Source organism: Pempheris klunzingeri, chromosome 21 (assembly GCF_042242105.1).
Source record: "Pempheris klunzingeri isolate RE-2024b chromosome 21, fPemKlu1.hap1, whole genome shotgun sequence".
NCBI lineage: Eukaryota > Metazoa > Chordata > Actinopteri > Acropomatiformes > Pempheridae > Pempheris > Pempheris klunzingeri.
Genome location: NC_092032.1, coordinates 5,769,462 through 5,841,550, shown reverse-complemented (window position 1 = coordinate 5,841,550; position 72,089 = coordinate 5,769,462). Strand labels below are relative to the sequence as shown.

The following is a 72,089-nucleotide window of genomic DNA, read 5'->3' as shown; positions in this document are numbered from 1 at the left end:
GATGCATGTCTGTCTCGGTGCGGGTGCATGTGCTCGTTAAGTGTGATGAGGTATAGTTATTACCATACATAAACTGGACGTTTGAAGTAAAATAGCATTTAATGACTTATTTGAAGTATTTGAATTGCAAAGGGGATGAAACATCCCTTTGAGGGAGGAAATGCCATATTCCAATCAAACATTTCACTGTTGCGAAGGTTAATGAATGCCATTAGCCCAGCGCCAATAAATTCAGACTTGTACTTTCACAAGATGCATAAATTAGATAAAGACCCAGAATCCAAAGCTTCATACAGGGGAGAGGGAAATGTATGACAGCAACGCAATTACATGCCTGTGTAAGGAATGGCTACTAAATGGAGGCAATTTGACAAGCTTCAACGGCTGGAAGTTAGAATTTCCATCAAGTTTTGCTCGGTTTGTTAGGAACACTTCCTCGTACACAAGCTAGAACATCAATACGCTGTTTTTCTCTTTCTCTTTTGCTCAAATATTTATCAATTGAAAATTTGGTCCATTAACATGTGTTTACTAAATGTATCTTGATTGTGGCTCATCTACATGCACATTAGCGAGATTCATTACCAAACTGAGTAATGTCACACCAAAATGTTACCAATTCCTCCGATCGGTTTGTTGCATGACTGAATGGGCCTAAATGTTTATTTTCAGAGATATTACAATAATTATTAACCAATTTGCACTTTATTTTCCCAATGAGATGCTAATTAGTTCATTTAGTTGTATCCTTTTGGCTAATGGCTCATCACTTCTAAAAGTGTCCTGCTTGGCACTAATAAGGTCTGACGTAGGCATTTTCTATACTTCATTACTCCTTTCAAATGATCATTGGCCTCCTTAATTAGATGATAGTTGAATTATAGCCCCACTGTAGACTGCGACCTTGAAAAGAAGTTGAGATCTGACAAATGACGGCCCGGGCCTGGAGGCTAATGGTGGAGACAGAATGACACTTTGTTTTTTGGAGCTGTTACTGTCTCACATTTCAGCCACATGTGAATCTTGTTCGGGTGATGACAGACCTGCGATCTTCTGTCTTTAAATGTCAGAAACAAGAGTCACAAGAACTGGTCTCCTCGCAGTTTACCTCAAGTCATGAAAGGACTGCTGGAGAGATAAAGGAGGAGACTGGGTTAATGTTGACTTCATGCACAGTGAGGTGGGATATTAGAAAATCTCTGCTCTCACTTTCACGGCCTCTCCAGGTTGAACAGTGTTATTGAGAATTCACTCTTCAACATACTGAACTGATGACATAAATAATAAATGGTTCAATCATTTCCATACTACTTTAATATGTGCCAACTACTGTTGTGAAATACTTAAAGTTTAGTTTTGGTTCAAGTCGAAGTTCAAGTTTTATTTACTTTTAAAAAATGTATGAAAATGTGTCAGCGTACAAGCAGCTCACCTGCATGGAGAAGAAAACAAGCTTTTCAGAAGAATCCTCTCTAGATACCTCTAGGATTTGGCTTTTCAAATTTTTGTCTCGTTTCTGGTGAAACTGTCGATACCTGCAAGTATTTGGTCATAAACCAGAATTTGGACAAATTAAAATTTTGACCTGGTGATGGTGCCAGATTAAATGGAAAGAGATCACCGAGAAGAACGTCTGTACTATATTCCATAGAAATTTAAAGGCAAAAACGGTGACACAAGTATGAAAAGTCACCGAAGTCAGTAGTTTTCATCCTCTGGGAACCACAAATCTCTGCGCAAAATTTTGTGCAAATCCACATGTTGAGATATAAATAATTAAAAAGATTTGATCTGCTGGTGGTGCAAGAAGAAGAGTCAGGGTGACCACCAAAGTCACTGAATTCATTCTCTGGGGACCATGAATGTCTGTAAAAACCTCAAGGCAGTTCATCCTCTTAGACGTCGAGATATTTCAGTCTGGGACAAAGCAGTGGACCGACTGTCCGACTTTTAACCAAAGCACGCTGGGATAGGCCTCGGTCCCACCACGATCCTGAATGGATGGATGGAAAGATGAGATGAAGCTATTAAATGTGAAGAGAACTTCCACAAGGCGACAACCAGCAGGCAGCATTTAAGAAAGCAGGAATTCATCAACTACCAGGGCTTTGGGAGAATTTGGCGCTCCTCGTTAACCAGGCCTGCTGCAGCTCCTGTTCCATCACCAAGGCCTTACTATCACTCTTGATGTACACCACCACATCACTCCAGTAAGCAAAATCCCCTGAGACGGGTCTTTTTTCAGTGCTAACATGTGAAATATTGCTTTGCTGGGTGTTCACTCAGGCGAGCAAAAATCATTGCCTCTCTCTAGGTAAGGTTGACAGATGGCCATCCACACTGTGAGAAAAACAAAGGCTTGGATGGCAGAGTGAACAACCAGGTCGGCCTATGTTTTATCTCCCTTCACTTTGTAAAACGGCCTCCAAGGTTAACCCCAGCTGGCTTTCTTTAGTTATATTTAAAGGAAAAATTACAAAGAAAGTAAGTTCAGGCGGACGTGCTTTTGCCTTTGCCAAGAGTGTTTCTTTCTTCCCTGCGGGTAAAAAATGATTTTGAACTCGTCTTCCATGTTTTCAATTTGAAATCCACATTAATACCTGGCAGGATATCTCTGACATACCCTTACACTTAATCAGCACGCTTAGAAATTAACAACTTCAAACTGAAATGCAATTTGCATGTGTTTGCTTGTGCAGAATAATCAAATCATGCGGTATTAGGCCACGCATCAAGCAGTGGAGACAGTGGTTTTGTTCAGCCGGAGGTAATTGAGCCCCTCTGCCATCTTTTTTCGAACAGTGCCTGACATAACCACTGGTTGTCGGCAATCTGACGAGTATCAGATGAATAATTTTAATGTTAATTACACAGTAGCAGAAATACATTAGAAAATCCTTTCATGATGGGCAATGAAGGAAGTTAAAGATGTTGTTAAATGCGGTACCCCGGGATATTTTTAAAAATAGAGGACATGGGAGAGCAAATGGCTGTGTGATATTTATGAGTGTTGTAGGCCAGCATTAGACTTCACTTTCTTTTCAATAAGTTGAGTTTAAAGTTTGTTTAGTTTCTGATTTAACCCTGCGAGCCTGGTGGTCTGTTACTGGAGTTTAGGAAAAAATGAGAAGACATCGCAGGCAGACTATAGATCAAATATGGAGGAAGAAGAGGCTTTTTAAAGGTTGTTTACAGATGAGAAGTCTGTTATATTTTCCTTTGTTTCCTAAAGTGCAGAAATTTAATCTTTTCTAATGGCAGCAATGATGCCAAGACTCTGTTATTGTTTTTCATGGATATGATTTGCACTTAATTTCCAGAATATAAGTTATTGATTTGCTAATCTACCTGCTGTGATCTCTTCAGAACGTCTACATAACTGCTGATGATCTCATTTTCAGACGCTGTGACATGCTGAATTCTTCAAATGAAATGGAAGATTGATTTGGAGGATATGATGAAAATCTGGGGTTGATCACTGGAACATTTCTGCACATTTTTGTTCTGCCCCTTTTTCATTTTCCAGGAACAAAGTGTCATCAGCAACATAATATGTAATACGGTACGACTTTGCTCGCCCGCTGCTTGCTGCTGGGCGGGTACTGTACAGTGGGGGTTGACAGTGAAAACAGCCGCCTGCTGCTGCTGGGAACAATTAAGGTTGATGAGAGCCGTGAGACTCAACCAAAACAATAAAGTCGGAGGCCCCAAAACCAAAACAATGAGCTGAAAAACACAGCAGCTTTAAAGTAGCACGTTTACCGGTCTGGAACTGTACAACTGAAATTCTACAATAACACAATGTTGCTCCAAGTTTTAAATCAGTGTCGTATCTTTTAGTCTGAGAGTTCCTTCATCTCGGTACAGCAGCATCAGCTATCTATCAGCGAAAGATGGATGCTGAAGTCTGGTGGGTGACATGAAGATGACCAACGCCGGCGCTGCAGCGATGGAGACGCTCTGTCGCTTTGATGCGTCGGCTTGCAATATGGTGTCAGCAAAAAAAAAAAATGGACCGAATGGCTGTAAACGGAGGCGTCAGGCTGTAAGTCTGCATATAGACAGGGTCGCTTCACCTGGTTACAGAGGGCGAGAAGCTGCTCAGTCAACCCTGAAAGCATGTGTGCAGGATGATTCGATCTGCTGAGGCTGCATGGAGGAGGAAAAACTATCACATGGAGGAAGAATCCACTCCAGAGGCAGGATAGCAGAAACTTGGAGATCGAGGTGCTTGAAACTCATTGAGGATTAAAAATAACATTGCGAGCTGCTGCAGCACGGAGGTGTCATGTCATGCTGGGCACTCGCATTTACCGTTAACCTCCTTTGTATCATTTATTCTCACTGCTTTGCTTCACTGTCCATCACTCTCAGCATTTCTTCTGGGTGGTCATAACTCATGCAGGGTTTTGTCATAGAAGAAGCCTCCTGTCCTCTGGGATCAACTCCACTTTATCCCCCTCAGCATTGATTAGCACCGCGTTACACTGACATGGACAGTGACAGATAGAGTCTCCTGGATCTGTCCGCCCGATAATACCCACTGCCAAAAGAGGGGAGGACGTTAAACCAAACAGGCACAATGTGCTCCGACATCTCCGCGGCTAATGTCAAGAGAAGGCGTTTCGACAATGAGGAAATGAGGAGGTGACCCGGCGAGGCCACGATGCATATTGCTTTGACCCTCCCACTTGGCCCCGCCATTGTTTTTCAATTAATCGCAGCCACTTTGCGGCGAACGACACTGACAGATGGCAAGGTCTTTGTCGGGGTTCATGGGGTTGCGAGGCAGATAGTGCTTACTGGTGGGGAAAAGTGAATTTTGGGGCCAAATGATACACGCCCCCGAGCAGAGCCACAGAGGCAGATTTCTAAGTGCTGATCTATTCAAAGTGCAAGGAACCAGGAAATAAGGTAGAGGTGTCTCTACAGGTCCAGAGGATATTACCCCGCTTTGTCAAGGGAGAGTTTTGCATGATGAAGAGACGTAATTTAAGTATCATCATAGTTAGTCAATTATTCTCTCAAACTTTTAATGCACCACGCAGCCCTTTGTCAGTGCTTAAGACCATCAAAAACGACACATTGCTTGATTTATATCTGACAGTGTTAGAATTACTCTAAACAAATAAAACCAATGCAGTGACTTTGCTGCTTCTGTCAGCCCTCTGCATTTTGTGCTGCTGATACAGAATTCATTGGAAGTCTGCTGCAATGCTTCCCAACCTCCTTGGCCTGTAACCCTGCAAACCCCTCCTCATCTCTTATTTCTACAAACTTGTAATCTGTGGCATGAATAAGGATAACAAGTTGTTTTTGGAATTTGGGAAAAATTAATTATCAGCGATTACAGTGAAAATGCCGGTTGTGGCAGCGAACCAAGCCAGTCTCCACATTCAATACAAGCGAGTAAGTCTCAATAACTCAGGATCTTTGTCTGTGATTTATTACAAAGTGACAAGTCCTGTCAACTTGTGTTGTTTAGTTATGTAACATTCCCAGAACGTATGCAGTGCATGAGCTGATTAGATGTTCAGCTTACTGTTTTACTTAACTAATGAAGTCAAGTGTGATTAGACGGCGTGATGCAAGAACACTGAAATGGTTTTACGAGTGAAAAGTAAATACAACAGCTCATGACAAACTAAACAGCTGTTGGCCCGACATCATTTTTTAAAGTTGGACAGCTTTAAGAATTAGATTCAATTTTCGATTAGTTAAACTCTCAGTTGCCGGGACAATAGTGAGTTAAAGGACCAGTGTGTAGGATTTAGTGGCCGCCTCCTCGTCTCACTCCTCCCTTCCACAGCGGCCGATCCTCTTCTTACTCCTTCTTCATCTTTCAGCCCATGCATCCACGCCACCAAATTCACTTTCACCAAATTCACCGCCACTTAAATGTAAAACACAACAAGGCGGATTACATGTGCAGATATAAAGGTGGGGTAATGAAAGCATAACAACTCAGTTTCGGCTGTCTGTTCACTATTGAACACATAGTTATGAATATTTTATTCCATTTTTTGCTAACAGATCCCCCTTAATCCTGCACATTCCACCTTTACACGTGATAAAAACACATAAGAGTGATGTGCCCTTGTAGTATATAGTCTCATGATGTCTAAAGGGGTCAAATCTCTGGTACTTCATGGGAGAAAATGAAGTTTGTTCAAGTGACTCCTGATATTTACTCTTGAGACCCGTTTGGGTGGTGACAACCCCGAGGTTGGGAACTATTGATCTACAACACAAATAAAAATACTTTAACACACCAAATCAGAACCAGAGTGGCTAGAATCTTGTTTCTGCTGCTCCCAAGTGAGGAAAAAAAAACGATCGCCAGTTTACGGGTTGTGAGATATTCAGGGAAATGCAGAGAAGAGCACAGCCGACCCTCTGCCTTTTCTGGACATCGGACCTTCGCGCTGTCGAGGGCCAGTCCATGCAATCCCTCTCCTTTATGGCCCACTACAGCACTGGCAGATGTGCTCTTAAGTAGCTCTCAACGATTGTTGGTTGAGCCCTAACTTCTCCCTGGTGCTGAGCTATTGATTTTGCATTAGATAAACATGAATCTTGTAAATAAGAGGTGAGCGTGGATCCATTGACCCTCCCCCATTCTGCTGTGAGGGAGAGAGCGAGAGAGAGAGAGAGAGCGAGCTTTGAAACATTAACCGACACAATGAACGGAGCTTCATTTGAAGCGTAATTATCTTTCCCACTGAAGTGCAGTGAGGGGACAAATGGGAGCGCCAGAGGTGACATAGATTCTCTACTGGTGGACTACAAAGGTCAAACCTCCCAGCTAAAAGACTAGTGAGGGAAAAAATAGAGAGTTATGATGACCAACAAATACAATATAGGCTACAATCAAAGTAGGCTGCCAGATGGAAATACTGATGAATGATTCTGGACAAAGAAAAAAAAAAGGTTGAGGTCAGAGTACTTTAAAGCTTTTTATCTATTGTGTGAGAGTCCTTTACAGTTCAAGTGACAAAGATTAGCTTTGCATATGAAGATTTTCAATGCATGACTGAGCAGCTGTGTTTACTGTTTGCCATCCTCTATAAGCAGAAAATAGAGCAGAGAATAGGCCCACTGGGCTTTGTTGTATGAATTATATATCAGTGTCTCTCAGAGACGAGAGTCTTACCAGAATGCCAATATATACTAGTGGAAAAAGGTTATGGTCCTGATCTGATCCAATAATTTCAATCTACTGTATGTGATATGGACATAAAACAATGGCTTGGTGCTATGACTCTTGGCTTACTACCACGGATTTTCATCAGGGCTTTAATGATACCAATAATGTTCCCAGCACTGAGAGGACAGAAATTCATTTCAGAAAAGAGAGGAAAAAAAAAAAAAAAAAAGGCCGGATGGTGTTTCATCCATCTGTTGGAGCGGCTTTTTTCTGTAGTGAGGAATTTATGAAAAAGTCTCTAACAAGTCTGATTTATGTTTATAGGCCTCTAAACAGACAGGTAGTCAGTGGAGCTCGGGGAGCGCTAAACAGAAGTACATAAAAACAATGGAGAAGGGATTGGATCAGCTCAGCTGAAACACATTTGTCCTGAGGGAAAAAGCCTCTTCGGCAGCAAAAAGAGCAGCGCCAGGCAGAGACAGTATATCTGGGAAATGGAATCCTTTGACCGTTTAGCAATCAATAAACACATTGGGTTGCATCAAAGCGTGACGCATTTTGGTGTGTTTTTTAATGTCACTGATTAATTTTACCAGGGTCCTTCGGTGCTGCAGAGGGCTGACAGCTAACAAATGTGCGTGCGAGCCTGTGTGTGGTTGAATCTGATGTGGTAAATACTTCACCGCTGTAAACAACCAACATCAGGATGGGCATGGCATTATCAGCCCTTCTATCACGTTGTAAGTTCAATTAAAGCCGCGTGGACAGCACGCACGGAGGCCACACTGCTTCAGCTGGCTCGGTTTTTTCTTTTTTTTTTTACGGACACGCGGCACAGAGCAAATGCCCATACGTGTTGTCTCTGCCCGTTGACGTCCAAAGCCCCCTCTATCTCCTGGATCTTTCGGTCGAGGCATGTAAGTTGGAGGCTGGATGAGATCGAAAGTGAAAGCCTTCCACTTTTATTTAACCCTGTCCCTCTGATTCAATATGAAGCCTGCCTGTGTGCAGATGATAACTGAGAGCAAAAGGTTGACATCAATAGGACTGACTGAGTGTCTCTGCCTGTGTGTGTGTGTGTGTGTGTGTGTGTGTACCATTCTGTCTACATGCATACATGCGTGTTTGGGGGGGGGGTGCTATGACTGTTATTACACATGAGCATCCATGTGTGTGTGTGTGTGTGTGTGTGTGCATGTGTGTGTTTATGTGCAGCAGTAGCTCCAGACAGCCGGTCTGTCAGTGAGTGATTAGTGAAACCTGCTACACTAATAATCCCCCTGTAATAGTTTTCTCAGAAGATGGTCCGTTTGATTATTGGAATTCATTGGGGCCTTTAATTACATGTGCCAGGCATTTCCAGGCTAATTTGTACCTCCATCCCGTTTAGCATTTCAAAGTGGCAAATTGTTCTCACCGCCTTATTAGACATCTCCGATTCCTGATGCAGGAGTCTCTGCAGGCTCAGCCGCGTCAATAAGGAAGTATTTTAGAGAACGTCGCAGTAGAATAACCGATTAGCTGCGCGTGGACATCAAGGTGACACGACGAGCATGTTTCATTCAAATCCAACCTCAACGAGGTGCTGCTTTAATCCGTGGATCACTGATCATACTTTTAGCCCTCAGGTGAATAGATGAGTTAAGAATGAAAGAATTTCTGATATTTCAACATTTGTCTCATTCCAGGTATTTCTTGTTTTTAACATCATTACTGGAGTTTTGTTTTTTTTTTAAGGTTTTTGTATCCTCACACCCCAACTTTCCATAGTAGGATCAAAACTGATCTGTATGCATTTCCTGTGGAGATTCCCCAGGAGCCTTAAGCCCTTATCAGTTATTTCTGTCAGGCGCAGTATTTACCACACGTCCACTTAGCATCGGTGCTCACGTCACGCCGGCAAGTGTAAGTACATTTTTGGATTTCAGAAGAAATGTCCTCACTAAATTGATACTGCAGACACATTTATTACAATTAAGTAGCATGTTCTATAGGTAATATTTGCCTTAAAGCTGACAAACAATACTAAACAGTTATTATTGTGGATGGTTTGACATAATGTGTAATAATCACACAGCTCTGTAGCTTTATTTTAGATAGACTCATACTGAAATATTTTGTCGTTGAATACTCAAAGCACACCTTTAATAAACATATTTATTGACTGATAGACGGCATGCTGTTCATACCTTTACAGTTGTATGTATCGATGTGCCATTTAAAACATCCCCTTGTGTTTTGTCATCAGGCCTGGATGAAGAATCAGTGATGGAGACAGTTTGCTGAAGAAAATCGATCTATCCAATACATTCCACCCTCCAGCAGGACTGGGGAGCAGCCACTGTCACAGAGGGTTCCACTTTATGCTAATTGATGCGATATTAATGCAAACACTTTTTTCTGCCGCGCCGCTTTTGTCGCCAGATGAAAGGAACCTCCACTCATATGAAAATCTAATAACATTCATCTTAAAGGGAGCTATTGAATTTTGATGTTCTCCCTATGAGCGTCATTTATATAACTTAGCAGGAAATCAAAAGCCGTTCGACAATCTCAGGAATCAAACAGTGCTACACGGGCTTATCGTCCTCATCTTCTCTTGGAATTTTTTTTTTACAAAAGTAGTTGTTTCTTCATTTCCTCCTCCTTCTTTTTTCCAATCACAAAAGCCTCCAAGGCGTACTTTTGTTGTGTTTTTTTTTTTTTCCTCTCCCTGTTTCTTAGACTTTTTCTCTAATTGTTGAAGCGCTGTTATTACAGCCATGAATTACTCCTTTTCCTCCCTTCTGGCCGTAGATGCCTGAAATGATTCCTCTGCCTGCCTACACTGATAAGGTGAGGGAGCCTATCTGATGTTGCTTGCTGAGGAAGCACGATTAGATCTCAGCTATAAAGTCACTTTAGTCTTTTCTAGAATAGCCACGAGGCAAAAAGTTCTCGCTGTGGGAAAAAAAAAAGTAATCTATAGGACAAAACGGTCAGAACTGTCGTCTATACATCGTTGAGGCTCCCATGATCTCTAAAACATGGTGGTATTTTTTTCAGGAATTAAAGCTTTTGTTACTTGAAAAGGAACATTAGCTAAAGAAATCACACGTTTAGCCTCTCTTACAGACACGTCCTCGGAGACGTGCTCTGGTGGGAGGTAAAAATAGATTTGCCACATTTGCATTTTGCAACTGCATCCTGATGTTAACCATATCAATTTCTGAGCCTTATTATGTTAAATGTGGGTGGAAAAAAAAAAGATAAAGGGGTATTTAATGAATTGTTTTTTAACTACAAAGTGGTCTCTTGGCAAAGAATGAACCATTTAGAGAAAGGAAAAAGTCATAATAATGATGCTTTGAATCGTGACAAGCGTGCAGCCACTTATGCTAGAAAAACACGCAGTGAATTTCCAGCGACAAGGTTTGTCAAAACAGCCTCCTCTGTTTAACGTCTTATTTCACAGCTCCGCTTTACCGGCACAGAGCTGCAATTTAACTTTGGCTAAGTCCCAGCTTGGATTTCTGCGAGTGGACACGGGTGGCGGTCTGTCTTGTGGCCGTGGGGGCAGAGCAGCCGGGATTTGACTTCTGGTTCAAGGTTAATGCCTGTTGGCTCACCTCTGGACACACACGGCTGTGATTGATGCATGCTCAGTCGCTATGCCTGAGGGATTAGCACTACACGAATAACAGCGGCGTTTACATTCAGTGACCTCTTGCATCACCTTCCCGCTCCGGCATGGATTACTGTCACAAACGTTGCCATTCGTGTTCCCTTGTCTAGCTTTGTTTTCCAACCAGAATACAAATTCCTTAAGAAGATGAGTAGAATTGATGGAAAGCTGTGAAAAATGTGAACCCAAGTTCTTCCTATTAAACAACTTTTTCTTTTTGTATGAGTGAAACTCGAAAACTGTGGGTATCTGACTTCGAAATTCGTGGTTAGCATGAGATCTTAGTTAGGCTGAATGCAGACGTGACACATATACGCTACAGGAAATCATAGAAACATTAGCTCATCTGGTAAAAGAATATCATCCGTGCAATGCTGCATTCCAGTCCCCCTATATGTGAAAAGTAAACTGGGCCCTTGGGTGATGGACGTGCTGCACGTGTATTGCACCACACAAGAGTCGATCACAGGCCATCTGGTCAGGCCCGGCAACCGCTCCGCCCGAGGCAAACTGTACAAGCAAGTCATTTATAAGTGTCGCAGGTGGTCCCCGGCGCCCTCAAACACTGTAATGAGTAATGAGGGTTAGTCCATCGAGGATCCGTCTTCCAGCAGGGGCTGCGAATGCAAGGACACCGAATTCACCAGCAGGTAGTGCTTTGATAATGCAGTATGTGAATATGACCAGCAGGCTGTGCATTAATGGACACAGTGACCTTCGCTTATGTGATTTATAATACATGCCCCAGCAGCCCTTTTTTACGCTATTGATGATGAAAATCTAATATTTTAATCATCTGCATCATTTTCATATAAATCGAAGTTGTTGTGCGGCGACCCTTCAGGTGACCCAGGCATCTTTCTCAAAACAACTTGTGACACGTGGCGACTTTTGACTTTTATACTGTCAATGTATTGAGCTTGTATACGTTCAGACACTGCGTTTGTGTTTCTGCTTGCAGCACGTTACAATGTCTTACACCAGTTTCACACCAAATGAGATTGAATATGCAGTAATGCCACAAAGTAGATATTTGTATTGAGTTCAGCATTCTACTGTGTGTAGTATTTGTTAGTTTACCTTTAGCTGGCCTTTTCCCTGCATTCACATACCAGCACATACATGCCTGCGGGGCCCAGGCTGGAAACCGGCCCACTGGGGAGTCGGAGAGGCGGGGAGTCGCTGTTAGCAGCAGTATGGCAGAGGCATGGGTGGGATTTCACAGAGATGAGCAGCATGAGGTCACAGGTTATATATGTCTCTGATGTGTCCTAAAGGCACATTGTGCTAAATTTACAGGGGTCGTGAGAAGAACGATAAAGCGCACATGCACATGAAGTGGGAAAGCAGGATTGTGATCATACAGCATTAGAGCATGGATGTATGAATGAATGGCATGTCCTCTTACACAAATATCACGTCATCTAATGAACTCTTTCTATATCATGCAAGAGAGCTGGAAACCCTTTCGGAATAAATGGGTGGAGAAGCGGTGCTACCGTGAGCAGTGAAAACACCACGGACAAACAGGCAGAGAAACAAATGGCCAATTTATAGAAACTCTGGTGTGATCAACAGAAAATCCAAGGAAAAGGGGTCACAGTGCCACCCACGCTGTTTGACTGACAGCTGATCTCTGGCAAGTCGGGTGTAGACGCACCACAACATGTTTGGCTGCTTCTCTCCAGTGATGCAGCCAAAAAAAAAAGAAGAGAGAAACACACACAGAGAAAAACAGATTTTGTGGATTACTACTATTTTACTGCTACATTACCACCCATTGATAAGAGAAATGCCTCGGCGCCAGCAGCACTGCTGCCACAGTGCAGAAAGTTCTGCAGCACACATCAGAGTAGTGTGTATAACGGGATCATGGTGTCCTTCCCTCCTCTGCCACAGTCTCCCACTCTTCTATATCTGAGGACCTAAAGACTGCTGTCCCTGGCTAATAATTGCTGACACACCAAAGCCAACATAGCCCAGCGAGCCTTTAATAGTTTTCATTTTTCTTCCTTACAGGAAGGCCTCTAAGGTGCCATCATGAATGATCAGCACACAGCCGCCACTGCAGCTCCCTGTACAGGCTGCAGCATGAGCGCACACACACACACACACACACACACAAACACACTCTCTCTCTCTCTGATCCTATAGCCATCCCAGACATCCCTCAGCTTTCTGGCCATTACTCCCTCTGGTGTCTTCCTCACCTCTCATCTCCACCCCATACAGACAATTTATATAAAAGATTTCCCTGCCCACACCTTTCATCACACGGCCTATTTTCATCACAGGACCTATTTCACAAAATTAATACTCTCTCTCTCTCTCTCTCTCTCTTATCATCAAAACTTTAACTGGTAAACTATTCCTGGGCTTTGATTGGTCAGGTCCTGATTTTGCACAAACATAAAGGCAGCACGCTGGCTGGTTTATCACACTGACCTAAGCTACTTGAGCTCCTCAGCACTGCTTACTAACCGACAATTATTTAGTCCAAAAGGCTAAAATCGTGACAACTTATGAATAGAATGAATCACTGGGAAACTAAGAGCCCAGAAGGCTGAAATAATCCAGCTGAGTGGAGATGTCTGTGAGGAATTGTGCGCTCTTATGTACGACCTTGCGGAGCGGCATGCATGGGTGGAGAAGAAGCCGAGCATGGAGTCACAGCAGAGGAAGATATTTCCCACATCACTACTCGGTGCCCAGTGTGGAGGCGACCTGCAACGGCTCACCATCTGATAATAGTCCTATTATTACTCTAAACTCGAAACCCTTTTATTGTAGTAGATGTGTTTCTCATTTCACATCCTTTAACAGATACAGTCGTAGTTAGGAGGGTTTTGTTCTTTAGCCCATACACCTTATCATCCAATCAGAAGTGCTGATCAGGAGAACTGGAGTATGTTGCATTGGTTACTAGATGCTGGATGTGTATGAAAGTCATTGGAAAACAACCACAATGTAAAAAGTCATACTCTTTTATTATTTACGTAGTTTAAAAATATAACCTGGGTATTATGGATTTCAGCTGGAACAAAGCACGAGATGAAGTGTGTTGAAATGATCATTTCACTTTACAAAGAAACATAATGAGCAAGTTAGCATACTTCCCAGCATGCAAGGTTTAAGGGTTAAACTCTCTGGAGACCCTTCACTCATCTGTCAGTACATGTTGAATTAAAGATGTCCTGTTGAGTTTTCCTCATTCTGTGTTCCTAATAAAAAAAATAAACTCATTGTGTGTATCCTCGAGGTCTAACAAACGTTCACAAAGCTGATTTTAGAATATTCTCACTTCCTTTACATTGTTTGCTAGCTTACAGTCTTCTTCTTCATAGCCTTTTTTTTTTTTTAGCTTTTTACCACAAGCAGCTGTCAACAGCAATGGGACGGACTCATGAAAACACTGCTCCATAGTGCTACTAGTGGTCAAAAACCCTAAAGGGTACCATTAAATCAGGGTAGTTTCTTCTGATATTGATGAAAACACTGCTAACCACAGTGAAGGTTAGTGTCCACTAATGTCCCAAAGCCCATGTGCCTACTGTTCAGTTTAACAAGGTCAATGGGAGCAGCCACAAATGATGTCTTTTCACCAACTCTGGTGTAAAAAGGGCTGCAGCACAGCCTGTGAGCACGGCGCACTCACTGAAAAAAGAAATCAGTACATTTTCCCACAAAAAGTTAGATTCTCAACAGCTGATTTCCCTGATTGATGTGCTTTTACAATTAAAACTAAATTAAGCTCATCTAATGTGCGTCTTGAAGTGCTTTTTGGACGTCATTGTCCAGCTAAGAGAGACTGACAGCCGTCTCAGCCTGTCCGTCTGAACCCCACTCGTTGCCGTTTGCTTGTCGCATCCCAGCTCCACCCAACCTCCTCCACCCAAATTTGGATTTCGCAGTCTAATCTCCAGATGACTAAACGTTCCCCCTCAGAGGATAATGAATGACCAAACAGACACTGAATACATGTTCATTGCATAACTTCACCCTTTTTTCATTCCTTTAATTCCCCCAAACCCTGATCATCCATCAGAGGAAGTAAATGTGACTGACAAAAGTGCGTTCATGTGGTATTTCTACTCGTGCTTGATTGCACTTTGTGTGTTTGCTTCCCTGCGCTGTTGATGTTGTCACGTCTCTGATCTGCATCAATCAAGAAAGTTTCACATCACAGCTTTAAACTCGAACAGTTCTGTTTCCGAAACTTCTGACTTGCTATCACTATCAATCAAACATCTCCAACTGTCAGCTGTGAGAAGCGTTTGATTGTTCATGACGACAATTTGCATCTTGTTTGTCATGATTGCTTTGCATCAATATTCCACCCTCCAACCCTCCCAGAGCGCCGCGGCTGACATGTTCCCCCACCGGCCGCGGCTCTGCTTCTCCTTTTCGGGGCTTTTCCCGATCCGACTCTGTCTGCTCATGTGCTGGGGCTCTAGCTGTCAAAGGCAGGGAGGCTGGGAGACAAACACCAGTCTCTCACAAACGCTGGATGTTGGGCTTGTTTGGCTGTTTTTTCGCCGGCAGGCTTCATGTCTGGCTGGACACAACAGGATGCGGTGTAAATAAGAATCAACACAAATCACCGAGATCACTTTGGTGCTGTGACATATTGTGTTTTGTCAGAGCAGCGCATACCTTCTGGTGTCAGTGCTTCAAAATAAACGTGACAGCAGCTCATTTAAGCCGAGCCTGTGAATAAGCACATGGAGCACATGTGACTATGTCGGGTACATGGCGAGGCTGAACTAATGGGACAGACAGTGATGCACCTATAATAGTTGCTCGGATGAAGTTTGACGTTGCTCTACATTCTCACAAACCTATCTAAAAAGAATACTGGGCCGTTTCATGCTGGAGCACATACTTCTCCGTGATTGATCGCCCTGCTTATAATTTCCTAATTTCCAATCCACTGGGGGACTTAACTGGAGGTAGCCATTTTTCCTGAGCACCGACCAGCTTCCTTTTATTTCCGCAAAGGGCTAAATGGGAAGAATCTTCCAGCCCATTAAGCAGACTTTCTGTGTCATAAAAGTTTGGTGGCACTCTCTCTCTCTCTCTCTCTCTCTCTCCCTCTCTCTCTCTCTCTCTCTCAGCAGCAGCATAGAACAGCCTTGTTTGATCTGCAGGCTGCAGGTTAATAGAAATCAGCCTGCTCATCAGCAATAGTGGATTGAACTTAACCACCCACCTCCGCCCTGTCAATTCAGATTTGGAAAAAACCCACTAACACTGGCCGTGGTCTCATTTCCCTCTGTCAGGTAATCAGTATTTCACTATAATCCTTTTCAGGAGTAAAATTACAATGACCTATCCCTGGTTCCTGGGCACAGGATGGGGAGTTGAATTTTGGGAACGCCAGCCGAGGAATGGCGTGAACCCCAAAAACCCAGAGAAAATGCGCTGTGATGCCGATACACTGAAGCCAATCACAATCTCTGCAAAACAAAATAAATAAATAATGAAGTCTAATGATTAAGTCGTACCAACGTCTGTCTGTGACCAGCAGATAGTGGACGCTCACCTCAGTCAGCGAGCCAACGGGCCCCAAGGATGTTCTTCCACAAAAACATAGAATAGACAGGAGGAGACAGAGCGACCATTTAGCTCAGCGTCCTGGTAGGCAGATGGATGTTACATTTGACTAAATAAAGCTCATTAAAATTTCAGTACAGTTTAAACGGAGGAGATGTAACGTGGTAGCTGTTAGCCCCTCATGCTAAGCTATAACTAATCCCCTCCTGGCTCAGGCATCAGAGTTACCGTGCACACTTGAGGCCGGTATTGATGTTCCCATCTGACTCTTGGCAACAGAAAGCCAATAAGCATATGTCCCAAAATGTCAAACTATTTCTTTGAACTGTTCAGAGGGATGTAACGAAAGCTGTTTTTCGCACCGCGCGCCGCCTTTCATGCTCATCTAAGAATTCCTGCTCATAACCGGTTTGTTTTGGATGACTGCTCATATCTATTATAAGATACAACACTTGCTTTTGTAACCAATACGAACAGACACCATTGTCACAATGTACACAGAGCCAATAACAGAAGGTGTCACATTCCCTTTCTTTTGTTCCTCCACTTCTCGGGCTTGTTTGAAGACTTTTCAATCACGCTTCGCGCTCTCAACTTTTGAATGAATTTCGGCGCCTTTCCAAGCACCAGTCATGTCTCCTGTTTAGTTTTTCTCTCTTTTTGGGATTAAACATAAATTTGATGGGGCTCATTTGCATGTCCCAGAATCTGATTTTGTGCCACACATTCATGTGATTCGGGGAGTTGAAAAAATGCCTGTGTGCAGCTTTTTTTTGTTGTTCACGGTGATAAGAAAACATCAGATCTGTGTCAAATGTGAGGAGAAACACCGAGACACAGCGTGTAGTGTCAGTTTATCCCAGCTCTCAGCAGCCTCCTCGCTCTCTGACTGGCCAATCAATCACTGAGAAAACATGAAGCCCACCATTATCAGTCTCTAACTTGCTTTAATGGGCTGGTTGATGGAGTGATGGAGCGATGCTGGGTTGGTTCAGGTTGGAGAGAAAAAGAGTGAGTCCAAACAAATGTGATATGTAGCACATTTACTGACCTGAACGCCATTAACTCATTAATTGAAATAAATGGAGAGATGATCCTAGGATGGGGGAAAAGAAGATGGAGGGGGCAGAAAGACCACTGTATGTTTGCATTTTATAATCATGTGTTGATTACAGACTTCGCTGCTGATTGAGAGACTTCAATCAGCAAACTAAATATATCTCCATAAGCAGTCAGGTGAAGGAACTTTCAATCATCATTTAATCATTAATTAATGGTGATGAGGAGGAGATGCAACTCGGCAGTACCCCGCTTTGGATACTGGCTGAAAAACAAAAAAAAAGAGCGTCTGCGCAAAGCAATGAGAACTGCGAAGAGGTTAAAAATATCTCCAGGAAATATGTTATTTAAAGAAGCTGAAGCTCAAAAAGTTGAGTGGAAGAACTTTTTTCCTTCTTTTCTTCCCTTTTCCTGTTTAAGGTGTTTGGATACGTCTCCGAGCTGCGAAATGGCAAAGAGGTGGTGGTGGGGGGGGCGTGTTTAGTTAACAGCGTAAATTCACTTTGAAGGGAAGTGGGAGCCTGAAGCAGCTCGGTGCAGAATGGACTGCCCATGCGGGACTCTGAGTACATCTCCCTGCCTCTTACCTCAGATCTTTTACTTCTTTATTCATCATCTTTATATAAGGACTGAGGTAAAGGGTGGTTTCTTGGAGGTGAGCAGAGCCAATGTGATTGTTCTCCTGTACAATGAAAAGAATCAATAATTGAACATCTAAATGTTTAATGCCGGTCAGATATCTCACTTATGTTTCAGTTTTTACAAATAAACCTCTTCACAGAAGAAGCACAGGTGTCGTTAACGGTAAAAGTTTCTTTCTTGTTAGTGAAGTTTTGGCCGTGTACACTGCAGCCATGCAACATGCATCAGTATAACATACCTACCCATATAGTGGCCAGTATATTTGGATGGTACACTGCAGATTTTTTTTTTTACACATGCTAACATTATTAATATCTGCACAGTAAAGAAGCTGTGCAACAGGCAGATCTCCTCAGCACACAGTGAGTGACACATGCACAAGAACCTAACCTAGACACTTTTAAAATGGAAATACCAGAATTCCTGCTTAGCCGAGTCAAAGCGTATAGCAGGCATTTATTTTAACAGCAACACTGGACACTTCCCTGTGCTTTCTCATCCTGCAATTGGATAACCGCCTCTCAAAATAAACCACTGCCCTTTCAACCAACTCATGCTGAGGACAGAACAAACAAAAATAAACTGTTCAGAGCCCTGAGAAAATAATACATCAAATGAAATAAGAGCAGTGCTCGTCCGTCCAGGTAGAGCGCGTTTTCCTTTAAATGGAGTGTGGTGAGATCTCGGTGCTTATCTGTATGATGATGAAGAGTTGTGAAGTGACTTCCTCTTGACTGGTGAGAGGCTCCTCTGCACAGCCGCTGTGCCTCCCCTGCTCTCCTGTCCTCCATCCTCTGTAAAAAATGTCAGTGAATTTATTAGGAAATTAGTCAAATAAACCTTTACCAAAAGCAAACAAAAAAAAAAAAAAAGACATGAAAAACTATATTTTGGATATTTTAGAGCACATTAAGTGGAAAGAAAAATATAACATCTGATCCGACTACAGGCTTTATGGGCTCCTTCCAACAGGACAGCAAAATAATTAATAACACTGGAAGTATCTACGTCACTGATAACTTGGACACTCATTTTGTAACACGTGTACATAGGGCTGGATGATATGGCAAAACGTGATGATGCAAATTTCTTTTTTCCATATTGATCAATATCGACATTTAGCACGATATTGATAATAAATAATCAAAACGCGGCATGTGGGAACATGGCTTGGCACTCACTGACGACCATCTTAATCTATGCTTCACCATTTCCTAAACACTTCCATACTCATTCATTCACGTTGCCTTTTTTTGTCAACGCTTTCTTCGGCTTTAAAGGATAACATGAATCGCTCAGCTTTGGAGGATGCTCGCTTTCGTGCTCAAACCACACTTTGCTGTAAGAGATGGGCACGTACTTTAACATGCAAGCCAAAAACGGCAGACTTGACTGGCTGCTGTCTCATTCATTTCTGCTATCTATCCAGATTGAGTAAAAAGTGTTTATTCTCATCATCGACGTAAATTTTATCGCAATCCCATAGTGTTCTGGGTCAGTGTGTGGCATTAAAGCAGAATCTGGATCTGCTGTTTTTAAAAAAAATTTAATTAACCCTTTAATTTGACCCTTAAATTAACCCTATTATAAAAAGCTTTGATACATGAACCTGGTTTTCAATAATGGCTGTGACCAGCTGTGAAAATGAGAGGTGACAATATTACAGCAATGAAACTTGGACTAATGATACATGTTGGAAATGACTGACAACAAAATTCTGGACTTGTTTTGTTCTGGACTATAGGTTATTGAATGCGTGTGTGAGAGAGAGACTGGCATGTTGTAGGGAAGCAGACAGGAACACCAGGTGCTGACAACCAGACAACTGTGATTGTTCCAGAAGCTTCTCCAACAAGAAGTCACAGCAGATGCTGGAGATGACAGAGCGGTCCGGGAGCACAGTGACAGACTTCAGCGCATGTCAAGACCCAGCTGCAGCACAGTGCTCCCGACGCTGTGTCTGCAAGCTGTGCGCCTCAGCGCCATGCAAGCATAAATCTGTACTGACCACCCTGCAGAGTCCTCAGAGAAAACTTCTTGTACTTAAAGACCCCCTCCAGAAAGGTTTAAAGGCATATTGAAATCCTCCACTCCAAACGCTTCAGAAAGTAAGCCTGTCTGCATTTTTTCTGTAAAAAAAGTTCAGTTACCTTGTTAAAAAGTAACATTTTCCTTCTCCATTACTGAAAAAAAAATCCAGAATCTATAACTGTGCAAATATTGCACATTTTAAAAAGTTTAATTGCTGCACATGAGATGCCTCCTACTTCACTAAAGGGTCCATTCTCTGTGTACGTGTCCTGGAAATTTCAAGCAGTCGCATCAAACTTGTTTAAGTTGCATGGTGGACCATCAGATTTGTGATGTCACAAAGCCCCTGGCTTAACAAACCTGTGTTAGACTGAGATTTAAAAGTCTGTGTGGTACAGAATTGTGCAGAATTGAGTTAAACATTTTGATTTTTCTGTTTAGGATTTTTGGGTGGGCCTGACATGGTGGCTTGATGGAGCCCCCTCAGCCTGACTCCTCCCCCAGCACGGTATAAAAGAACGCTTCGCATTGGAGGCTCTGGTTCCAAGAAAGCAATGAATAGCAGCTGGTGACACATGCAGGCCTGCTAACAAGCCTGTGGCTAAAACTGTCCCGAGTCTGGATATCTACTGAAGTGTCAGCATAAAGGAGCAGCTCTAGCTCGTGGACATGTCTCTCCAGAGGAGACCTGTGTGCAACAGTGGAGCAATGGATCAAAACCCTGGTTATTGAGGGTGGGCTGGCTGCAGTAAAAAGGCTGGACTGGTAATGCTGGGTTAGGCTAGGTTAAGTTAACAAGGCTAGCCCCAAAACCAACATTTGAAATAGACATATAAAGTCTCGCTGAAATCATGGTGGTTTCTAAATGGTCTCAGTGCCTTCAGCGGATGTGGCCCCAGCGTTTCAGAGCAGAGAATACTCCTGTTTTTTCACAATTAATTTTTTAAAAACTTAATTGCATGAATCAAATTTGGATGGGTGGTTACCAGCATGTTTTTTTTTTGGTGGGATTCACTCAGAACATACTTATTTTTCCCCCTTGATATTTGTGCAAACAGCTTTCTTTCTTTTTCTGTCAAACCCTGCACATACGTCACTCTGCAAAAGGCCAAACATCCAAGTAAAACAACAATAAGCAAAACATGTGTTTGAGCGGAGGGGGGCTTTAAAAATGAAAAACATACAGTAAACGCTCATTTGAATTCTTTGTCATTCTGATCTCATTCAAAATCTAATCAAGTTTTACAGAAAAAGAATAATCCAGAATGCACACAATACACAGATAATAATTGGAAAAGCCATCACGCCTGTCAGAAACATAACATTTAGTATATTTTAGGACCAAAAACCACATCTGGGATTAGGGGAGGGGGGGCTGTTGCCATCTGTTACCTTTAGATGAGGTTATAGTACTCTCTAGTGGTTACCTGCCATCATTACAGTCATACAGAGGTGGAGGTCTAAAACGAAGTCCCAGACATTATGCCTTTTCACACACTTTTCTCCATATATTCCCCAAATTACAATACATTTGCTGAACCAAAATGATATTTTAAACTATATTCAAATCAGCCATCGCTGCCATAAAACGTACCCTTCTTGCCTGTGGAATGAAAACATTGAGATTTTCTTCAAATAAATACGTAATCTGAAATTCATCTGTGAATTTTTCCCCCCTGTTTTTCCTTCAGATGAGAATCTTGCAGGAAAGTGAGGCTTGCATTCGGCATCCGGCAGCTTCGCCCATTATCATGTCCTAATAGCTTGCTCAATGGTGCAGCGTGTTATGCGGCTTCACTGGTCAACCAAGACACACGCCATTAGCCCGAGCAAACGTTGCCTTGCAGTGCTACACAAAGCACACCTTATTTGTATCACATTAGCTCTTTGATGTGCCATAGCATATTATATGAACAGCTGCAATTTATCAAACAATTTTGGCAGTGATTTGCTCCAGTACCAACACCACAGCAGCAGCAACACCACCACCACCACCACCACCACCCATCTCCAGTTCCTTCCTCTGTTCCTCTACAAGAAGCTGCAGCAGCAAATAAATTAAACATGTGTCATTGAGCATGCTAAATGGCTTGCAACACATAATCATCTAAATAATTATGAGGCTGCCATTAAAGTGAGCTAGATGGATGACACATGAGGCGTTATGGAAAAACTGGAGGTAATGGTGCAAGATTTGATATGGGAGAAAGGGGAGATGGAGGGGGGGGGGGGGGGGGGGGTAAAAAGGAAATGCTCTTTTCTGTGCGACTCCTTCCGTCAGTCTTTTCTTCTTGCCGTTAAAACCCCAGACTCAAAGTGCAGAGGGACAATAGGGTGATTAGCCCAATCAGAAAAAAAAAAAAAAAAAAAGTGAAGGATTGTGGGTAGGCTGAGGCACACTCACAGACATCTTTTTGTCCTCCCACATTTCATTAATCAGCAACCTGAGCAACCCCGCCCCCCCCCCCTCCCAAAATCAGTTGAGAAGATTGGCAGCTCGCTCATTTGTTCCCATGTGGCAATCAGAGAGGAAAAGAAATCAGTTCACAACCTTCTTTGCTATTACCTGACATTATAAACCATCTCTTTGTATTCTTTTTGTTACTTTTTCCGTCACTTCTTTCCTTCACTGTGATTTGCTGCTGAAAGTACAGGTCTCCAACACCACATGTGACCTCTATTAACCTGCAGACAAGTTTTTTTTTTTTTTTTTTGGGGCCTGTTGGTAACAATACCCTCATTTTAATCTGCCCATTAAAGATGAGAAGAAATAACACATAAGTAATGCTTATTTTTAAGAATCGGCTAAATACATGTGTGCAGTCGGTCCCCTGCATTTAAAATCAGCTATAAAACGGAGTCTGCCATCAAGCATCTCAAAGTACAATATTTTAATGAGGCTCATGTATCAGCCTAAATGATGCATCACCTCTCCAGACATGCATGACAAGCGCAATAATATCCTGTTCATGGAGGATATTGTTCACGGCTTTCCACTTTTTACACACCATTACCTCACAATGTCTGTCCAGTGTGTACTTTACGTGATCCCGCTTTAACGTAGCAGATAGAAATAAACTGCTGCACTCTTTAAATGCGTCTGTCCACGAAAAGGGCCAGCGTGTCGCTTCGTCTGCACACACGTTTCCATGAGTGCAAAGTCTGCATGCATGCTTGCAGCGCTCAATATTTATTTTATTAGCAGTATAATTGCTTTCGGTAACACTTTAGATTGCAGCCTGAAAATTCCAGTTTAATTATTTACTATATATGAGGTGCCAATAAAAAAAAAAACTCACCAGGACACCTATGAAAGTATAAGGGAAGAGGAATGGAGAGAAAATAGTGCCAAACGTGTGCTGCATGATTCACAGGTTAAAGACAAGACTTAGACATGTGTATTACAGTTTATGAGTAATGTAAATTATTCATAAATGCCACAAATACCACCTAAATTCAGCAAATGTAAAACAAACTTGACTAAACTTCTAGGTAAATGCTCCCGTCCCTTCAAAATATGCTTATTGACTGTCTCTGTCCCAACATGATAACACTTTGACAAAGAATTATAATTGTCTTTCAGCATGATACTGCAGCTGGGTGGTTCGGGATGGGGGGACATCACAGAAACCAAACTTCTTTTCCTGTGGTAACAATGAGGCTGGAAGCAAGAAAGGGGCGTGGATTGGATAAAGCACTCATTAATTACTTGAAATTTGTCATGCATATTTGTAAATTTTATCTTATTGTATGTTATGTAACATGTTTCATTTGTCACCAGTATTGAGACCTATTTTTCTCCATAGGAGAAAAGAGGTTAGAGAATATAGGGTTTCAACTTAGTGATGTAGCGGGAGGGAAATTTTACCAAACTTTTGAGAGCCTACCTCATAATGACAGTAGTAATTAAGTTATGCATAAGAAAATAATATCTATTTATCTTTTATCATTTCCACCTGCACTGATGAGCAGTTCACAAAACGTCTTTGCTTGACATGAACTTGCTCCTTGTGGTTCAGCTCTGAGGCAGCGGTTCCTCTCCTGGGATGGATAAAGATGGAGCTCCTTCCCTTTAGGAAGCAGCATCTGCTAAAACCTCATCCCAACTAAAAAAAAAGGGACCAATCTGAATGACAGCCCCCAGCCAATAAACAAACAATCAATGTGAGCCTATATTGCACAAACCTGCTCAAATTGGGACCAGATTTCCCCTGGGAGACAACTAACAACTGAGCAATGCAATAAGGGATGAGGTTTCTGGGGTAAAATTACAAGCAGGAAATGTAATTTGACAGAGAGTGAGGTTCTCCGTAAGGGACAGACGGCCGCTGGGATTTTAGATGGTGTTATGAGTGACCTCTGCTGGGAGGGAACGGTTACAATCAGCCTCACAGGTTTCACTAATGCCTGATAACGTGTTAGGAATGGATGCAGTAGTGGTATTTCAGCTGCCGATAAATAACAGCGGATTGGCATTGTTCAGCTTGGATTCAGCGTTAAAGGTCCCATATTCTGCTCACTTTTACATGGTTTAATGTTTTTATCATTGCAAACACGGCCGCTTGCAGCTGCAGATGAAAAAGGCAGTTCAGGTTCAGGAGGTTTTTAGTGAGCAGGGACAGTCACATGATCAACAGATCCCCTTTGTGACATCACGAGGACAGCGATATCCAAACACAGCATTTTCACACACATTTAGTGAAAGATGGAGCAGGAGGGGAAAAAAATGAAGTCTCAAAGTCTGAGGGTCTCTCAGTAAACCAGGGTCACATATTTATGTTGACAAGACATTAAAAAGTGAATTTTGCACAATACAGGCCTTTTAAAAACACACCACGATATCTACTAGTCTATATCTCAACAGCTATTGGATGGGCAATCATGGTCCCCAGAGGATAAAGTCTATTGGCTTTAGCGATCCACTGACTTTTCGTTAGTTTGAAATATCTTGACAACTATCGGACAGCTTGTCGTGAAATTTCGCTCACACGTTCACTGATTACTTGTAATAACTTTGGTTATCCTGACTGACATTTCATCTGGCGCCGTCATCAGGTCACAAACGTCGGCTGTCAACAAATACCTGCGAAACTAACGCCCACCGGCCTCAGCTGGACTTTGGGGCATTCAGCTCAGAGCGCCACTGTGCTAAATTCACAGAGCCGCTGGCGTGGCTGTCGACTCTTTGGCTTGTTATTTTATTAACACATCAATGCGTGCAAATTTACAGAATTCATTTACTGCTTAATCCTCCCCACCACTGAATGGGTGCAGTGATTCAGAGGCTCCTTCATCCTGTTAGGAATACCAGTCTTCAGACATAATGAATTCAACAGTGACTTTTCTGCATGAAAAAAGCCCATTTTAAAGATGAATATCAGTAGCTGTTCTGAATCTTGTATTGGCTGAGTCTTAGAAATTAAAAACTCATTCTTGGCAGGCTTGGCAACACACATTGGTGTAAATACTTATTAAAAAGCATGTGAGGTTTAGTTTGCTGTGGAAGTGCTTTAAAATAAAAAAAATGACAGAAACAATTCAATACGAAAAACAGCTAATGAAAGCTTCTCATTTGCTGTTGTTACTGGGCTAGTGTTCAGTAGACCTTTATTGGGGGGGGGACAACACAAAAGAAGATTTGCATGCACGTGTGAAGTTAGTTAGCATAAGAAATAAGCTCAAAATAAAAAAAAGTAAAGAGTGCATCAGAAACAGAAACACCAGTTTCATCTAGAGATGCCCCCCAGAGAAAAACACTTTGAGGAGCAGCGAGCGAGAGCACCTGAGCAGTGGCTGCTAAGCAACAACAATGAAGATAAAGAAAAGGTTTCCCACTGAAAACAGCTATAGATGTAATAGTTTCAAATAATAACTTCATAGAAAACTTTATTGCTGTCTGTTCTTTCTTTTGTCCTCTCTGATTGCTTTTCAACGCGCCCGTCTCTCAAGAAAAGCGGCCTTTCATAAAGAGCCCCCTGCCTGGGGAGCGTTACCTGCAGGCTATCACAACATTTCAACCCACATGTCACATTTGCACCTTTTTGCTCCCGATAGTCTCTCGGCACACCATTAACTCTCCCCGACGCCCAGACCCGCCGACAAGAGCCCATTCATTCCCCTTCAGTGCAGTTTATTCAACCGTTCTGCTCACATTTAGTATCATTTCCATTACAGGCATCAAGGATGGAGGCTAACAGAGTGAAACAGGCGAAGAGACAAAGGCTTCGTTCCCTGACTGCACAGTCACTGTGTGAGAATAACGTCGATGGCAGCTCACCAGCTCTGTCTAGGCTGTTTGTGTCTCTTCACATGAGAGATAATACCGGTTTCTTTGCTTTCCTGTGTGGTTTAATTGGAAGCTTCTACCTGTCACTTAACGCTGTAATGGCTACTCACACTAGACTGTGCTTACATGTGATATATGTGCTGACGCATGAATGAAACTTGTGCATGTCCTGCGTATCTCACTGACAAACTGCTCTCAGATCGCGCTGCACTGCAGCAGACGACATCAGAGACAGAAACAGATACAGGGCCTTGGCGCTATGTGAAGCGAAAGGCTGACGAGCGCAGATCAAATACAACGTGAAGAGGCTCCACTCGAGTTTCCAGCTGGCAGCGTCTTTTCCTGCAGTTTCCAGCAAAGCCATCTTCTCAGCAACCCCCGTGGAGTGAAACCATATGATTGCTGTAAACGCCTGAGGGGAAGCAGGCTCGCTAATGTAAAGGAAGCAATATCCTCTCCCAGAGGAGAGAGATAAAAAAAAAAAAAGAAGAAGCACAAGAGTGAAGTAGCATTTGAGGATTAAGGAGAACTTTATTATGCAAATTGATGGCAGATTGTTGCTGTAACAATGCACAAATGTTATCTCTGACACAAATAAATCATATTTTGCTGACTGTGCAATGATCACACCACATGCAAATGACTTCTTGGAAGCATATAACTTTGCCTTTTTCACAATCTGAAATCCCTTCATCTGTGACAGGTGCAGAAAAATCCTGATGTTCAGCTTCAACTGTTGTCGTCGTGCTGAGAGACTCTGCTGTGCCTCTGGCTGTCAGTGATGGTTCAGACAGATATGCACACGAGTCTATGAATCTGTAGTAGCATATATGAAGTTTCAGTCTGTGCTATAAGGTCAGATATCCCAGCCTGACGGTCAGTGTAGGCACACTGACGTATGACCACATCCCATCCACTTCCCTGTGTGTCCGTGTATTACTACGACTTCTTCTAGATACTTTAAATTAATAATAAAGACAAATATCTTTAGGCCCTCTGTCTAAATGAGACCTCTCTCTGGACAGACTGTTGTCCAGCCCGTCAGACGAGGAAAAGCAGCCGCCACTTTTGCTTCAAACGAAAGGCTGACTTTACTTTGATTTTCAAATTATGATCATACGTCAGGTCTGCTGAGCTTCAGTTGGAGGAGAACTGTGTGCTGCGTTCATAAATGAAGGATCTTAATAGCAGATGAATTGAGTAAAAAAGCAATTTCATGCGTCCATAAATTTCAAACATCTTGAATGTTACTGAACTCTTTGGACGTGCCGTCCAAGTGAATGTGGTGACTGTAACTGTGTGTACATGAAGCAGAATACTGTGTGTGGTGAGTGTCTAGTCTAGTCTTTTACTTTGAAGGAGTTAAGCCTTCAATGTACTTGGGACTGTAATTTGTTCTTTGTGCCACTGGATGGAGACAAAGTCCAAATAGAAATCTGATATGAGCACATTGTTTAATACTGTATAATATTGTATTACTGTACAGTCTAAAACTGTATGGTAAGTGTTATAATGAGACCACAGTACATCAGGTCACACTCCAACAAGAATCAACAGTCAGCTCAGCTTTTTGGGAAGTCACAGCCCTGGATACAGCGGAAGGGTAGGCCTCACTGTGAGGAGAGCACTTCCCCATCACTCATAGTGAAACGTCTCAGTGGGTTGGTTCAGCGAAGCAGTTCTGCTATATTATGACCGTTAGGAAGGTGATCGACAAAAAGTCAGTTTAATTTCACAAATGTGTTTTGAAACTACATCCGTGGTGCAGACTGGGATAAGTTAAGTGGAGAGGACACATTCTGTGCATCGGCACACTGTCCAAGAGCACTTATAAGAAAGAAAGAAAGGAAGCAATCAAAAAACAAGAATACAGATATGTAAAACAATCAATGCAGTTGTGGATCATGACTGTGACAAAGACAATATGTGTGTGTGTGTGTGTGTGTGTGTATGTGTGTGAATTGTGCAGCATGCCCAGGTAATAATTCAATAGAATAAAATAAAATAATGTCTATAGAGCACTTTTCTGAACAAAATATAACAAAAAGGATCAATAGAAATAAAGGGACCCTGTGTCCTCCTGTGTTCAGGCTGTGATGATGAATCTAACCATTATTATTCACTACATTTGAACACTGTGTCACTCCAGCTATGTATAACTGCTGTTATGTAACAGTGTGTCTGTGCGGAACCACTTAACGTGTTACAGTGCGACCTGCTTCCAGCAAACATGTTTCAGACTACTTCATAAAATAAATTCACTTTAGATGGGTTTACTGTCATCAACATCCCTGCGACCTGCTGTGAGCCACAGTGGCATCCTCCAAATGTCTGCCCCGCCCACTGGTCAGCACGCTTGTTTCCATTGGTTCAACATCGAAGGAAAGCTACTTGAATGTAAATCCGGTTGGCTCACGGAGGTGTCAATCACTGTCCTCACGGTCGGCCTATGCAAATCGACAAATAGATGCGGAACAGTGAGAAGGAGAGTGTAGCGGGCATACATAGGTAGAGGGGCGGACGGCTGGTGCCCTTCATCAATTTAACACTTTTATTTTGTTGCGGGCCCGTTTTATTATTTTATCGAATTGGACTTGGATATATATACTGAACCGCTGTGAAAATGGCGCAGCCAGACACCAAGAAAATATTCTTTGAGAACCTGTCGGGAGCAGGGAAAGCTATCGCAGTGCTGACGAGCGGAGGGGATGCTCAAGGTAAACTGAGGACCGACAGTCTCACAGATATGTGCCGGTGTGCTCAGGCCCTCTGGGGGCCACAGCACACGGCTTCACCCGTGTGGTGCTGCACTGTTGGAGGAGCGAGGCGATATTTTCCAACGAAGCGCTGCGCTGCAGTTAAAGCCGTCACATTAACACGGTGACGTTGTGACTGTTAGTTCGGGAAGCCCGCCAGTTAGCATGCTAACGTGACACATCCGGCTAACCTGCTAACAGCATCACTCTTTGTCACTGACTTGGTGGCGCTCGTGTCGCTACGCACGGTGACAACAGTTTAGAGAGTCATTTCCTGTTCTCACCCCAGAGTTTATTATCCGTGCATAATAACCGCTTCAGTTTGTGTTACTGTTGTAATTGACTCCCAGTCTAATTAACTTGGATGAGGCAGTGATAACTGCCGCAGGCCACTGCATTGCGGCTTGGACCGGGCGACGTGTAAAGCAGGCTTCTGACAACGGGAGGTGCTGAACAGCATAATTATCCTCACATGTTGGTTATGAGAGAGACGAGGCTTGAGGTGGTGGTTAGCAGGCACAGCAGGCACAGAGGGCCGGTGGTGGGATGCCTGTATCCTGTGTACGTGATGAGCTACATACATTTCCGCCGGTCCGGCTTGCGTCATAGAGTAAACCCTGGTCACGTGCTCACCGGCTCCTTCTCAATTTGACTGTAACGCTGCTTTTACACACGACTGATGAGTATGGAGGCATAAACTATACATTAAACTATACATTAGTGGGAGTTAGGCTGAATAATGATGCTATATTAGAGAACGCACTACCAGGCTGGACATTACTGTAACATGCTGAAGTATTGAAGATGTGGCGTGTGTTATCTAGACATCCAAAGTCATTGGGATCAGTTATACTATGATTGATATAAACTTAATGAAACACTATTTTTTTTTTTTTATATCCAACACATTAAACAGCCATTCAGTCTAAATTAACAGGAGTATGTCAGTCTAAGTGGCTTGTCAAAAAGAGTAAATATCTTTTAAACCAGATGTTCCTGTGCTGGTGCAGAGGTACACAGTGTGTGTGTGTCTATTAAACTATGGGAAATCACTTCTGGTGTTGTGCAGTTTATGTAATAGTTTGTCTGCTATAATCCGTTTTCATAGCAGATATTTTGACCTGTCATAGTAAGAAAAGCACAAGTGTCCTGCTAAGCCATGACAGTGTGACACCGGGCCAGCATGGACAACGCCGAAGCAGCTAAATGGAGTACAGCCATCGTTAATTTTATTATTTACGCCTGCGCCGTTCCCACTGTGACACGAGAAGAGGTCTTCTCTGGGAGGTCAGCCTGGAGTTGTTTCAGCTTGCATTCTTACTGCGCTTCTCTTTCAACAAGAAGCAACGCTGCAGTTTTCTGCGCATGAGTTATCAGCCAAATTCCGTGCATTATGGCTCAGGACATATGAAGCGATCTTTGGCAGGTGGTTTTAGAAGCAGCCTTCGCTGTTAGGGCACACATGAACAAATGCACAGGGGGGAAAAAGCATGTAGCTGGCCCCAGAGCAAACCAATGAGGCTGTGGCATGCATGACAGGAGCTCAATGTCATTGTCAGAGGGTATTGTGTAGCCTTGGCTTGATGTTTTCACTCTCTGCACGAGAACATGTCAGTCCTGCAGAAAGAGAAAGCTAAAAGTTACTAAGTTTTCTTAGTGACTTTTAGCTTTGATAAAGACCTCCAAGCTCGACAGGAAGCATGAAAGACTCATTTCAAGGCTAATTTTGCAGTTTTATCTCAGTTTTTCTTACTCCTCAGTCTCTAAGCGCCTTCTGTCTTCTCTGACTGTTGTTAAACCAGGCGCAGTTATGAACATAGTTATGTAAGGAGACAATAGGGCACAGGCTGTTACACTGGACAATATGGCGAATGGCTGCTCCCTTCCTAGTGGTTACTGGTGCTTTGTTAGTTCTGTCATTTTCCATGTAGGAACATTTCACTGATTTCTGAGGGGTTTTTACTTCCCACCACAGTTTACATTACAAATGTCACTGTCTCTTCACATCCATTTCTGTCCTCTCCACTGCCCCAGTGGCCTAAACGTTTGCGTTGCCTAGCAGCGGCACTGCTTGGCTGCCTTTAGAGCTGCAGTATTCTCTTGACGCCCAGTCCTTTCTTCTGTTGTTTATATCTCCTCCAGTCGGCCAAGATCCTGTCTGCCTGCTGTGGGTAAAGCATTATCCATTATTCCCACCATCACTGTTTAAGCTAACATTAACTGATCAACATTCAAGTCACAGAGCAGTGGTTACTCAGTTCACTTGGACTAACCACTAAGTAACTGAGCAGCTGTAGGAGGAGCTGGAGGAACCTTTTTGACCAAAAATGGCAATGAGCTGTGGTGTGAAAACCATTTGGCCCGATCTAAACACAGATAGGCCGTGCTTACAAACACACACCAACACACATTCAAGACAGATACTGTACGTTCTTAGAGAGAGGAAGTTAAATAAAATTAAAGTTTAATGCTGCAGCTTTCTATGACAGAGATGAAATGAATAACTGGGACAGCCATGCGAATCAGGAGTTTACATTGATTTGTTTGATATGTTTTCTCTCTTTAAAGCTTCACTATTTCCCCTGCTCATCACTGCCATGTCGCATGAAGTTTGTTTTATCGTTAAGAGTACTTTTTGTTTCTTTCAGGGATGAATGCTGCTGTACGTGCCGTGGTTCGAATGGGGTTATATGTGGGAGCAAAAGTTTATTTCATTCATGAGGTGAGCCCATACCTGTGATGGTGATCAGTTGTAAGGCCTGTTCATAGTTTCTAAGTAGGGAAACATGACTCGCATGCTAAGACCTGTACATTTTAGACTCACTTTAGGTAAGATATGCAATGGTTAAAGCTTTCTTTCAGCAGAGGAATCTATTTTTTTAGCAAAGTAATGTCAAATATATCAGAGGGATTGGCAAGTGTTTGACGGGTAAATTCATGAAGGGACGGCTGCACTTTTGTTGCATATTGACAACAGCAGGATCCCAGCCTGCATGCATAACAGATGCTAGCGGAGCTCTGGCGAGGGCCGTGCTCTGCTTGCTCATCCTGTGATCCCTGCACATCTGTGTGAGTCATGGAACTCCTCGCTCAGCGTGTTGTTACATAACTGACTTGAGGCTTTAGCAGATGCCTCGTATGAAACTCCCCTTCCGCTCACACACCACGGTGCTGTGGGAGTTCTCCTGCAGGAATAAATATAAAACCTTCCATATAAAATTCTTGAGTTTCACTATTCCTCGTCTGTACTGTTCTGTAGTGTTGCATTAGGTTGAAATAGTTTAGTTCTGAGTCATGATGAATTACTGATGCAGTTTGAAGTCCACATCACTCCAGCTGTTGTTTGTACCTGTTTGAAAAACCTTATGTATTTATTTACTAAAAAAGCTTTTTGCTTTTTGTCTCAGGGTTATCAGGGTATGGTGGATGGTGGAGAAAACATAAAGGAAGCTACATGGGAAAGTGTCTCCAGCATGCTTCAAGTGGTGAGTGACTGATGGGCTCCAGGAACAGCTCCCTAATCTGTGGATTTCTGTTAGTGTTAAACATTTTGAAATAAAAATACAGTAACTTTTAAACTATAATTTTCTACCCAAATGTTTCATATTACAGTACAGAGAGCTAAAATATAAGGCTGATAAGGCTGTTTATAGTAGGTCATTTCTTATTCACCATGTTAATTCTGTGCAGCTTTAGTGTTTACTCACAAAATAGTTTAATCTGCTCACCTGATTTTCCCTTCAGTTATCTTTTACCCTCCCACACACACACACACACACACACACACACACACACACAGTCCTACACCTCTGGTCTCTTAGTGCACACACAGCCACTCACTCTGCCCAGCCTCTCTCTGTTTTTCTCTCCCAGTGTGCGTCTGTTCTGTTGATTTTCTTCATCAGCAGTATGTTTTGTAAAGACGCCCAATAAAAACAACTGGATTTTTTTCACCCACAGTTCTGTTTTCACAACAGGTCACACTACGACCTCTCTTTCTCTCTCACCCTCCCTGTCTTTCTCATTTCCTGTGTTTCACTGTAGAGATTGTGGAGATTGTCCACTGGTTAATCAATGGCGGATGGTGTCATTCTCTAAATTAGATAATGCTAAATTGGGTTTCCAAATATGCTTTGTTGGCCCTTAATATAGGTGTGGAAAATAGAGCTGGTTAGTGATTAGGGAGGTCATCCCCTTACATCCCAGCAGCCAGTTCCTCAGCTGTGTTTACTCATGTCAGTGTCCTCAAGCAACACACTGAACACCAAACTGCACCAAGGACACACAAGTGAGGTATGAAAAACGATGTCTTGTATTAGGCTGAAGAAATGTTCACACCTGTCGTCCTCAGGGTGGGACTGTTATCGGCAGTGCCCGCTGTAAAGAGTTTCGCAATCATGAAGGACGCCTGAAGGCAGCTCACAACCTGGTGCAGCACGGCATCACCAACCTGTGCGTGATCGGCGGAGATGGCAGTCTGACAGGAGCCAACCTCTTCAGAGAGGAGTGGAGCGGGCTGCTGGGGGAGCTGGTGGAGCAAGGTACTGAGGGAAGGTGGACTTCATCTTTGCTTTAGTATTTTATCTAGGATGTGCTCGCTCTTTTGTTTTTTTTTTTTCCACAAAGCGGAGTTGCTAAATTCAACCTTTTGTATGCCCAGTGGAGATCTATTCAATATGGTCACTCTAAATATTTACAAATTTGATCAAACGATAAAGTTTTACCACCTTTTAAAATCATGACAGTGAAAAAACTCTCTAGTTTGCCAAAACAGGATAAAGTTTAATAGTCACTTAAAACATAAAGTTCTAATCTGAAGTGATTTGTCTTGTAAATCAGTGATGTTTCTTACAGTGTTTAGGTTTTTCCCTGAGCTCAGCAGTTTCCATTGCTGCTCATGTTATATTTTGCCAGCAGGCTATGAGAGTAACCTGTCTGAATCACTGCAGAAATACTCTGGAAAACAGTGGTTCAGGCCTTACTTTGTGATCCTTTCAGGCCTGATCGAAGCCGATGCTGTTCAGAAGTATTCGGCCCTTCACATCGTGGGGATGGTTGGCTCCATTGATAATGACTTCTGTGGAACTGACATGACAATCGGCACTGACTCGGCTCTGCACAGAATCATCGAGGTGGTGGACGCCATAATGACCACTGCACAGAGGTAAAGGGGAGATAGAGCAGCTATGTTTGTTTGTTTATTTCTATCTGTTATATTTGGTGAGGCTATGAACAGTGGTGATGGTCAGACCCGCTCTTTTCACTGAATCGCTTCCTTCAAGCTGATGCATGTAAACAGAAATTAGAGAAATGTGATTTGACTGCATTGATTTCAGTGCAGATTCAGATTCAGCTCCATTTACGATAATCGCTTTAATGTCTGCTTTTGAATGCATCGGTCTACTGCCGTATAACTCAACCCTCTGTCATATTTTCTGTCCCAATCTTTTAGTCACCAGAGAACATTTGTTTTGGAGGTCATGGGCAGACACTGTGGGTAAGAATGCATTTGATAAACTTGAAACCAGATCCAAAAATCAAAATTCCTTAGACAGAGACCATTATCTCCACTGTTTATATACACAGTGCTCTGTCTGTGTGCTTTATTCTAGCTACCTGGCCTTGGTGAGCGCCCTGGCTTGTGGGGCAGACTGGGTGTTGATCCCTGAGATGCCCCCAGAGGACGGCTGGGAGGATAAGATGTGTCAAAAACTGTCTGCGGTAACACGATCTTATTTGTTCCCTGCAGTAAACCCAATGAACCATATTGCTAATGCTATATAATGTTTCCTAGCTGACTTGTTTTACACGGCAATGATGTTGTTCTTATAATGTTATTATGTTATTTTTCTGCACAGTCTTTTTACAAGGAGAGAATTCTGACTTTTTTTTAATCAGGGGAGACTGACGTGAGGGAAAGTGTTTAGTCTCAGCCGTCTATTGTCTTGTTGTGTTTTTTCTGCTTTGGAAACGTGCCGTTGTTCTATGATTCAGACCCGTTCCAGGGGCACAAGACTGAACATAATCATAGTTGCAGAGGGAGCCATTGACAGGCATGGGAAGCCTATAACCTCTAGTATTGTCAAGGACGTGAGTACCTGAGTGCAAAGAAAGGGGAAGCCAGAAGCATGGAGATCTGACGGATGGAAATCAGCCACAAAGAGCTAACTTATACAATCCAAATCCATCTGGGAGATAATGAAACTCCATGCTACGTCTACAATAACGCAGTGACGGCAAGCAACAAGTTCGACAGGATGTTACTGGTCAAACACAACCTGCAACGACATCCTTCATGATGAAACAATCGGCCCTCAGCTCCCCGGCTGTCAGCATTGTCTGGGCCCCATGCTTCTGAAAGCCCACGTCACAGCCACAGTCTCAGTTTTTCTGTCATGTTGTTTCTCCACCACCCCCCTTGTAGAACCGAGCAGGGATGAAAAGGCTGAATATCATAATTGTAGCCGAAGGGGCGATTGATCGTAGCAACAAGCCCATTACCACTGACTATATCAAAAATGTAAGTACAGAGTTTTGTGTAAAAAGTGTGGCAAGTTCCATCTTCGACTGCCTCCTGTATGACCTCTACTACTGTACTGCTGCCCCGATGTGGCTTTGACTCTGTTGCTGTGTTTCTGGATTGCTCTGTCAGACACACTCTCTAGTTTGGTAAGATGGCTTTCACCATACTACTACTGCTGTGAAACGCTGAGCACACACCCTCACTAAACTCACACATCTGTAAAATCGAGTGTCATTTACCTGTAACTACCTCACACATAGTTGTATTGAATATGTTTTCTTATTGGAAATGTTTTGACACCTTCACTCTGTAAATTTGCTCATAGGAATTATGACCCGATCCCATGACCCTGCACTAACTGTACATTTGAGGGCAAACATGTCAAGCATCTTGTACAGTACCCCTGTATTTCCATTCAATTCAGCAATTTCTGCTTGGGATCTAGCGCGATGTTAAGAATAAGCTAAGAGCTCGGCGCTAACATGACTGAAAACTTAGAATGGCTTGCTTGTGCTTTGCTGTTTCCCCTTCTCTTCAGCTTTTTTACTGTGTTTGTGTGTCAGTGCGTGATGTGTACCTCCATGTATGTTGTATGTTTTGCACATAAATTTGTTCCACTGTATAATTGTATTGCAGACATAGTTTCATATTCAGCGGTGTTACTAATATGCATGAGATAAATTAGCACCATTTCATGTGAAGGATCCATTAGTTGAATTTACAGTACTATTTCCTATTAGAGGAATAACAAAATGTATCACCAACATATTTGCCTGACCTGCACGTTTTATTCTCCTAGCTTGTCGTCAAATGCTTGGGTTTCGACACACGAGTGACAATCCTGGGGCATGTGCAGAGAGGAGGAACACCTTCTGCTTTTGACCGTATCCTGGTAAGTCCTTTTACTTCATCATTTTATTAATTTTTCAAGCAAAGTACCAAAGAGCTGGGTGCAGGTTCTCAAATATCAAGAGTTGATGCTTTTCTTTGGCACATATCATAGTAAACATTGTTCCTTGGACTGTGGCAGATTTCTAGCAGGCATTTTTCACTTTGTTCTGACATTATTTTGACAAATCAATTAGTTGAGTGAATAACTTTTATTTGCAAATGTGATGATTACACTCTGATTTTAGAACCATAACATTGTCAGTGTGTGATTTATCTTTTTTGACTACAATTTACATGTGTGACTTTTTATTTGTTGTAATATTTATAATAGAAATTCACTCTCTACCTTTAACCTGCTACACACCTTTGCTGTGAGCGCTATTTGAAATATTTTGGTAGGAATATTCCAGCTGTCCAGAGCGCTTCCTGTTTAATCCTGTGTGTGTCCGAGGAGAAATGGCCCCAGGTTTTAGGTTAAGCACATTAACAGATTTATAGCTCAACATGTGAAGCAGTGCATCACAGACAGCGAGTGACAGATTTCTTCATGTTTACCAAAATGAGCTAAAAACTGAAGCAGAGAAATAGACGTACTGGAGAATTTATTCCAGTCTTGAGTCCAGTTTTGCCTCCAGTGTGAAATAGTTGCTCGATCTAGGGAAGAATGTGTTGGTAAAGAAAACACCACAGGTGTACAGGAGAAACACGACAGGTTTTGATAGTGATGATGATGCAGTTTTATCTGTGTGTGTGTGTGTGTGTGTTTGCTTACACAGGCCAGCCGTATGGGTGTGGAGGCTGTTCTTGCCCTTCTGGAGACCACAGCCAACACGCCAGCCTGTGTGGTCTCTCTGTGTGGTAACCAATCGGTGCGCCTGCCTCTGATGGAGTGTGTGCAGATGGTAGGCACTGGACTGGGCTGGAAACATGCCAAGACCGTCACACATTAGTACACACACATAAACACCCATTTCCAAAAGTGCAGGAGCTGAGGACGGGGGGAAACCTCAAACACAAACACCAGGAAATGACTGTAGTGAACTCAGAGAGGCAGACTCTCTGGGGATGGGGTGAAGGAGCATCAGTAATGATGACAAACAGCACAGCCTATTGGGCCTGGAGTGGCACTAATGCTCACAAGAGAGCTGTATTGTTTGAGAGGCAGTTATGTCTGGTTAATGATTATCTGAAGCATTTGGCAGGGTTGGCGATGACTGCCCACAGGATGGTGATGTAATAGCCACCCATCTCCATAGAAACCATAGAAACGCACAAAGAAGCTTTGTTATTGTGCTCGTGTGTCTTTGGATTCGTGTGGATTTTGACAGACTAAAGAGAAAATCTAGCCATAGCTTTCTGTTAATTTCAGAATGAAACTGGTTTAGGCAGTGCGGACAAGTCTATTACAGGTCAAACAAGGTTACATAGCAGCTATTGTTAAGGTGGAACAGATGTTTACTCTGTCATTGTTAGGCTAGAGAGGTGATTAGTCTTACATGCAGCAATTGTTTCGCTTACAAAAGACATGTCAGAGATCACAGTATGAGTGCCTGCAGATATTTAGCTGATACAAATTAAACAAAGTGCCTCAGTGTTGTGCATACCGGATGTACAATATATGATGTAGGACTGGATTCAAACAGTGAAAATACTCCCCTCTTTTCCTTAGACTCAAGAGGTTCAGAAGGCCATGGACGAGAAACGGTTTGAAGAGGCAGTTAAGCTTCGGGGCAGGTACGACTGACGGCCCTCTAGGATTGATCCCATACACCAAAGCCATCACTCCTCTCAAGATCAAGACATGGCATCAGTTTGATGTTGCTTACTGAAGACAAGTGTAGTAGGGAAAGTGGTTCCTGGTGCTATTTGAGAACACCACCAGTCTGTTGTTTATGCACAGGATGCAGTCAACAATCAGTCGGAAATAATTGATGCAAAATGAAACCCTTAGTGAGCACCTTTATATTGAGCCTTTTCATGGACATGGCGCTGAAAATATTTCGCACAACTGTGACATGTAATGATATCTGTGTTTTTCTGCAGGAGTTTTGAAAACAACCTGAAGACGTACAAACTGCTGGCTCATCGTAAGCCAGAATCCGAACTGCCAAATGTAAGTCACCTCGCGACATCTTGACATTCCCTTTGGGACTTTTAACAGTGACACAGCTCTGTTGCTCTCTCCTAACACGAGCTAGAAATACACACACACACACAGACACACACTGAGCAGTGTGTTTTTGTTCACACACCCAGCTGGCGTCCCCGCCATGCCTCGAGCACTGGTTGTTTTTAGACAGACGAACTGGCCTTCCCCAGCCACTGAGACGTTTAATTTTTTATTACGCTGTCCTCAGAGTTTGCACACAAATAATGACTCAGCCACTGCAGTCATGGTGCACTGTGCTGCTGCTATTTTCAGAGGAATCCTTGGCAGAACAGGGCTCACTCATCAAGTAAAGTATTCTTGTAAATGTGTGGTTCGGCCAAATTGAACAATGTGAGTGTTCCTCTGAAAACACATGAATTACAGCATGCTAGTAACAGTGGCATCCATCAGATTATGGTGTCGCTTGGTTCCTGCTGGGGAAAATAATGTGGTTTATTATGACTTAACAACCTGCTTGCTGCGTTACCTTTTACTTGCTGTGTAGCCTATAATTGTAGAGATGGGCTTCACATGAGACCCAGGTGTCTGAGCGCTGGTGTGTGGTGCAGTGATATCGGATGACACCTGGCTCCCAGCTGAGGGATGACTTGTTCAACCCTGCCAGGAGGTGCGGCAGCCTGCTGCTGTTGCTCCAAAGGAAGCAGCTCAGACTAAAGCTCAGTGAAGTGAAGATGCAGCACGGCGGACACCACGCTGTGGCGCTCGCCTAAGGGTCTGGGCCCCCCCTGCATCTGTGATAACGACCACTGCAGACCCAGCATGTAGCTGAGAGACTAGAAACCATTTATTGACTTGCTCTGCAGAGCTCGATCGAACTGTCCAACAACTGCGACATACTCTCATTATTTAGTGTGATGACTAAACAATTGATGTCGGGTTTGATGTCTGTTTTCTGCCCTCAGAGCGGCTTCAATGTGGCAGTGTTGAATGTCGGTGCCCCTGCAGCTGGTATGAATGCAGCCGTCCGTTCAGCTGTCAGGGTGGGCATCTCTGAGGGGCACAAGATGTTTGCTGTCAGTGATGGCTTTGAGGGCTTCTACAAAGGACAGGTGGGTCCTAAAGCACTGCCATACTGCTACATGTACTGCACCATTGCATGTATACATCCCTTTGCAATCTCATTCCTACAAATATTGTGGGAAAATCATCACACTATGGAGATTTAATGTTATAATTTAAATTGATTAATCAGATAGTTAAATAAAATGTTGTGTGTATTATTACTTTCATGTGTTAATAGACAGTAGATTTGGTGAATCAGACAGCACACAATCACTGTTGGCTCTCTGACTGGAGAATAATCAGGGAAACTCGGGGGATAATCTCTCCAGATTATTGTAAACCAATTTCCCACAGTGACTGTTCCTCCTCCACACTGCTCAGCTAAAGCTGATGCAGTACCACAGCAAAGCGATAGAGGGCAACATGTGACACATCCTGTAAAACACAGCTTCGGACAGTGGCATGATTGTCGCCTGATCTAACAATGGAGGACGTCTTTTAGTGAAACCTGTTTTGTGTGAGAATGTGCTGTAATATGAGACATTGTTATTTTCCTCCTCTATGACTGGTAAAACTGGTTTCACACCGCTACCTTATCCTCGTCTGACCTTTTCCCAGTGGAAAACCTCAAATCCCCTCAGTCCATAGTTGGCCTATTCACAAAACAGCACTTGACAAACCATCTGACCATTTATTTTCATTAAAATGTCTCCAGTCTCACTGGTTAGTTAAACACCCTGAGTGTGTCCCAGCCAGCTGAAATCAGACTGCGCCAACTGACCCTAAGAAGATTACAGCAGCGGGAGTAATGGATTTCTATACTTAAGTGCTCTGGGACTCTCTGCCACACACCTCTGTATTTTCTCTGCTCCAGTTCCTCTTTAAATATAAGAGATTGCGTCCAGAAAATTAACTCTCCTCCCAACAGTCTCTGCACTAGGAGGACTTATCAGATAATGCACTACTGTAGCTGGAAGTTCTGAGTGTGTGTTAAATGGACCAACAACACAGGAACAATGGTAGACATAGAATTCATACACTTGAATGCTAAAGGAAGTATATAAATGTGATGGGGCACTCCAATAAGACTTGATAATATTGCGTGTTTTGCTGTTGTCTTCCCCTCAGATTAAGGAGATTAAATGGGCTGATGTTGGAGGATGGACAGGACAAGGTGGATCTCTGCTGGGAACCAAAAGGTTAAGTCTTGACCTGTTATCTCTGAGCATTTAAGCTGGAATCCGCTTTTTATTTGATAATTATGTTTTATAACGAATACCAATGTAGTTCTTTCTCTTCCTTCCCTCAGAACACTTCCTGCAAAGCATGTAGAAAAAATTGCTGAGCAGATGCGAAAGCACAACATTAATGCACTGCTAATTGTTGGTGGATTTGAGGTATGTTTCACACCCTTTTGTCCCTATCAGCTAATGAGGCTACATTCAGTTTCTTTGATTTCCAAAAGCTTTTTAGCTCTTGAGTTTTGAAAATTCATGACATTAGCAGCAATGCTATATTTCATAAACGTTACAGTTTTGCTCACACACTTAAAAATGACAAAGTAACTGTTGAGACATTACTCATTACTCTATCACATGTACAGTATATAACAGTGACATTGTGATTTTGACCCTTTCCATCAGTCATATCTCAATTAATGTGTATTCAAGACATTTGAATTGTTTTTATATATATATCACAGTAGCTAATATAGATGAGTTGGTTTTGATCATAGACTGTATAACGAAGTGGACGTAGCTTCCAGGTCTGCAAAGTGAAGCCGATGCATTAAGCTCCTTAAACCTATGCTGGTTGGAAAAAGACTTCCGGTTGTATTGAAGTCTTTGGGAAAATGACCTTACTTCTCACTTGATTTATTACCTCAGAAAACATCTTCCTAGTGAGTTTATGGTCTCAGTCGCTAGTTTCAAGTCTTCTCCCATATGGCACGATGCTCATTTAGTACATTGTGGTCCCATTTTAGTGGAAAATAGACTAGAATAAAGCAGGGTATGCTTTGGGGCGGGACTACATTGTGACTAACCAACCAGAGACGGTCTTTGCAGAACGGATGTCACTTCTGTTTCCTAAAAACCAAGATGGCAATGGAGGCAGATAGACTCCTGTAAAGCTGAACTTGAGGCTTCACAAACCAATGAGTGATGTCACGGTGGCTACATCGACTTCTTTGTACAGTCTGTGGTTTTAATTGGAAATGAAGAGCTCCCGCTTATTTTCCAGCCATTTCACGCACTCCCGTTTAGATGCTCACCAGCTTTATTTTGTGATGTGTGTATGAATGGATTTGTGTGTGTGTGTGTGTGTGTGTGTGTGTGTGTTTGTATGAATGTGTGTGTGTGGTGTGTGTGTCTGTTTTGAGTGTGTGGAGTAGTACCTGTCTGTTTCGCTGCTGTCCGTTGTGATAGACCTGGCTCCCCCCCTTGGCACCCTCCACTTTTTTTCTCTCCCTTCCTTGTGGCAAGTAGCACCTCTCAACCAAACCCACCTGCCAAAGTTCCACCCTTACAGACACTAAAGCCATTGGCTCTGCCCTGCAGGCCTTCCTGTCACTGCTGGAATTGTTAACGGCGCGTGGGAAATATGACGAGTTCTGTGTGCCCATGGTCATGGTCCCAGCCACTGTCTCCAACAATGTGCCGGGCTCAGACCTCAGCATTGGCGCTGACACGGCTCTGAACGCCATCACTACTGTAAGTGATGGGGCTGGCAACCAGAGTAGATGATCTCACCAACAGGGAGAGACAGATCTAAAACACACACACACACACACACACACGTGCACGCAAGCGGACAAACACTCAGAACATGCTTACGCTCACATTGCCAGTCAGCCAATCACGTTTCAAGGAGGGAGAAATTGCTCACTCTGTCGTTTTTACCAGTCGGCAGTGCAGTCTGTGACTTATTTGGCAGAAAATGTTGTGAACATGGCATCTTTTTTGTCACGATTGGAATCAAACTCCAGTAAAAACTTGAGACACTGAGCCAGACAGACAAACTGAGTCCTGTCTTTACTGTGAGGCGTGACTGGTAAAGGTCAAACCAAGTTGCAAAGTAGCATCCCTCCCTTCCTAATCAGGTAAGTGAGTGGCAACATGGAGGCATGCCGTGAGGTGCACGAGTGTCGTGACCGCCATGTCTGCTCTGCCTGCTCTTCCTCCTGACTGTGTTTGTGCCCCCCCCCTACATCTTTAACATCAAGATGAGTGGTTAACAGCATGCAGACATACAGCTACAGAACACTAAAACTTTGTAGTATTGTGTGTCTGCTTGAATTGATAATGGCGCTCTTACACTAACGTTATTTAGTCATTTGATGTTGTCTGTGCTAAGAATTTAGCAGTAAGAAAGCAGTAGAAAGTAATTGCTCTTAACACATACCTCAGGAACCTCCGCTAATGTAAACGCAAAAACTGATCTGACCCCGAATCTTTGCTTTGCCACCATCTTCATTCTTCATCCTCTTGCTGTGTGTGCAGACTCGATCAGTGCTCGTCTTCCCCGCATACGACCTTCTGCAGCAGATATGGCTGTCTTATGGTTGGCCTATGCAGTGTCACCGCATTGAGCTGCTGAGGCTCACAAACACACAGACCTCTGTCCCGTTTCTTCATTTTACGCCTTCGTCTCTTCCTGTCTTTCCTCCCTCTGTTCTATCCTGTCCCTCCCTCCTTCTACATTTTGTGTTCCCCTATCTTTTGTGGCTCCACTCTGCCACTCTTTCAGTGTCCTTTCTCCTCCATTGTCTTCATTTTCCCTTCTGGACATTCCTCTCTGTGTTTCTATTCACACTTCTGTCCTCCTGTCCTTTATGCCAAAGGGAAGCCATTGCCGCTATCACACGGAATGAGCCGGAATGGCAGGATACGCTCTAACAAACTGAGAGAGATTCATCTCTCTCTCTCAGTGGCCGGCGTTCTGCGCCTCTAACGCGTTTTCATATACTGCCGCTTCAGGCGTTTGAGAGTCTGCTGCAGCTGTATGAGACTCGCGCTACCTATGAGGAGTTTTGCATCCCGATGTGTATGCTGCCTGCCACCATAAGTAACAATGTGCCGGGCACAGATCTAAGTATCGGGGCAGACACGGCCCTCAATGCCATCGTGGAGGTAAGACAGTCGAACCGCCGCCGCGCTTTGGTCAAGATGCTAATGCAAAAAGGATGAAAATGACACATGATATAAAGTTAATGGTCCAGTGCTTTTACTCAACAAGCTGGCAGGTTCCAGACACAGATGTGCAGTAAAGTTACATTTCTGTAGCCAATCACACTACTGCTCTGAAACTGAAGGCCTGCATTAGCCTGCATCAAGTTGCATTATGGTCAATTTATGTTCCAGTGGTTTTTGGAGCTTGAGCCATACCAGGGACTAATTGTGAGGCTATCCCCCAGCTTTATGGAGCTTTAAATCACTGCAACGCTGTTGTAGCATCTGAAACTCTGTGGAGTCTACTGACATCACAGTCACCTGATATATTGCTGACTATCAGCATTGGACTATCGATAGTTTTACCCTCAGATGAAGTAGAAAAGATGGCTGTCCTCTCTAAATATAGTTTAACTGGATGGATAACATCTAAAGTGATATGTGAAGTTTACCCTTTGATGTGCTGTCTCATCCTAATGCAGGACTGCAGTGGGTGGTGAAAGCAGCATTTTAGCATGAATCTGCCTGAATTATTTAAATGTAGCAAGCTGACTCTTGTGCAGATTGAGAAATGAGCATGCTGGCCTTGAGAAGAGCGTTTTGCTGTTGTTTTTCTATGTAGAATGTATTACTTTAGCAGTATCTGACCTCTAATCATCACACCTCTAATCTTTGTTGACACTGTAATATATTAAACACAGCTTTTTAGTGGCCGCTTTGCAGACTTACTGTTTCATAATGCTCAGTGTGTAATCATACTGACTCTGTGAGCTTATATGCGTGTGTCAGACTTGTGACCGCATCAAGCAGTCGGCCAGTGGGACCAAGAGACGCGTGTTCATCATTGAGACCATGGGGGGCTACTGTGGCTACCTGGCCAGTGTAGGAGGCCTGGCTGCTGGAGCTGATGCCGCCTACATCTACGAGGAGTCGTTTGACATCAGAGATCTGCAGGTAACGCATCATGTCGTCATGGTAACACACACACACACACAAAACCTGATTGCTTCCTCAACTCTGTGTTTATAGCTTCCAGTCCCCCAACATGTCATCTCTCACTTTATCCACTAGAGGGGATTCTGGTTTAATTCTGGAGCTGCCTCTACAGGACTGCGCCATCTACTGGTCAGCTGAACTCACATGTATTTGCTCCCACAGGCCAACGTTGAACATTTGACAGAGAAAATGAAGACCAGCATTCAGAGAGGACTGGTCCTCAGGTAGAGTGCACACAGCCATGTTACATTTTCAGGCTACATCCCTCAGTGATTATATAATGAAAACTACTGCTGCTGTGTTTTTGAGGGCTTTGGTTTTAAGCTGCTTGTATAGTAAACAGATCCAGCGTTGATGCCATCAGTTTAACAGCAGTGCTGTTCTCATCTTAGTGTTCCTGAATTCATGTTATAGTGACATCGTGTTAATGTAGAAACCCACCTGTTTTCTTTTACTGTGTGTGTGTAGGAATGAGAACTGTAATGAGAACTACACTACAGACTTCATCTACCAGCTGTACTCTGAAGAAGGGAAGGGAGTGTTTGACTCTAGGAAGAATGTGCTGGGACACATGCAGCAGGTAATCACAGCCACACCGCTCACCATTCCAGACTGACTAAGTGGAAGTACTCCCCTCTGTAGCGGTCTCAAGGGTGACAACTGGTCCAGACTCAGGAAGCCTTAATAAACAATTTTCTATATTTGTATCATGAATATGCAGAGCCCCCTTTTACATGGACGAGCTTTGTTGTATTTTGGCTTTGTGTGTCTTGAGATTAGCTCAGATGAAACTGGATCAAACAAAACTTTGATGATCCTCAAGGGAAAATTGGTTTGTTTCTGCCTCAAGTACTTGGATACAGAACAGAAAAAATGACAGTAGGTTTGGTGATTAAACAACAACTAGATCTGAGACATTATTTTATATATGAAATAAAGAAGCGTGATCGGCGCGCTGGTGGCTCTGGGTTTGAATCTGGTCTCAGACTTTTCATGCATTTTCATCTCTATCATTTCCTGTTTCTTCACTGTGGACGTGACACAGAAAAATAATGAAATGAAGCCGGACCACAGCAAAAATGAGAGAAAAGACTTTGTTTAATAGACAGCAGAAACGCATCCTCATGATGATTTGTTCAACAAAATGACCCACTTTATTTCTGTCGAAAAGGGAGGAGCGCCGTCTCCATTCGACCGGAACTTTGGGACCAAGATCTCTGCCAAGGCGATGCAGTGGGTCACCAAAAAGCTGGTGGAGACCTTCAGACAGGGTAAGGCTAACGCCCCACTGGGGTATTAGTGAAATGGCCTGTGGTAGTCGATCCTCCCTCCCTGCAGAGGCGTGACCGCTGTGAAGCAGACCTTTACCCAGATCTGTCATGGAGTCACTGTCTGACATCTTGACGTATTTTTTATTTTTTTTGTCCTCTCAAAGGAAGTAAACAGTTTGATGAGAAATTGACTTGAATGCACTTAAAGACTTTTTTTTGATGAATAACACGGACATCTGTGAGTGATGTGTAACAGTAGTTTGTCTTTAAACCTCACTGCATGTGTGTAAAGGCTCCAACTTACAACAAGTTGAAACTCCTCTTTGTTTTTTATGTCTATTTCCCATACACATGGATGACATAAGATGAAGGTAAATATTTTTTTTCCATGCTGGCTCCATGACCATCTACATCTGTATATTTAGCTCCATGTCCCCGTCTGTCTCTTCCACTCCTCTGCCATAGTTTAGATCCGCACAGCCTGTCTGGGCACCTGTGGGGTACAGCGATGACTGGTTAGCGCTGCTACCAGTCTGTGTCTCTGCTCCACAAAAGTAATCAGTAGCCACCACGCTACCAGTTCACCATTACCAGTTAACAAGTCATCTGAACTTGAGCCACGAGCGTGGGCTGTAGGAATAACAGACACAGTTCTCCATCGTGCTTTGCCCCACATTGTCGTGCCTGTCGTCGCTGCTTCATGTTGCTTTAGTTGCTTTTTGTTTTCAGTTGCACCTCATCTCCCGTAGATCCACACAGAACTGTTCATTTACTATTTTTGTTTTCCAGCTTACAAAACAAAAAGGTCACCATCATCTCCCACACCTACTGCCAAATGATTTCCACTCTGCTGTATATAAAAGCACAGCTCAAGTGCGTCCCCGTGTTCCCACCCCTGACTGCTCCGGTGTTTCCCCGCAGGCCGAGTGTTCGCCAACACCGAGGACTCCTGCTGCCTGCTGGGGATGCGTCGCAGGGCTCTGGTCTTCCAGCCTGTTGTGCAGCTCAAGGAGGACACCGACTTTGTGTATGTCCCACAGCAATTGAGCTTTAAGGAAAACTCTAAAGGGTGCTTTCCAAAGTTTGAGATAATGGCCTTGTTCGTCATCATGTACTGTTTTCTTGGTTTTGGCCATTGTTTCCTAGTTCCCCTCCAACTCTTTAACATTGTCTTTTTAAATTGTTCTATATGTTAATACCAACTCACCCAACCTGCTGTTAAGTCATTCTACTAACACATCCTCATGGTTCAGAGGAAACAGCTTTTCTTTTCCTACTCCCAATTCATCAGAAAATTAGATTTGTGCCACTGGTGACCATCAGAAGTGAACATGAGCGTCAGGACGTTTCTGCTACGGTGTGAAATAAAGCCTAACCACACCCTCCTCTGTCCGCAGTCACAGGATCCCTAAGGAGCAGTGGTGGCTGAAGCTGCGTCCCCTGATGAAGATCCTGGCCAAGTACAAGACGAGCTACGACGTCTCAGACTCTGGACAGCTGGAGCACGTCGTACGCAACCGGCCTAAAGAGTCGGACGCCTCGGTAGCCATGTGAAGGCCAGTACGTATGGTGGCCTGTGAAGTCCAGTCAGTGTGTGAGACTGGGAGTCTGTGAGGCCCCCCCCGTCGGTACGTGTGTTGTAAAAGAGCTCCAGTCACCTCTGTTAGGCCACACACCGTGTTCATGTCCTGCTTGTGTCATTTCAGTCAGTGTCTCCTCTCAGTTTTGTCCCGACACACCGACGAACCGTAACCTAGCCTCTGCAGTGTTTCTAATACCAAACACACACATACTGTCGCACACACACACACAGCTGTCCTGTCATGCATCTGTGTGTCCTCGTTGCCCTGGATGTTTAGTGTCACTGTTGTTTTTAAATTGCACTTTCTCTGTCTCCAGTTGCTTAGGCAGGCTCAGAGCCCAGAGCTGCACGAGGACAGAATAGACACAGCATCTGCTGTAAGAACCAGTGTGTACCTGCCTAGAACCAGTGTGAGGTTCAGCATATTTTACGTGAGGCTTATGCAATACAGTTCTACTGCTGCAGGTCAAGAGAACTGCATGCTGTGCTTTACACTGAAACTAATATTTATCTTTTTAACATTGTTTATTTTGCTTGTAAACATGGATGTATTATTAACTGTAGGCACTGCTGTACTGAGTAGCTGTCTGTCATATTGCACCAATGAGTTAGACGTGTAAGAGACTTCTGTTTCCCACAGAATAAAACTCAGACTTGAGAAGTGTACCCCACTGATTAGTGTCACTGGATTTATTTATACCATCCTAACATTAACATTAACTTAAAGTAGGGGAGACCGTAGTTTGTTGTCACACTTTGTCATCTTACAGACCTCATTCCCACATTGGAGGGAAGCTTAGGGTCTTTGGTTGAGATGGGATCCCTTTCATTCTTAGAGCTTATTTTATCAGGAAGTTATTCACTCTTACACACTGTAACAACCAAGCCCATCACAGGCTTCGTTATCGCCGTATTTATCAATAGAGTTTCTGTGAAAATGTGATTTTTAAAAGAAATTTGTAACTTTTTCGATCTGGAGACACCAAATCAGATTTCACATGAACAGATTCACCATCTCTTCACTCCTCACTGTATTTGTCTAATTGTTTAAGCCACGAATGTGAATCATGACTGTTTGTCTGAAATATTCTCTGCAACGAGAAGTAAAATGAAGGATTTTACAGTGTTGAGACAATTCCAGCTTTTATTAAAGCCATAGTTTCATAACTAACATAATGAATCTAACACCTAATGGATGTCACAGGTGGCCTCACCTGACCTGATGAAGGTTTCATGTTGCTACCACGTGCTTTAAGCTAGCAACTGAAAGGTAGACTAGAAATAAAGCTATTACCTTCCTGTTTTCAATATGAAAAATGATGCTCATCCATAAAAAATACATAATTTCTCTTCAGCTCAGTGTTTTAGATGTCTTTAACAAAACGGTCAGACAGAAATGAGCATGATGTCATGGAAACAGTTGGATGTTACCAATGAAACGGCGCCCTCTAGTTTGGCTGTAGGAAGCACTGTGACAACCGACCCCGTCCTCCCTGAGCTTTGAAGCAGGAAAAAAAAATAAAAAAATCATCGCAATTTCACTCTGACGGCGTCGTAAATGTTCCTTAGCTCTTGATTTAAGCTTTATGATGTTAACACTGAGCGAAAAGACTGCATGCTGTTAAGGCTGCACCACTCCTCTAATTCTAAATGTCTTGTACATCATTTCACAGACACAATTCAGCCAGAGATGTTTGGTATCCGTGGAAACTTGTGGTAAATCAATCAAACATCTACAGAGACAAAACGTCCACAAAGAAATGCAAATACAGAGATACTCAAAACGACCACATAGGGATGCTAAACGGCTTCAAAGACATTCGGAACATTTGTAGTTTTGCTTCTCGGCCAGTCTGGCAGCCGTCTTTTGCAATAAAATAAACACAGTAGAGAAACCCATTAATCTTCATCATTTTAATTGGCATAAAGATCTTTTAGAAATAAGGGAAACTGCTGAATTTGTCTTGCCGAACGGGGCTCTGTCCTTGCAGAAAATCAGCTTCAGACCATCTCACACCCTGGGAGGACTCATGCTCCTGTACGTGTATGTGTCCAGTTCACAAAGTACAGTGCAGAAGCATCTCCTGACGAAGCTGGTCTTTTAAATAAGACCTTGGAACACCTCCACCATCACACAGAGTTCAGCCAGTTCTTTAAAACCAGGGGGAGAAGGTGCCTGTGCTCTGCGGCGCTCATGTTCTACCCAACAGCCAGCAGGTGGCGGCAGAGCACCATCACCTCCCTGCTGCCGGAGTTCATCGGGTGCATTATGACACATTCCCTCCATCAGTAGCTGTCCACTCCTGCTCTTCACTGTTTCACTTTATGGTGGCTTAAATCCACTAAAGTAGATTAACTGTGTGAGGCCTTGTGTGAATGTGTGTGTGTCTGTAGCCATAATTAGGAATTAATCTTATCATTTGAAAGAAAATTTCAATTTCCCATGGGTGTATTAATTGTGTACATGTAATTGGGCTGCTTTTTCCCGCCTAAATGGACCTTTTTTCCGTCTTAACTGTGAGTAATTACATGCATATATGGCCAGGCGAAGGCCATCGCTTAGCGACGGCGCAGTGACGTGAAATGTAATTTGAAGAAAAAGCTACCTGAATCACCTTTACTCCCCGCAGACCCTCCCAGAATAATTATCATCCTTAACTTAAACCAGTGCGGTTAATTCAGCCACACACCCACGCCTCTGCACGGGCACGCGCCTCGTCTCCAATCGCTATAATTTCCTCGGACCCCAATTGGCACATGGTTCATTGTGGAGGCATTTTCATGTTGCTGGCTACTTCTCTCTGAGCATGAAATTAGTAAATCCAATAATTTGGGTTGATTTAAGAATGCAAAGGGAGACCGCGGGGTCATATGCTCATCGGTAATCAATACTAATTACCATTTCATTTCTCCCCCCGCTTTCTTTTCTTCTAGAATCACATGCGAATCTGATCTCATTGGACTGATTAAAGGTTGCAAATGAAGGGTCCTCACTCCCCGATTCTCATCAAAGGCCAAGCGCACGCTCGGTAACTTTGTCTTCATTTAATTCTACATTGTCTTCAGACAGGCCCCCAATTATAAGCTCGCAGTGAATCTCCAAAATAGCTCGCGCACATTGACCTTTTTAGATTAAAAGCACATTCTCCCTCTCATGGAGTCCCACACAGTCCAATTTCCCTGCTAATGAACCACAGTGGTTGGAATTTGTAGTGCTGTAATAACTGGAGAAGAGCAGCCATGCTAAAATAAGATTACTATAAAGGTATTGTGATAACAGTAGCAATGAGAGCCAATAACTCCAGGCTGGCTTGAGATTGAAAAAGCAATATTATTCTTTTCAAATGAATCACACGTGTGGCACTCCGGATGGATATTTATGAATAAATAAATCCATGCAAAAATAAATGAGCACATGATAGGTTTCAGGAGAGAGGGCGCGATGGGAAAGCGGCAGAAGTTATAGATCTGAGATATACGAGTACGCTTGCAGTCCCCGCTGGCTGCATTGGAAACATATACTTTGCTGGAGCCGGTTGCCAAATAAACAAAGAGTGAATCACAGGACCTGTTTCCACACATTGGATGAGGGATTTGATCCACCTCGCACACACGAGAGAAGCTCTGGCTTAAAACAAGCCCAGTGAGTCGCACTCCAATTTAGACTTCCCACAATCCAGCAGGCGAGTGGCGAAATGCTCCTATGAGAATCTCCTTTTGACAATTAAGACACCCATGGAGGCATGGAAAGCTCTCAATTCCATTAGCCTCTGTGCTGTTTCACTCTATCTGTCCACTGAACCTTAACTTACTTATTAGTACAAGTCGGCTGTATTTTGTTAGGGAAGCGATTAGTGAAATCTACATGAAAAGGCAATTTCCCTCTCCTTTTCATTCCCTCCACTCTCTCACACTTCATTGAGATCAGACAGATCTAAAGAATGGCATTTGCGTGCTAATGAAATTCGCTCTGCATCATTTTGGGTGTTATTCTTTGGCTGGAAGTGACTTGTGTCTTTATTTACTCGTTTCTGGGTGACAAATAGTCAGAGGTGGCTAAAATTACATCGGCGCTGGTGTGCTTCCCCCTATTTAACTAAAGGCTGGGCGCATCGGCTGGCAGTCGGCTCGGAGACTGCAGCTTCCACTTTGATGTATTGGAGTTAATATCTTCCTGACATTTCTCAGGACAGATTTTCATCACTGGATTCATCTGTACTTTCGGGGCCGTGTGATAAATGAGTCAGGACATTCATTTTCCTCCCCTCGTCTCTTGCTTCTGTAGAGAAAAGATGTGTGTGTGTGTGTGTGTGTGTGTAAATATGTATCTCCTGTTGAGATGCAGGGGTGTGAATCTGTGCATATGCGTGCGTGCATGTCAGCGCGTGCGCCCCCTTTGTGTGTCTCCAAATCCGAGCCCCAGTGAGCCAGGGAGCCTGACGCGAGCGTGCTGGTGACACGAAATAGACGGCGGCATTAATGGAGTTGACATTAATTTGACAGAGCGCTCACTAACATGCGAAGTCACTCGCAGTTCATAATAATAATATTAACTCGGCATTAACATGCAAGGCTGTCTGTTGCACCAGATGCCGAGCGTTTCGGAGAGCGGGGTGCTTCAGCCTGTCTTTTCTGGGCCACGAGTGCACCGCGGTTAGAGTGTGCACTGCTAAAAGAAAAAGCTTTCATTCCTGCTCGTCTGGGTATCGTAGTGGTGCTGACATACTGAAACTCCTCTGCGGTGGCTGCAGGGAGACGGCGTGCAGCTCAGCCGTCACCCAGCAGTATTCTGGAAATAGCTAAAAGCAGCCAGACGGTGTGGAGGTTATAGTTTAGGGAGCAGGTTAGGACACAAAACCTGTTCGTCACTGCTCGGCAGATATATCTTTTTCAACTTGATGAATTGCTAGCATGCCCTTGAGCAGAGCGGCCCACTAATACACACACACACACACACACACACAGACATATAACAGGTGTAGCGACTAGAAAAGCTGAAGGCTATTTAGTCGCAGCCATTAACACTAATCAAAAACCACTTTAACTGATAAGAACTGCAGTGGCCGTCGACCAGCTATGGTCACCCACATCCCTCTTTGCTAATATTGACCGGCCTTAAACAAGGTGCCACTGGTAGGAACCACGCGGGTGATGAAGAGATTCGGAGGAGAGCGCTAATTCGTAGCAAAGCGAAAGAGAGATCACTCAATTGCTGACTTGGATGATCGGTCTATGGCTAAGACTGTGTCCCAAACAGGTGAGAACAGTCACAGCGCACATATATTAAACACGGAGGGACACCAAACATGAATGCGAGACACAGTGAGACAAAATGTGTGGTGCCAGGATAGCAAACAACATGCAGGGTTACACACATTTACTTTAGCACACACACACACACACACGCACACACACGCACGCACGCAGGCCTACACAGTATGGATTGGGCATTGACCAAAGCTCATGAAAGATGCAGTTATGCAGATGGACTCGATGTGAGTGAATGCAGGCCATAAGGGGGCTGGTGTGGAGCAGCTGAAAGCTTCCCCCTCTGCTGAACAGTCACATCCTTCAGGCGACAGAAGCCATATAGTGTCACATTGAATCACTAAAATACAATAGTGCATAATGCTCATTTCGTTATATTCGTGAAGCTTTTTTTCTTCCATGAGGGGACGACATTGACGTAATCAAACAATAGCTGCGACTAAATCTGCGACTAAAAGAATTGGAGTTGAATATAAACACTTTAAAGCTGCTATGATTGATATTTTCATTTTAATAACGGGCGACATGACTACTCTATGCTTGTAGTGGTGTAGTGGTCACCTAATTCTGCATTTCATCTCAACTCTACGGAGCTTCACATCAGCTCATCGCTTTCATCTCACAGCTGAGCTGTTGTGGTCCCCCCCCCCCTCCACCGCTCTCACAGCGTTATTTTCAACTGCAGCAGGCGGCGAAAATAACCTCTCAAAAACTACGAGATATGTACACTACATATCTAGCCAAAAGAAAAACAGCAGACAGACCACGTTAGCAACTAGCTAGTGAGTGTAGTGGAAAGAAGAACCAGATATTTTCCTCAAGAGTTGGTGGAGACTAAAAACGGAGCAAAAAAAACGAGAGTGGAAATTGGGCCTGTATCTACTCTACATATATAAACAGGCAGGTGTTTGCTGACTAGTTTGACATAACCGCCTAAATGATGATGATAGGGTCATCGCTGCTCACAGCTTTGATTCTGTTGCTCCCAAGTGGCAAAAAAAATTCATTTTAACTAAATCTCAGTATCATCTGGGAGACGAATATGCAAATCTCTTGGCCTGGACCATTTAATGCGCCATCAATCATCTCTTAACTGCTAAAAAGTAAATAAACATATTTCTCAAAATGTCTGTTTAACATCAGACTGGACAGCTTTTTTTTTGCATCACCCAATCTGAAATCAATTAGTTTGACTAAAATGCTTATTTTTTTGTCGTCTGCATATTTATTGATATTTAAACAACCAAAAATGTTCAGCTGTCTTCGACTATGATGAGAATGTCCAGAGTTTTAGCTGACTATAAATAAGAAGGATGAAGTTGCTCAAACATGAATCAATCCTACAGACGTTAGAACACCTCTTCCTTACATGAGTGATCCAACTCTGGCAAAGAAAAAAAAAGAATGTGTCCAGATACCAGATATACAAGTTTCAGCATTGTTTCCCAACTTGTTTCTGTGCAGTTAGTAGACAGTTTACTTAGTTGTAGCTCTCAACAATTCCCTGGTTCCTTCCACACATCGTCCTTTTGGACTTCTTTTGAATGTCTCTTGTTGATTGATGACTGGAGGGACGATGAAGTCGGCATCGATTCTGACCAATGAAAATGGGATGGAGGTGGAGCACGCGCACGAAACTTAGCAAAGACAGAGTCAAGGTGAGCAACGCAACGCTCAGGCTGTTCATCTTCAGCTGGAAACTCTCAATCGGAGCGAGTTTTGCTCATTCGCATGCATCCAGTTGAGACTGACTCTAAAAGTGGCTGACAAAATGAAAACTAATGGTAGAAGACGGTGTCACTGTGGCACTGTGTCTGTAACAATGCAACATATAAAAATAATCTTGAAAAGGCAACTGAGAGAACATCTTCACTGCTGTGTGCTACTTCTTAAAGCAGCTCCTGTTTCATCCTTCCACTTGGGCTTCACCTCCCACACAACCTTCTCAAACCGGCCTGTTTGTACCTGCCACGTTTTTGATGTTTTCACTCTTCCGCGCGCTCTTTACTGAGGAATACGGTAATTTGCTGTGCAGCAGAACGGACGGCGCTCGTAGTTGCACCCACATACAAGGCGTTACATCTGTCTGAAGGTCGTCGGGGCATGTATCGTGAGCACAAATGAGGGATGGGTTGCTAAGAAAATCATGTGGCGAAAAAGACAGAAGAAAAACTGCAGTGTCCTACTGCAGATTTCCATCGCTGCATACATGCATAATTCAATTTAATGTTTTCCCATTTTATGGCCCTAAATATTCATGAATGATAAGAGCTCAGGGCGAACTTGTTCCAAACTTGGTGAATCTCTGAAAACTTGCTTCCTGCGACGTGTGTTTTGGCCGGGGTTGTTTTCGTTGCCCCCTTGCTTTAACAAGATCAATATCGCCACAGTGCTGCTCCGCCGTATATTGTGTTATGTTACACCATCACCGGCAAATGAAATAATGAATTCACGGCTTGACACAAAGGCAGATGAAGGCATATTTGAACATTCAAAGAGAGAGCGAGGGGAGAAAGAGGGGAGAGAACATTCCCAAAATTAATTTTCATCTCCAGGGTTCATGCATATTTAATAGAGAGCGCTTGAATATCATAGGGTAATACTAGCCCGGCGTGCATACAGAGGCCGGGCTGCGGAGAGAAAATAAACGACCGTGATCGTTGTCATGAGCAATAACTCTCTGTAGAGCCAGGAAACAAAATAGCCAGAAATGCTTTGATGAAGGAGAGTAGGCGAGGAGGAGGAGGAGGAGGAGGGAGAGAGGGAGGGAGGGAGGGAAGAGGGGGAGAGAGAGAGACATAGGGAAGGGAAGGAAAGCGAGGGAGACAGAAAGAAGCCGTAGCAGAGGTTAAATACTGGCGGAGCGATGGTCCCTTTGGATGCAGCTGCTGTGGCTGCCGCTGTCTTTGTTTTGCAGGGAGATCGGAGCAAGGGAGTCTGGGATATGGAGATGGTGGGGTTGGAGCGGGGCAGGAGGGGGGGGTGGTGGTGGCTGATGACTGAGTGACAGTAGTTGACAAGCCCTGTGGACGGCATCCCAGGAGGCTCTGTTTTGCTCCCCCCCCCACCACCTCTCCTCCTCCTCCTACTCATCCTCCCTTCAATGAGTAAACACATCACAGAATCAGCACATGCAAGCATGCAGTGCAGGAGTGCAGCACACACACACACACACACACACACACACACACAAATCCTTGAAAACATGTTCTCTCACACAAGCACAAGTGTTCAGTTGTCAGTGAGGGACAGGGTGAATACAAAGCTCCAGCCCTTTTTTTTTTTTTTTTTTTTAAAGGCACATTTAACACCGAAGCCTCTGCCATTACGGAACGTAACATATGCACTGCTGCTGCTGATAAGCTTGCAGGGGTTTTTTTTCGCCTGTTTTTCACCTGCGCGCTCGAGGTGGCGCGGCGTGCGCTCAAAAGCACACAACACCAGCAGCGTCTGCTTACCTATTAAAAGTCTCTGCGCTTATCCCGCATTCATCCCACGTGTGACAAAAAAATGAGGCATGAAACAGCGTTGTCATGCTGAACAGAATTTTAATTACCGACCCTCTCCTCCCCCTTCCACGCGTGTGCGCTCCCAATTGGCCTGAAATAACGGCGGAGGGGGGGGAAAAAAAAAAAAAAGAAAAGAAAAAGAGAGAGGCGAATGAAAGAAAAGGAGGCCTTTCTGAGGGGCAGACGGTGCCATTAACGCGGCGCTATCGGAGCATGCTGGAAAAAGCCAATATCAGAGTGCGGAATTAACACCATGTGGAGCACTTCAGCCACCTGGATGCATGCGTGACACATGTATGTCTCTTTGCTTTAAAGGCCCTGGGATCTGTGTTATTCTGCAGGAACATCAAAAGCGTGCAGAATCTGATGAAAAAGACAATAAGCGTTGTGTTTACGTGCCACGCTGGAAGCGAGGTGAGGCCTCCGTCTCTGAGAGAGGTCCCAGCTCAGACTTCCAGCTGCTGAGATGTGAAGTGAAGTTTAAGAGTGACGTTGATCTGAATAAACTTGCTTGATTAGGGTGGCTCCGTCTCCCCCCCTTTTCCTTCCTCTGATCCCCAGCCACCCCCCCCTCCTCTCCGCCCCTGCCGCCGAGGCAAGCTCTCTGACAGCTCAGGGAGCCCCACTAACTCATCTCAGCCCCCGGAGCTCCGACACCCTGCTTGTTTTATTTCCCATCCGCTAAATTGAGTCGTAAAGACTTGTAAAAATAACGACGGGAGCGGACTGGGCCGCGTTGACGTTTTTTCTTTTACTCCCCTCCCATCCCTTACCACCCACTCCCCTTTCTCTTCCCCATGAGTCCCAGGTGGGCTGTTTGTTGATCCATTTAAAAGCTGTGACACGTTAACAAGAGCGGGAGGATATTTACGGAAAGCTGACCTCCGGCGCGGCTGAATTCGTCGCTTGGGTGCAGGTGTGGGCTAAACTTAAATTTATTCCCCTCAATCAGTCACGGGGAGGAGGTCTAGGCAGATCTGAGACATGCAGACAGATGTGTGGGATCTGTTTACGCGCCATCCTCCTGCGCCGCAGACCGAGCATATGGATCCAGTCACATGAACCCAGACCTTCATAAACACAGTAGTGCAGAGCATGAGGTTAATCTTCGGGCCCGGCGTGAGAACACACACTATAAATCCCACTTAGGACGGGAGCAAATCAATCTTTCATATTCTCCATCTCACACCGTTTACTCATTAACCATTTCAGCATTGATTGGTATTCCTGAGGCCGTTAACCAGTGTTTAACAAAGGCAGTAAAATGAAGGGGGTGTTAAATTCAGTCAGTGGCAATACAATTCATTAGGTGCAATTTGGTGAGTGTGTACCTCATAAATCATACTCTGGTGGGTGGTAGCACTGCACCACTGTACAGTGTGGGGTGGCATAGGCACAATAATGTAACCCAATCTGCAAAATCCTTTCTCCCTGATGCATGCTATTGCTCTCAGCAACCGCAGTACAATAGAGCCACAAAGCAAGAGGATGTAAGTTATACAACCCTGTTAACATGCATAAAAAATGTATGCATTAAAAAATGTATAAGTCCTGCAGCGTTTAATACCCGCATCCGTATTGAAGATTTTTTTCACACAGCTATGATTCCCCCACTTGCAGGGGATACAGCTTGAGGAAAAATACTTGGACATCCATTAAACTTATTGTTCAGGGAAGAAAAATTCCACCGGAGCGGCCTGACGAGTTTGACGGAGAACAAGGTAGACCGCCTCTGCTCCTCAAGCCGTCCCCTCGTGGACTGATGGAGCGTGCTTTCTGTTGTGGAGACTGATGTCCAGACTCCAACATCTCTCCTGGGATTAAGCCACCACTTTCCTGTGTGTGTATGTGTATGTGTGTGTGTGTGTGTGTGTCCTTGTACACGCCTTACCCGCCTGCCCCTGGTCAGGCATAACTCGCACTTCCATCTCCTTCAGGACTCGGCCATGTGTGAAGGAGGGACACACTCGGTGTGCTGCTGGTAAAAGCATTACGTGCTACCAGTGTCAGTGTGGATCCCCTGTCAATCATCTGCACTGAGCAAAATGGACAAATGGCGGTCATTTCCATGGAGACGTGAGAGGTGACGCAAAGAAGAACGCCATATTTGGAAGTAGCCACACAGTACTGGACGTCAGGTCGGAAAATGATTCTAATCCTCTTTTGAAAAATGGAAACATTTAGCTGCAGGATCATAATGGAATATATTTATTTACACCAGTGGTTCCCAAACTTTTAAGGCCACACACCCCCAGTCCCCCCCCCCCCCCCCCCACACACACACCTGACACTAAACAGAGCCTATTTATAGCCACAGTAAAGGCACCAAGGTTAACACAAGACAAGAAATCACAACAATGTGCTCTTCACAGTTGAAAGAAACTGAAACTACGCTGCAACAAAAGTTCCAATAAATTGCAATAGAATTATGCACAAGGATCCCTTTTCCAGATCAAAGAGGAGGTGAGGGTGAACCCACATGCACGGGGCCAGAGGCACGATGAGAGAAGATGGGGTAAAATGCTGTCATATTTCCAACCACATTAAGAAAAAAAAATCATTTTACAAAAGGAACCGTTCATTGTTAATAAATATTTTAGATTTATGGGCGACCCCCAGACTTCAGTCACAGCTTTTCTGCAAGAAAATAGACGCTCTATGGACACGTTAGACCAGCATCACCCCCCCCTAGGGGTGCACGCATCTACACAGTAGAGCAGGAGGATTAAAGTTTTAGTTAGACCGAAGCCAACAACTATGCCGCTGCTGCTGCATCTTCTGAGTGGCGAGCAGCAAGCAGAGTCATTTGCTTTTCTCATTTGCCTGCTGGCTAGTAAGATCCGCACCAAAAGCAGAAAAGCAGAAAAGCAACTGTTTGTTTTAAGCTAAGTGATCCGACGCTCCCAGCTCCGCATTGTAGTGCGCTCAAGTGGCGATCAGGATCAAAGACACTAGGCCAAAGACGGCTGAGTTTACGGTGACCTGCAGCGTGTTTGAAGGCAAGAGGCCTTATCAGACTGCACGGTCCTGCAGCAACACCACGGGAAGCTTCTTCAGGTTTTGTTCTCTCTCTCGCCTGGATATTCAATTATGCACACATTTCTCCTCTGGACCTCCACGATGGTGGCTGACAGATTGGTTAAGCAGATTTGTGGGACACCTACAAAGCCTTGAAATACAGAGAAAAAAAAAACTGTCAACTCACAAGCCCTTCATTGGTCCCATAGAGAAGTCGACGGGTCTGCTGTGTCTTTTTTTTTTCTCCCAGCAAAGAAAGGGGCACACACACACACACACACACACACACACACACACACACACATGGAGAAAAATAGAGTATCATCTGAACTCGAGGAACACGATTCAAAAGAGCTTGTAATATTTTCAGCACTTCAAAATCTTTGATTTAATCTAGAAGTGACTCCTTTTATCCTGTGTTTCCATGGAAACGAGTGAAGTTGGGGCAGGGGAGAATAGGCAGGGGGCCTGATAAGGGGGAGGAGGAGAGAGGAGTGGAAGGGGAGGAGTGATGAGGGAGGGGTAGTTTCATTTAGGAATTGAGGGAGACGGATGAAGGGATGAGGATTAGCTGTCACGATGAAGAAAAGGTGTCTGTCCTGTAGCTTACTCTCCGTCTCCCTCTCCCTCTCCCTCTCCCTCTCTCTCGCTCGCTCCGGCTCTCAAACTCCCTCCCATCACCTCCATGTCCTTGACAAGGCTGCTCACAAAGGTATTTATCGGCCTCCATTCCATTAATTAGCATCCAATTAGCTACTCCCACAGTGGATCTGCTGCAAAACTGCACAGTGTCAAGTCAGTTCACTTAAAGAGTCCTGACACCTTCGCGTTGGCCGCTCTCTTCAAACTCGCAGTGATGGAGCGAAGAAAGTTTGCACAAAGAATCCCTTAACGTGCTAATGCGTCCATTAAAACTTGCATTCATCTCCTCACTTGTACGTGAGACGTGGTTTCATTTGCGGGTGAGAAGATTTGTCACTAAACAGCTATTTTAGCTAATTGGCAAGGCAGCTTAGCCTTGTGTATTTGATGTTTCTTGCGAGACGTCTTTCATGTCAGTAATACAGGCTTATTAATGCGAAGCCCCTTTGCACTCCTCGCGGACCTCCTTCATTCAAATTCCTCTGAGGGAAGAGAGGAAAAAAAAAAAGTTTAGGATGACTTTTCAGGGAAGGGTGTGTGTGTGTGTGTGTGTGTGTGTGTGTGTGGGGGGGGGTAGGGGTTGACAGACTCAGATCGAGCCTGGCTAATTGGTTTGCTTTGAGACTGGCCCACTGGGCTGTGGGCAAGGACAAGCATGTGGCATCGCTGACTTGTTAGCATGGAATTAGCCTCTGAGAGTGAATTAGACCGAGCGCCTCCAGCCACTAGCCATCATATGAGTGTGCCGCACTTCCAGAGAGCTCTCTCCTCTTTGACGAGTGCAAAACAAACACACACGTGCGCTCGCGTCGCACACACCATTGCAACACGTACAGCGTGCACACACAAACTCATTAAGCCTATAGCCAGAGACTAAATACCCCAAGAGCTTTTTAGCTGTGTGTGCTTCGCATTCACAGCAAATCAAATTCGAGTTTCTCATAACGAGCTGCACTCCTGAATCTTAACCCCCTGTTAAAAAATACCCATCCTCGTGGGTAACAAGCGTATTTGCTGGATGAATGCAGGGAGTAAGCATGTTAATGTGTGTACAGTCAGGTCTGTGTGTGTGTGTGTGTGTGTGTGTGTTGGGGTATGTAGGGGGGTGTGCTGGGCTGAGAGGCTGAGTCTGCAGCACATCATCCCACACACCAAGCACAGCGCCTGGGGTTGTTGATGAGTTCTTTAGCCATGCTGTGTATGTGGACCCCCCCCCCCACACACACACACACACTTGGACCGAGAGTATGCTGACAGAGCAGCTGCTGAGATGGACTCGCACAGACACACACACACACACACTGAAGTCTGTTGCTGTATTCCTCTTTGATCAGGCAGGCGTACAGTTCAGGAAAGATAAGACGTTGATGTTTAAGGTGATTATGAGTGTGTGTTCCCATGTGGGTGTGTGAGAGGGAGCAGCATGTCTGCTTTCATTCGGATATGGGTCAGTGTTGGTGACTGTATCAGCTGTGCTATACTTCAAATAAGAGTGTTAGGCTGATTAGCTTCAGCCCTATAATATGATAAAAAAAAACTCAAAAAAAAAACTTTACTTAAGGTCCCGTCTTAAATAGCTGAGGTGTGAAATAGTCTTGGAGACAAATGCATTATATTAATAGCTGATTAAAATTATATTTGCCCTCTGTTCAGGCATGCCCGTCTGTACTAAATGTTACAGATTAACCACACATGCCAAAGTTCAGGGGATCACCAAAGTCATGAGGATACATTGCCAGGTGACCACGCATATCTGTGCGAGACGATGTCCCAATCCATCCTGTAGATGCTGAGATATTTTACTGGAAGAGTAAAAAGTCTGACTTGCTGGCGGCACGAGATGAAAAGCCAGAGGAAAAAGTCATTAGAATACATCCTCTGGGCACGGGGGGGGGGGGATATCTGCACGATATTTCATGGCTAATTAATTTCACTAAACTTTCACTAAAAACACAACCTCATAGAGGCGCTAAAGGAAAAGTCATTAGGATTTATCTTTCAGGGACAGCGAATGTCTGAACAAGCCATTCTGTAGTTATTGAGATATTTCAGTCAACACCAAAGTGGTGCATCAGTGCTCAAAGTCGACAACACGAGGGCAGATTCCAAGTGTCAATGTGAGGATTTTCATCATAGCTCCACCAACAGGTATCAGGGACACGCAAATCATGGTGTGTGTTCTGCAGTGGGCTCAAACTGCAGTGCAGCATTGGATTACTAATAGTTTAAAAGCAATCTGACCACACCTGAGCACAGCAAACATCTTTAGATAGCATTGTTGTTGTTCCAGTAAACCGCAGTGCGATTCAGCAGATTGAACAGATAAAAACGGCCATCGCTGAGCACATTTGCATGTACACCTAAATGTACTGCTGCCCTGAGTGCTGACACGAGCGTGTGTATATTGCACGTCATTCGCAGCAGGCTCGAGTCAGGTTCAGTCCATTTGCAAGACTCAGGCACAAATTCAAAACGAATGCCAATCTCTGCGTTTCCGCTAATTCTGCACTTACTGCAGCCCTCGCAGCCGGACACGTGGGTTGCTGTGGATACCATGTTAGCTCGAAAAGTGCAGGTGTCCGAGTGGTCTTGGTCACAGAATGGGAAAGCAAGGTCATTATCCACCTTTAGAGGTAGGCGCAGTAGAAAGGAGCAAAGAAAAAAAAAAAGAGAGAGGGAAAAAAAAACATGTTCTCAAAGGACTGATTACGGCCGTGACCTTTAATCTGATGGCTCACTAATTGAATCATGTAGTAAATAGATGATGATGGCGGTGGTGGCGATGACGATGATAATGAATAAAATGGCCTTTCTTTCCCCCATGTTTTTCACCGGAGGAGCGTAGAGGTGGTAATAGTAGTAATTGCGGTTTAAATGGAGGGTGCTGTAGGAAAAGTCAAAGACACAAGGATGACATGAATAATACAAGAAGAAGCGAGATAAAACCAGAAGCCCTGAGCTTGCACTAAAATAGAACTAACCTCGCAATTATTACTGACAGAGAGCGAAAATGATCATTATGGGGACCATATACAGGCCGTTAGTAATTTAGAATGAGCTACCGAGCTCAAAGGTAATAGCACTGGAGGGAAGCAGAGCATGAATTTTTAAAAAGTTTTTCTACTGTAAAAAGAGAGAATATACCTCAAACAGCCATCAGACACATGAGGGGAAATAAAAAAAGCAAGCGGCTCCAGCTACTGCTATTTGATGCCACGTGGAGCAGAGAGCGAAATGATTGACATAATCAGAATCATAATAATTGCCACGGAAATAACACTGCCAATCAGGCAATCATGTTGGTGTGCAGGCTATGGTAATTGGAAAACATGGTGACTGACAGTATCAGTGTGAGCCGTCCCCACCAACACCTGCTAAATTGCAATTGGCACAACACACAGACGTAGTACGAGTTGAGTCACGCGAGACAGACGGACTAGCCTTTTCATAATCACATGGGAGGAAAGTGGTTGTTTGTCAGGACACAGAAAAGTGTGCGGTTGATTGGACTACGTGCAAAAGTACGGTTGTGTTCGCCCTCTCTCGTGGTGCGCTGACCGACTGTAAGAGGCAGCGTGATTGCAAATCAAGTCAGTGCAAAGACACAAGTAGACGCACGTTCGTCCTGAGTGGTGTGAATAACTATATATGATTCAAAGATCGTTCAGTCTTCACATAAACTCTCTCCATACACACACACACACATACACATACACACAAAGTCAGTGTATAAGCTGCTGGCTAGCTGCAGCTAGCATCTGTATATGTGGCACCAAATAGACAGTAAAAACAGTCGCATTCAAAAGAATAAGACATGGTTAAAATCGGTCTGGATACACTTGCAGTTGTATAAAAAGTGATATCGTTTAACCTTGTTTCCTTTTTGACTGTGTTCTTCTTATTCTGTGACTCTTATTTTGAAGGACAAATAAGTGTAATACTTTACTGTGCAGTCCTCTAAACTTAATTGTATGATTTTTTCAAAATATATTTCTCTATTTTCTGAATTAAATTACATAAAGCGTCTCTCCACCAGAAACCCCCACCCACCCACCCACCTTTTTGTCCCCTGCCCTGCAGACTAAAAGCCTGACTAGAAATCGTCTTTCCACAACAGCCTATTGTGGCCTCAGGTTGACTCAACCTTAAGTTCACCCCTCTTACACACCCCGATTTCCTCGCCGCGCTAATCTCCCGGGTGCATTTTACTGCACACGGCTCGCTGTTTGTCTCGGGCTTCAACTTCCAACCCTGGGGCAGGTAGCAGTAATGGGCTATACAGGAAACAACATTGAAGCAGGGCCCTGTAGTGTAGATCCTAATGAGAACAGGAACGAACAGACTCACACACACACACACACAGGCACACACAAGCACATGTTTCTTACTCAAGCCACAGGGGAATTTGATTATTAAAAATGGTTCTTGTGCAGCAACATGCCAGTCACTCGATTCTCAGGGCTTTTATGTAAAGTGGTACTCTCAGCCCACCCATCACAGACAGCGCAGGATTTCTAAATATAAACATAAGACTGTACTTTTCTTTTTTGTCTAAATTAGTACAAAAGGTGCTGATAAATATGCCTCAATGTAAAAAGCAACACCACGTTTTTTTTTTTTTTTTCTAGAATGATAACTGCAATATAATCTGAGAATCCAGTTACACTACAAAACACTTACATTGGCGACAAGATTGGATCACAGATTTCAAACAGTTCTCATATTCCAGGCAGGTACTTGTAACAAAATTTAAGTGGCTCCATCTGCTGTGACAGCCTTTAGTGAGTGTGCATTTGTGACTGTGAATATGTCTCAGCGTGTGTGTGTGTGTGTGTGTGTGTGCATGTGTGGGCATGTGTGTCCACATGAGTGATTGAGTGTGTTCACCAGACTCTGTCATCACATGCTTTCATGGCTTTGTAAGCTCTTGAAGAAACCCACATTTTTCCAGTCAGCAGTTTTGAGAACACACACACACACAAAAATTTCACGCACACTCACACTCGCACTTTGTTTCGGTTTTGTCTCCTCCACCGGTGGCTGGCAGGCTGTTCCACTACCTCACCAAGTCCACAAAAAGATCTGGCACATTTTTTTTTTTTTTTTTGTGCGAACATGTTGCCTTTTTCTTTTCCCATGTTGCCATGACAATCTGACATTCTGCATGAAAATGCCCTCTCCTATTTCCACATGAGCAGAAATGATTTGAAAGAGATGTGTAGGTCTCTATTTCTGTTGTAAAAGCATTCATTATTCTACATATCTTTGTTCCCCTTGTTACTGACGCAATCTTCCCCATCAATATCATGTACAGTTTGCTCATTCCTGATTTATGACACCATTAATGCCACTTACGCTCTCATCCTGACATTGCATAAGAATGAATAATAATAAAAATAACATTTGGTATTTAAGCTGTCAGCTCCAAACGCCGTTGTGCTCCCACTTCTTCATAATCAGCCAAGCTCCACATTTTCTGCAGCAATGTCACGGCACCAGAACAAAATATATTACACTGTCAATAGACGAGAAACTGAAAGTTTGAGGAGAGCTGTGTAAACTCTTCAACAGATGGGAGTTGTGGGAATCGAATATTAATGCTAGCTTTGTTTTTTTTTTTTTTTTTGGGGGGGGGGAGTTGTAATTTCTAAATGGGACAGTCAATTTAAAAGCGGGAAAAATACACTGCAGAACACTTTCTTGTATTTACTTCCTCTGTGATCAGTGGCCTGAATGTAATTTATGGGAATAATAACAGATAATCATATTCAATTATGCACTTAATGCTAATATGACCAATAATACAATTTAATGAAGACAGCCTTAATAAGTTAGAATTTACTAAAGTAGACTGCTTTGCTTCATAATTGAAAATCTGCTTTTGCAGTAGATGTTTAATCGTTCATCATGGGTCCAAATCCCCAAACTGAATCCAGTCTAGTTGTTGACAGCACACTAGAAATACAGGTGGTCTCTTTCATATAGTGAGGGTAATAACACACTTAGATGTTATTACCATAAATATTGATGTTGTAATATAACCCAGACCTACAGCTCATACATTTCAGGGTCTGTAAAGGTCATGTCATGCCACGCTGTGGCTATGAAACTGATTATCACCACACATCATCACACATCGAACACATTATTATACGCGGAATGGCCCAAATGCTACACAACTGTATTTTGATCCTCCATGGTTTGTTTCATTCGGTCACCGGCGAGCAGACAATTAATGCAATGAAAAGTGATTGGTTGAAATGTAGACTGTGACCTTTGCTAAAGAGTGCCAGCGCCATTAGCTGAAAGGTCAAACCAGACGACACATTCAACATTAGCCACAGCTCTGCCAGCAGTGACATGTAACCACACAGGACCGCAAACCCACCGGCGGCCGCGGCTCAAGTGGATCGATCTGCTCATGGTCCACTTCAATATGGAACGCTGACAGAGATGGACTGTTTCCCCCATGTCTGTATTAAACGAAGGGGCATGTACTCATAGAACTACACCTATAGGCATCTTTTATAAAGACTGTTGGGTCCGTTGAGTACATGACTGCATGACTGTGTCATTTTGACAGTTATCACGAAAAGTGGTACAGTACAGTACATAGTAATGGAGTGGGACATGTTTTGGATATATTGGAATTTTGTAACAGCTTCAACATTTTGCCACTAAAAGTAAAAAGAAGTACAGAAATGTGAACAAACCTGTGAAAAAATGGCTGCAAACTAAGCATCAACAGGAGTTTCATCTATATAATATCCATAATTACCACTAATTCAGCTAATTTACACAGTTTGTTTGTATCTGGTGCCATTTTGGAAAAATGTGGCATAATGTGCCAACTCTCCTTTCTGGTCTGGGTTTTTTTTTTTCTCCATCTTTTACCATTGTGCCAACCTTACATGAAGGCCGCATTATGTCACAAATGGACCGGGAAATCCCAGCCAATGAAAAGCAGCTGACGCATGTCACAAATGCACCCATTTATGACCCCACCGCTTCATCTCTCAAACACAGAATTGGAAACAAAGACGTTAAGAGAAAAAGAGACGTTGATTCTCATTTAATATAGAAAATTTTGACCAGTGATGCTAGTAACTAGCTGGGCATTAAGCTCATTGGTCCACGTTGGCGCGAGCTAGCAAATTCCAGAACTGTTCCGTGTTAAGAGTTAAATTAGGTTTCTACTTTTTGTGTCCATTTCCTGTCTGAAATTCCCCACCTAGAGTGTGGTGAACTTTCAAATTGGCCGGCGTAAGAATGAGGTCAATGGAATGCAAATTTTTACCACTTATAATACAATACTACCCCATTCTTAAACATTAACATTTCACAGGGCTCATTAGCCAGACATTTAAGAGATTAATAGGAATTAGAGAATCTTTACCATTTGTGACAGTAAGAGGAGTCTGCTGGGTGCTCTGGAGTGTGTATATTGTTCATCTGTGTCTGGATGGTATTTGACCTGCAGGCCCAGTTAACACTCATGACATTGGCATGCTCAGAGTGGTGTGGATAATGGAGCAAAGGGACGACCTTTATGATGAATTAATAATTGATAGAGTAATTGGGTCGGCCTCTTACTGGGCCGAAGGAGCCCAAGGTTTTGCCTTGCGCCACTCAAAGAGAGCCATTATTCTGCACTGTGAGGCTGGCAAAGGGCAAACAGCAGATCAAATATTCACCACGGAGAACACACACACACAATTATCCCCAACTTAATGGGGCTGACTTCACAAAAAGTCTTCGCGAAATGCAGCGGACTGGAGCTGACCACAGTTATTGGCGGTCACCTTGGAGGAGTTGGTCAACACTGCTGCTAATATGTCTGCTAGAAACAGCAGCGGTGGAAACGATCTTCATCTGGCTTAGTCAACAGAGTAGTAGGGGTATGATTAAATATAAAAGGGTTGGCGGGGGCGGAGAGGGGGGCTCGGGCGGTTGGAAGGCGGGGGTATTTTCACTGCAATTAGACTAGATAGCACTTGCCACAGAATTGCTTGATGGGAGATGATCTTACAGAGGGTGGTGCCATTCACATCCCCGCATGTCACTCCTCCATCTGTCCTCTCTCTCTCTCTCAGCCTCTCTTTGACGTGGAGATAAATGTCCCCTGCCATCTCCCTTTAAACGCTGCCGAGGCCTGCATATCAATTTTTGACAACGTGGCTTTGCCGTCCATTAAGGCGTAATTATGTTAAAGATCTTCTATCTATTATTTGGTGCTTAGCTGTGCACGCAAATCGCAGTGAGGTCAAGCTCTAATCGAAGTCTGGCGTTTAGTGACTCTGAGTGCCTCGTAGGTTTTTGTAATTGGCCTTTTGAACACTAATGGTATGTCATGACTGATGAGCTCTTCAGTTTGAGGCCCAACGTATGCTTTTTGCCAATCAAGGCCAAGACATTAAAGACAGCAAGCTGAAAGCCCCTCCATTGTCTGCTGACTGAGCGCATTCTTCGTCATATGATAAAATATTCTACGATTCTCAATAAAAATTTCTATCAATTTATTTTGAGAATGGAATGTGGGGGGTCAGAGGAGAGGGAAAGCTTAAGAGAGGTGGGTTCAGAGGGTTCTCTCCGGCGCCATAGGTGAGGTGCCCTGCCTAACTTATGGAAAACACTGCATATTAACCAGCTTGAGCTTGCTTGCTCACTCACACATACTCAGCGAATAGAGCATGTATAATGAATAATTCTTATTTGTGTTGGCTGCGGTGTGCTCCCCCTCTGCTGGCCCCTCATGCATTATTTGTTGTGGTATTGTTTTCCAGCTGTGAGAGTATTCAACACTTCGCCTCTCCGCTCACATCAGGACAGAGAGGAGTTTTGGCTGTTTGCAGCTTCGCAAGAGGCGACTTAACTCACCGCTTTGGTTTTATTTATATATTTCTATCGTTGCTGTGGTAAAATAAACCCCCTCCCTGCTTTTGCAATAACAAAGCCTGGAATAATGGCTAAAAATGGATTGCTTTTAACAAAAGTGTAACCAAAGAGCCTCGCAGCTGAGACACATTCTTTGAAGTGCGCTTCCTGCAGCTCAAAGCTGTGTTGCAGCTCAGCCGATCACCTCCTGAATATTATCTCAACAACGTGACAACAGACGATGAGATGAGCACAGACGAATGCGCCGTTTAAAAAAAAAAACATTTTGTTGTCCCCCCCCTCTTCCCAGAATGGGACTGCAGTTGAAAAGCATGCGGTGCGATGTGCACAGCAGGTGTCCGCAAACTCCAGTGAAACTCTGTTTAACAAACCAAAAGCGTCCTCTCTCTCCCCTCTGTCTGTGCTGACGAGGGATCAAAAGTGAGAATGCTGACACATAAAAAAATAAAAAAATTGCAAGGCTTGATGATGAGATCAAGTGGAATTTTTACTGTATTGGTTTGGCGTGAGTGTCCCATGCTGGATGTGCTGCCTAATTAGCTATTCCAGACCATCTCTGAGACAGCGCTCGGGGCAGGTGGGCTGTAAGGAGCCGTCTGGATCCCTGCTGTGATGAAAGGCGTCTGGTTGTCACACAAATTTGATTGGATGGTTTTAATTGCTGCACTCTGGTTGGATGGAGCATCGGTTAATTGTAACCAAAGCTGGTGTGCGAGCTGGGTACATATATAATATATCAGAGTAAAAGCATGTGGACATGTAACATATGGCACGGGAGCAATAAAGGAGATTTGTGTAGGGCGCCGTGTGCCAGACCGCGAGGTTTCGGCATCAGAAGGAGCATCTTCTGTTTACCCGCACTTGACGAGCCAGAGATGCAAACCACCAAGAGACAAATGCCTCAGAGCACCATCACAGCCTTGTTTTATTATTTGTGATTCCTGTTTCAGCACCTCCACACCAAAAAAAGAGAATGCAGCTCAAATTGTGCTGAAGAGCAGAGGGCGGGAGCGATCAGAAAACAAAATCATAAAAGGGGGCCCAGAGACAATTGACTAATCCGGTGCAAACCAAGTATCTGGGTCTTACTGACTTACTGTCAGTGTAATCCATATCATAACCATCTGCTCCAGTGCTGTGAAACACCAAGGGCATATTAGCTGTATGTCTCCAGTGAGGGTTTCAGCTGACAGTAGCCTGAAGGGTTCCGCAGAGTCATTTGGAAGAGTACCTGTAAAGCCACACTACATGAATCCTAATTCTGCCATTGTGTCTTTCCGCTGAAAGCTCAATACTTGTCTTCCCTCGGTTCACACAGGAACTCTCCACGGTCGGCGCCGCAGGAGCGTGCTGCCTGCAGATCGACGCGAAGTGAAGTCTTTGTGGGCAGATCTTCATCAGACATTTATTTTGTGATGGAATTATCATGGCTCTGAAAAAAAAATGTACCCAAACAAACATCTTTTGAACATCCAGAGGCAAAAGCATTCACGTTAAAGTCGATCCAAAGTATTGTTTCCCGATGACAGTCACCCAGGCGTTATTGTGAGTGGCAGTTTGCTCTGTTTACATCAGCCCAGCTCATGATAAACAGATAGACCGAGCTGCACTCCAGGCTGTCCCTTTGTGAGCGCTTGGTGTGACAACATATAATAACCTCTGTGGGCCAAAACACACAGAGGTCATTTTCTGTCAACCACCTCCAATAAGCCTCTATTCAGCGCTTCCCAGAATCCCCCGACCAGTCGACTGAACAGCTAACTGCACAGCCAACCAACTGACTCTGAGGTTTTAATGAAACCTGCTGAGTTCTCCCATTCCACTGTGACATGAGCTGGAATAATGACCAATGTAACGACTCCATCTGTCTGCGCACCAGCCCTGTGAACCAGTCACATCCCTCTCCCCTCCCGTGGCCTTGACTTTGACCCCAGCTTGACTTTGAAACCTCGAGCGATGCAAATTTCACCTGATGCGTCTCGCTGTCGCCGTCTCGTAGCAGAAGATTTCTGTGTGGCTGCTTGTGCGTTTGCAGGGCAGAGGGGGACACGGCAGCGATAGGTAGGCAGCCCTAATCTAGTCTTTGTCACTAAATATCAAGTAGACTGCCGGGATAACAGAGTGTGACAATGCAGGATAAAGCGCTCCAGAGGGGTGTTCATTCCACGTCTAGTCCTGTTCCCCTGTCTTACTCCCTCTCTCTCCTCCTACGTCTCACTCCCCTCTCCTCATCCTCACTCCCCCTTTCTTGTTACATTGTGTTATCCAAGGTCTGATCCCTGTTCTTAGTTTTAATATCTTTCTCTCCACCAGGTGAATCTCTGAACATGAAGCACTGCGAGCAAACCAAGGACTGTGTGTGTGTGTGTGTGTGTGTGTGTGTGTGGATGTGCCTCCCTGGGCTGTAGTCTGAACTGCCCAAGTGATGAGTCAATACGTGCAGCACAGTCCGTAGCTTTTAGCAGAAAACCAATATGCTGCCTTATCGACTTGTCTAAAGATAAAACAATGCTGTATTTTGGTGGCTTAAGCATCTGAAAAGCTGTAAATAGTGTTAGGTCCGGGGAGATGGGGGGGGGGGAGACGGAGAATTAGGGTGTAAAAAGGAGTAAGATGCTTTTGCTGGCACATTTAGGCCAAGGTTTCCTGATGATTTATAGGCTCGCACAAGACCTGATTTTATTGAGCACTATGGCAACATAAGGATGTAGTGGACACTGCCCTTATAATTGGGCTCATCCTATTTGTTTGTTTACTGCAGCAGGTACCTGACAACTAATCCTATGCAAAGCCAGATAATAAAGGGCTTTCTGGGCAACAGAGCTGTCAACTGCCCCTGAATCAAAAGCACGTAGCTCACCTTTAAGTCGACGGGAAACACACACACATTCACAGACGAGCATGCTTTGGTTGGTTCAGGGATTAAGCCTCAGAAGGGAATTAATTTGTTTCTTTAAAGGGGATGAGAAAAAAAAAAAACCAAGAGCCTGTGGAGTTAAAGAGAGATGATCATCG

At 43.8% G+C, this 72,089-nt stretch overlaps 1 protein-coding gene across 4 annotated transcripts; it reads left to right on the top strand.

Annotated features, from left to right (window-relative positions):
• Nucleotides 1-28,865: 28,865 nt before the first annotated feature.
• Nucleotides 28,866-48,413, top strand: pfkpa (phosphofructokinase, platelet a). 4 transcript variants are annotated; one of them, XM_070852764.1, is made up of 22 exons: nt 28,866-29,099; nt 31,787-31,860; nt 32,546-32,623; nt 33,490-33,679; nt 34,137-34,302; nt 34,591-34,635; nt 34,751-34,859; nt 35,563-35,658; nt 36,461-36,553; nt 37,329-37,454; nt 38,222-38,286; nt 38,596-38,665; nt 39,625-39,771; nt 40,853-40,923; nt 41,034-41,121; nt 43,702-43,854; nt 44,683-44,847; nt 45,052-45,113; nt 45,358-45,469; nt 46,061-46,160; nt 47,082-47,187; nt 47,558-48,413. In XM_070852764.1, exons 1-22 carry the CDS (start codon nt 29,006-29,008, stop codon nt 47,712-47,714), a joined length of 2,367 nt encoding a protein of 788 aa, XP_070708865.1. In that variant the 5' UTR covers nt 28,866-29,005; the 3' UTR covers nt 47,715-48,413. The 4 variants fall into 4 exon arrangements, with proteins under 4 accessions (XP_070708865.1, XP_070708864.1, XP_070708866.1 ...); XM_070852763.1 differs by lacking the exon at nt 43,702-43,854 and adding an exon at nt 42,283-42,435; XM_070852765.1 differs by lacking the exon at nt 35,563-35,658 and adding an exon at nt 35,133-35,228.
• Nucleotides 48,414-72,089: the final 23,676 nt, after the last annotated feature.

Bases quoted from the DNA above. Each gene is read 5' to 3' on its own strand.
- pfkpa (XM_070852764.1), top strand. From the start codon at position 29,006: ATGGCGCAGCCAGACACCAAGAAAATATTCTTTGAGAACCTGTCGGGA. The intron at 31,861-32,545 runs GTGAGCCCATAC...TTTTTGTCTCAG, and splicing joins AAGTTTATTTCATTCATGAG to GGTTATCAGGGTATGGTGGA. The intron at 32,624-33,489 runs GTGAGTGACTGA...TGTCGTCCTCAG, and splicing joins TCTCCAGCATGCTTCAAGTG to GGTGGGACTGTTATCGGCAG.